The sequence below is a fragment of the Oryx dammah genome, unplaced genomic scaffold (genome assembly GCF_014754425.2).
Source record: "Oryx dammah isolate SB20612 unplaced genomic scaffold, SCBI_Odam_1.1 HiC_scaffold_3, whole genome shotgun sequence".
NCBI classification, from domain to species: domain Eukaryota; kingdom Metazoa; phylum Chordata; class Mammalia; order Artiodactyla; family Bovidae; genus Oryx; species Oryx dammah.
Window position 1 is genome coordinate 24,773,091 of NW_024070187.1, and position 68,873 is coordinate 24,841,963.

Genomic DNA, 68,873 nt, shown 5'->3' on the forward strand with positions numbered 1-68,873 from the left:
AGAATATTGAGAATCAGATAAGATATTAATTGCTTGGGGAATATTTTATAATGTGTGTGTAATAGCTGGAATTTTTGTTTGTTGTGTAGAATATCTAGGTGTTTCAATAAGTAATGTAAACACGCCTATATTTCTTATTTTTCTTTGGCTAGTATCATCTGTAAAAATGAAAGGAGTGGAGGGAATGGGGTTGACGTTAGTAATTTTAGGCAAAATCCATCTTGTTTGTTTCAAAAAGTGTAAGATAGGCAAATCAGGATACTGGTTGTCACACAGGCAGCTAAAGCTAGTTGCCAAGATGATGAATTTTCAAGAGAATGTTTTAATTTTTTGGAGGTTAGTGTAGTGCAAATAAGGCAGGGACCATGTCCAGTAAGTTGTTAAACACACTCCCTTCCTTTTAGAATTATAGTGGGTATTATATCTAAATAAGAGGTAATAGGTTTTGTTTGTGAATTAGCTAAGAATATCCATTTAACTATTAAAGGAGTTTGTATAATCAACCCAGTAGGGGAAGGAGGGGTAGGAAAGACAAATAACTAGAGAGGCTCTAAAGGGTCTATTTTGTCTATTTGGCAGTTTTGTACAGTTTCTTTTATAATTTTTAGTTTAGTTTAGTTTTTTTTTTTTTTCCAGCTTCAGGATTTAGTTGTTGGGAGCTATTAAGCTCTGGATTTCCTCTTAATAGAGAGAATAAATGGGATAAAGAATAAGTTGGAATCCCTAACTTAGGCTGAATCTAGTTAACATCTCTAGTAATTTTCATCAATCATTTAGAGTTTTAATTGAGTCTCTGTGTGTTTGTCCCTTTTGTGGTTTGATTGTAGTATGGATGACTGTATTTTCTAAGTACTGAAACGTTCAGTGTATTGTAATTTATCAGGAGTGAAATGTAAGCCAGCACATTCTAAACATTCCTTTAGCTTTAAAAACAATTCCTGCCGGCTATCAATTTCAGGTAAGGCACATAATATATCATCCATATAATGAATGATATACGCATGAGGGAGTTGTAGCATTGGATGTAAAGCCTTGGCTACAAAATTTTGACAAATAGTGGGACTGTTAAGCATACCTTAAAGTAATACCATCCATTGAAATTTTTTATGTGGTGCCTTTAAATTAATGGAAGGAACTGAAAAGGCAAATCTAGGTTGATCATCAGGATGTAAAGCAATAATGAAAAAACAATCTTTGAGATCAATAACAAACAAATGCTAATCTCTTGGAATCATACTAGGATTAGACAGGCCAGGCTGCAAAGCATCTATTGGAACAATAACAGCATAACAGCTCTCACATCAGTAAGCATTCTCCATTTACCAGATTTCTTTTGTATCACAAACACTGGAGAATTCCAAGGGTTAAAGGACTCAATAATATGTCCCTTGTTAAGATGTTCATTAATTTATGTACAGCCTCTAATTTTTCTTGTTTTAGAGGTCACTGTTCTATCCACACAGGTTGACCAGTTTTCCAATTAAGAGCTATGGATGTGAGTGGAGGAAGATTAATACGAGAAGTGGCCACTAGTGAAAAGGAGGCAGTTTAAAATCTTGAGTAGTCAAAGGATAAAGTCTTTCTCGTTGATTTTTGCCCAGTCCCAATTCTGGTATATAACCTTGATTGAACATAATTTGGTGACTATATTTATTTGGAGGAATATGTATCTCAGCATGCCATTGTTCTAAAAGATCATGACCCCATAGATCAATAGGTATATCAGCGATATAAGGTTGGATAGTGGCTGGCTGTTTATCAGGCCCTGAAAAAGACAATACCATAGCACTCTGTTTTAGTCCTTGTGTCTGTCTTAGAACTGCAACAGATATTGGAGCAGGCCTCGTTGGCCATGTTTTAGGCCAATGTTGAGAGCTGATGATAGAAACATTGGCTCCAGTATCTATTAAACCTTGAAAGTTTTTGCCACTTATATTGACTTGACAAGTGGATCTGGATTCCAAAATCTTTTCAGTGAGAAAAATACCAGCCTGGCCTGTGCTTCCAAATCCCCCAGAGCCCCACTTTTTGTCTGAATGTCCTATACCCCCATAGTTCAGTTCAGTTCAGTTCAGTCGTGTCCCACTCTTCACAACCCCATGAATCACAGTATGCCAGGCCTCCCTGTCCATCACCCACTCCCAGAGTCTACCCAAAACCATGTCCATCGAGTTGGTGATGCCATCCAGCCATCTCATCCTCTGTCATCCCCTTCTCCTCCTGCCCCCTATCTTTCCCAGCATCAGGATCTTTTCCAGTGAGTCAACTCTTCGCATGAGGTGGCCAAAGTATTGGAGTTTCAGCTTCAGCATCAGTCCTTCCAATGAACACCCAGGACTGATCTCCTTTAGGATGGACTGGTTGGATCTCCTTGCAGTCCAAGGGACTCTCAAGAGTCTTCTCCAATACCACAGTTCAAAAGCATCAATTCTTCAGCACTCAGCTTTCTTTATAGTCCAACTCTCACATCTATACATGACTACTGGAAAAACCATAGCCTTGACTAGACAGACCTATGTTGGCAAAGTAATGTCTCTGCTTTTTAATATTCTGTCTAGTTTGGTCATAACTTTTCTTCCAAGGAGTAAGCATCTTTTAATTCCATGACACAGCATGGTAATTCTGACTGTTGTTGTTCCTGGCAGGAGTAGTTGGGAAAGACATTTGTGGAGTCTGAACAGGATAGGCTCCCTTGTTTCTTGGGGTGGGAGATTGCCTCAAAGGCCATTTCCCAAAAGGGGCCATCCTTATGAAATTCTGAATGGCATTGATTTGCCCAGTGGCTTCTTTTTTTTTTTTTACATTTTGGGCAGAGGCCAGGGACATTTCCCTTTTGTGAATTACTCTTTTGAAAGTTCCCTTTTTTGAACTTACATTCAACTCTAGTATGTCCAGGTTTCTCACAATTAAAACAAGAATCTGAGAATTTAGGAAGTCATAATCCAGCCATAGCCTGAGCTAATAAATCAGCTTTAAAGGAATTGGTTCTGTTGGGGAAGTTTGTAATTTCCTCGGTTCTGTCTTGCAGCAGCAAAAATTTGAAGCGATGGATGGACCAATGTTATAGCTCAGTTTTACTGGCAAGCAAAGGAAAATACATCCTTGAGGTGTGAGGGAGGGCCGACCCAAAAGGTGCAAAGAGAAGAGAACCACCCTCCCATCGCCCACCCCCACCCTCCACTCCACACACACACCACCACCACCACCTGGGCACCCACCCCACCCCACTCCCACCCCAGCTCAATTTTGGCTCCTCTTTTTATGTGTTTTTTCTTCTCCCTCTGACCCTGCCCTATGTAAATTGGGCTAGCCAAGAAGGGTGTTTGTGTTACCTGAGGCCTACACTCAGGTCCTAGGACCTTCCTTTGTTCTATTTCTGCAGGCTTTTCCCTTCTTTGTCTTTTAGCCGCCACCATTCTGGACTCCTTTTTCCTATTCTAACTACGTAACAGTTCTTACTCCCTGGCATAGTTTAACATAATCATTCAAACTGGCTTTTCCTTTGAAAGGGTTCATTACTTTCTTGTAATCAGTGTTAGCATTATCATAAACCAACAATTGTAATATGACATCTGCCGCCTCAACATTTGTAACTTGCTGGCGGTTTGCCTCTCATTTTCAGGCAATAAATTCAGTATAGGGCTCCTTAGGACCCTGGACAAGTTTTTGAAAGGAAACAGAAGTCTGGCTTTTTGACTCTATTTTTTCCTAGGCCCTCAAGCAACATCTTCGCAATTGTTCTATGGCTTAATCATTCATACGTATTTGATCTTGCACTCTCCTCCATGGACCTATCCCCATAAGTTTTTTCCAACAAAATAGGGATATTATGAGTCTGATTATGTGCAGTCAAAGTCTCAGCATCTTGCCATCAAGTTCTAAATTGAAGAAATTCCCCCAGGGCTAATGTCATGATCTGGGTGCGGGTTGGAAAAGAATTGCCAGACATGAGACAGAATGAGAGGGAAATAAAGTTTATTAGAATGGGAGATGCTGTTAGAACAGCAGGCCAGCTCAAGGGAGAACCAACGTGAATGGGAGTCCTTAGTCCACTCTTACACCCAGGGTACAAGGAGTGGGGTCTTGTGGGTCATTTGCTAATTGGATGAGGCACGTATACTTGGTGGGAGGGGAAGAGTAAGGCAAATAACCTCCTCCATATGAGGCAGGAGGGGAGACAGGTTATACTGTTCCATTAATAGTTACAACATGGGGGAGAGAAGGACATAAGGGTCTGGTTTTTACATTCCTGCATTCCAAGACCCTCCTTGGTTATCTATTCTTTCGTCCTTTCGTCACCACAGCTAAGACTGTTTTTGCTAATGTCGACCAATCTGCTGGAATGAGGCAATTGCCCTCTGCCACACCCTGAACTATTCCCACCATAAATGGGGAATTTACACCATAATATTGTACTGCTTGTTTTAATTTCTTTAGGATTTTAAAGGAAAAGTTTCATAAACAGCCTCATAGACTCCATTAGGGTTGTTAGGATTCACACCAGGAGTTACCCTCTCATGAATAGCCACGGGAAAGGCAGTACGAAAAGCCTCTAAATTTCCTTCCTGTTGTGCTTGTAAAATTCCTTTTTGTATGGATGAAAGAGGAGGAGTGGGCATAGACTCTCGACTGAAGATGTTTTCTCCAAAAGAAAGTTGTAGGAGTGGAGGATGGGGAAGGAGGCAGAGAAAAAAATCCCTCATCATCCTCCTGGGGAGCCAAGGGGGCGGGTTTTGCATATGGCTTGCCCTTTCCCTCAGACTCCACATATTCTGGACTTTGAAATTCTTTCTAAAGAGTCATCATCACTTTCCTCAAAAGAATCAGAAGTCTGCAAAAGTTCCAGTACTGATTTAATTAATGCCCATGTATTTCAAATAGAAAAAGGGAGCAGAGTTCTTTTTGCATGTTCTTTCTTTAACCTGACTCCAACTTTTCCGCAGACTTTCAGACCTAAGGTCCCTATTGATGGGAACCAGCAGCAATAATTATCCACTGCTTGCAACAATTCTAATAATCACCCTTCACTAATAGAAGCTCCTCCCATTTCAAGAGTTGTCTTAATAAACAAATATATGGGCAACAGTGTTCTGTACTCTCAACATTTCCCACTTTAACCCTGATTAAATGCCTGAAGGACTTACAAGCGGGAATTTTCAGAGGCCTCTTAACTGTCTCAGGTTCTGCGTTGCTGTAGTTCCACTTTCGCTCATAGCGGTCTTTCCTTCCAGCCCCAGGTTGGGCGCCAGTTGGAAGCAAGCAATAAGACTAAAGGAAAAACACAAAATCTGGTGCAGTGGGTCAGGGGACCTGTAGCCTCTATTGGAGTGAGGTACATGTAGGATAAGGGAGGTAGAGAAGGCGAGGTTCGAAAAAGAAGGAGACTGGCACTTTATAGGAACAGATCATCTTTAATGAGGCGAGAAGAGGCAGCAGTCAGATTAGTGAGCTGCAGCACTAACCCAAGAGAAGATTAAGTATATGTAGGCATTTATGTGGAAATCTACTGTCTTAAGGGGGCATGTTCTTCAAGGTGGTTTGGAGTAGTTATCTCTTAAAACCGCTGGAGTAAGGAATTCTGGAGATCACCAGAGGCTGGGACCAGCTAAGTGCTGGGCTTAATCAACCCTAATGTCATTTTTTCCCTTCCAGTGAGAGAGTTCTTTGTTTTGCATAGAATGGTGGGGAGGACCCGAGGGGAGTTTTAACTCCAGGCTATTTTGAGCTGTGTAACTTTCCTTCCAAAAAAGATGTGCTTTTCATTATAGGGGACTGGAATGCAAAAGTAGGAAGTCAAGAAACACCTGGAGTAACAGGCAAATTTTGCCTTGGAATATGGAATGACAGGGCAAAGGCTAATAGAATTTTGCCAAGAGAACGCACTGGTCATAGCAAACACCCTCTTCCAACAACACAAGAGAAGACTCTACACATGGACATCACCAGATGGTCAACACCGAAATCAGATTGATTCTATTCTTTGCAGCCAAAGATGGAGAAGCTCTATACAATCAGCAAAAACAAGACCAGGAGCTGACTGTGGATCAGATCATGACCTCCTTATTGCCAAACTTAGACTTAAATTGAAGAAAGTAAGGAAACCACTAGACCATTCAGGTATAACCTAAATCAATCCCTTATGATTATACAGTGGAAGTGAGAAATAGATTTAAGGGACTAGATCTGATAGAGTGCCTGATGAACTATGGACGGAGGTTTGTGACATTGTACCAGACACAGGGATCAAGACCATCCCCATGGAAAAGAAATGCAAAAAAGCAAAACGGCTGTCTGAGGAGGCCTTACAAATAGCTGTGAATAAGAAGAGAAGCGAAAAGCCAAGGAGAAAAGGAAAGATGTAAGCATCTGAATGCAGAATTCCAAAGAATAGCAAGAAGAGATAAGAAAGCCTTCCTCAGCAATCAATGCAAAGAAACAGAGGAAAAGAACAGAATAGGAAAGACTAGAGATCTCTTCAAGAAAATTAGAGATACCAAGGGAACATTTCCTGCAAAGATGGGCTCGATAAAGGACAGAAATGGTATGGACCTAACAGAAGCAGAAGATATTAAGAAGAGGTGGCAAGAATACACAGAAGAACTGTACAAAAAAGATCTTCACAACCAAGATAATCACGATGGTGTGATCACTCACCTAGAGCCAGACATCCTGGAATGTGAAGTCAAGTGGCCTTAGAAAGCATCACTACGAGCAAAGCTAGTGGAGGTGATGGAATTCCAGTAGAGCTCTTTCAAATCCTGAAAGATGATGCTATGAAAGTGCTGCACTCAATATGCCAGCAAATTTGGAAAACTCAGCAGTGGCCACAGGACTGCAAAAGGTCTGTTTTCATTCCAATCCCAAAGAAAGGCAATGCCAAAGAATGCTCAAACTACCGCACAATTGCACTCATCTCACATGCTAGTAAAGTAATGCTCAAAATTCTCCAAGCCAGGCTTCAGCAATATGTGAACTGTGAACTCCCTGATGTTCAAGCTGGTTTTAGAAAAGGCAGAGGAACCAGAGATCAAATTGCCAACATCTGCTGGATCATGGAAAAAGCAAGAGAGTTCCAGAAAAACATCTATTTCTGCTTTATTGCCTATGCCAAAGCCTTTGACTGTGTGCATCACAATAAACTGTGGGAAATTCTTCAAGAGATGGGAATACCAGACCACCTGACCTGCCTCCTGAGAAATCTGTATGCAGGTCAGGAAGCAACAGTTAGAACTGGACATGGAACAACAGACTGGTTCCAAATAGGAAAAGGAGTACGTCAAGGCTGTGTATTGTCACCCTGTTTATTTAACTTCTATGTAGAGTACATCCTGAGAAATGCTGGGCTAGAAGAAGCACAAGCTGGTATCAAGATTGCCGGGAGAAATATCAATCACCTCAGATATGCAGATGACACCACCCTTATGGCAGAAAGTGAAGAGGAACTAAAAAGCCTCTTGATGAGAGTGAAAGAGAGAGAAAAAGTTGGCTTAAAGCTCAACATTCAGTAAATGAAGATCACGGCATCTGGTCCCATCACTTCATGGCAAATAGATAGGGAAACAGTGGAAACAGTGTCAGACTTTATTTTGGGGGGCTCCAAAATCACTGCAGATGGTGACTGCAGCCATGAAATTAAAAGACGCTTACTCTTTGGAAGGAAAATTATGACCAACCTAGATAGCATATTGAAAAGTAGAGACGTTACTTTGCCAACAAAGGTCCGTCTAGTCAAGGCTATGGTTTTTCCAGTGGTCATGTATGGATGTGAGTTGGACTGTGAAGAAAGCTGAGCACTGAAGAATTGATGCTTTTGAACTGTGGTATTGGAGAAGACTCTTGAGAGTCCCTTGGACTGCAAGGAGATCCAACCAGTCCATCCTAAAGGAGATAAGCCCTGGGTGTTCTTTGGAAGGGCTGATATTGAAGCTGAAACTCCAATACTTTGGCCACCTCATGCAAAGAGTTGACTCATTGGAAAAGACTCTGATGCTGGGAGGGATTGGGGGAAGGAGGAGAAGGGGACGACAGAGGATGAGATGGCTGGATGGCATCACTGACTTGACGGACGTGAATTTGTGTAAATTCCGGGAGATGGTGAAGGACAGGGAGGCCTGGCATGCTGCGATTCATGAGGTTGCAAAGAGTTGGACACGACTGTGCGACTGAACTGACTGACTGACTGAACTTTCCTTCAGTGCAAAATCCACTGTGAGTCCAGCTTTTATTCCTAATTGCAGACTACAAGAGTTTCTTTGGCCTTATCTTTCTCAACACACCTGTTGTGTTAATCACGTACTACTAAATGTCAGGGACTACAGTGACGTAGTCCTGAACTCCTTGTTCTTACCCCTGGTCGTTCCCTTCTGGGCTAGTCCCGGGAACAATCAGCAAGTGCCTAGGCAGCATTCATGCCTGAAGCCAGCCCAGTGTTCCAAGGTCCATACTTTCCTGATTTCAGTCCTACTCCCTTCTGGGTCTGGCCTTGGGGTTTGTAACAAGGTGATTATTCTTGAGAAACACATGAAAGATAATCATTAACATAGTTTCTTAATATATGCTGTTTTTCTGTGGAGCTTCTCAAGGTTGTGAAAGCACACTATTAGGAATTTCCACTACAGCATATTACAATTCCACTAATAGTGCACAAGCTCTCCGACTTCTCCATATTCCTACAAACAACTGTTCTGTTTAAGTGGAGTCATACTAATGGACATGAATTGCTATCTCTTCATGGATTTGATTTACAATTTTCTGATGATGAGTGATGTCTCCACCAGAGAGCAGAAAAGAAGGGAACATTTTCCAACTCATGTTATGAAGCCAGCAAAACTATAATACCAAAATCTGATAAGCATATCACAGGGGAAAAAAAGGAAAATTACAAACCAATCTTGCTCACAAAAATATATGCAAATATTTTAAACAAAGTAAATTGAGCATACTGTAGGACAGATAATATATCAAGGCTAAGTAGATTTATTCAGGAAGGCAAAATTGGTTTAGCATTTGAAAATCAATGTGTTTTAGTACATTAGCAGATCTTGATAAATGCAAAAAAGCATATGATAAAACTCAAATTGCAATATGATAAAAACTCTTAGCAAAATATGAATTAAAAGGAACTTCCTTATTCTGATGAAGCATATCTATACATCAGCCTTCAGTGAATGTCATACTTAATTACTGAGATTGACAATAAGGCAAGAATAGTAATAAAAACACAATTCTTCTTCAACATTTACTGAAAGCCCTGGCTAATGCAAGGAGAGAGAAAGAAGAAATAAAATGTTTCAGTATTGGAAAGGAAGAAATAAAGCTTTTACTCCCAGATGACATATATCTAGAAAATCTAGAAGAATCTTCCAATTATTAAAACTAATAAATGAATTTAGATATATCACTGATACAGAACCATTAAAAAATTATATTTCTATATACAAGTGACAAACAAAATCCATTTTTTCTGTGATCTGTTGGATCTGTTGGATCATAGAAAAAGCAAGAGAGTTCCAGAAAAACATCTACTTCTGCTTCATTGACTACGTTAAAGCCTCTGACTGTGTGGATCACAACAAACTGTGGAAAATTCTTCAAGAGATGGGAATACCAGACCACCTGACCTGCCTCCTGAGAAATCTGTATGCAGGTCAAGAAGCAACAGTTATAACCAGACATGGAACAATGGACTGATTCCAAATTGGGAAAGGATTATGTCAAAGCTATATATTGTCACCCTGATTATTTAACTTCTATGCACAGTACATCATGTGAAATGCTGGGCTGGATAAAGCAGAAGCTGGAATCAAGATTGCTGGGAGAAATATCAATAACCTCAGATATGCAGATGACACCACCCTTATGGCAGAAAGTGAAGAAGAACTAAAGAGCCTCTTGATGAAAGTGAAAGAGGAGAGTGAAAAATCTGGCTTAAAACTCAGCATTCAGAAAACTAAGATCATGGCATCCCGTCCCATCAATTCATGGAAAATAAATGGGGAAACAATGGAAACAGTGTCAGACTTTATTTTTGGGGGCTCCAAAATCACTGCAGATGGTGATTGCAGCCATGAAATTAAAAGACACTTACTCCTTGGAAGGAAAGTTATGACCAACCTAGACAGCATATTAAAAAGCAGAGACATTACTTTGCCAACAAAGGTCAGTCTAGTGAAGTCTATGGTTTTTTCAGTGGTCATGTATGGATGTGAGAGTTAGACTTTGAAGAAAGCTGATCATTGAAGAATTGATGCGTTTGAACTGTGGTGTTGGAGAAGACTCTTGAGAGTCCCTTGGACTGCAAGGAGATCAAACCAGTCAATCCTAAAGGAGATCAATCCTGAATATTCATTGGAAGGACTGATGCTGAAGCTGAAGCTCCAATACTTTGGCCACCGGACCTGAAGAGCTGACTCATTTGAAAAGACCCTGATGCTGGGAAAGATTGAAGGCAGGAGAAGTGGAAGACAGAGGATGAGATGGTTGGATGGCATCACCATCTCAATGGACATGAGTTTGAGCAAGGCGTGGGATTTGATGAGGGACAGAGAAGCCTGGTATGCTGCAGTCCATGAGGTCACAAAGAGTCAGACACTACTGAGTGACTGAACTGAACTGAAACTTAATAGGTAATACTTTTTTGAATATTGTTATAGTTATTGCTATGGATTGAATTGTGTGCCCCCAGTTCATTTTGAGATGGCTGGATGGCATCACCAACTCGATGGACATGAGTCTGAGTGAACTCCGGGAGTTGGTGATGGACAGGGAAGCCTGGTGTGCTGTGATTCAAGGGATCACAAAGAGTCACACGACTGAGTGACTGAACTGAACTGAACTGAATTCATTTTGATTTCTAACCTCCAGTGTGATTGTATTTGGAGTAAGGAAGTAATAACAAATGAATTCACAGAGATGGGGCCCTAAATGATAGGATTAGTGTTCTTATAAAAGGAAACCCTGGAAAGTTCACTGTTTCTCACCGCCTTGTGAAGTCATAGAGAGAAAGTGGCCAGCTAAGCCAGGAGAATGGACATCCTAGGTGGCCCAGTGGTAAAGAATTTGCCTACCAAGCAGGAGACTTGGCTTTGATTCCTGCGTCAGGAAGAAGGAAATGGCAACCTGCTGCAGTGTTCTTGCCTGGGAAAACCCATGGTCAGAGGAATGTGCTTGGCTATAGTCCATGCGGTTGCAAAGAGTTGGAAACGACTTAGCAACTAAACAGCAATAGCAGCCAGTCAGGAAAAGGGCTCTCACTGCTAGAATCAATCAGTAGGCACCTTGATCTTAAACTTGCCAGCCTCCAGCACTGTGGGAAATGTCCGTTATTTAGGCTACCGCATCTGTTGTATTTTATTAGGGTAGCCCAAGCTAAGATGAGCAGTAAACTATTTGCTTAGACAAACATTTGGCTGGTTCCACAGCTCTTTCACAAGAAATGGTTTATACTACAATAGTCTGTTTCATCAATACTGCCTATGGTGAGAAAGCTAATCCTGTATTTGATTATTAAAGAGAAAAATTGCATCACCTGTAAACTAACATCCACAGGAAATTATTGTAAACCTGGAATTAACTATACTTGGATCTCCTTGTTCTTTTTCTCCATCTCCTCAATCTGTTGTTTAAATTTCTTAAAATTCCTTTCGAAGAAAACATTACTATTTTTAGCATGATGGTAACAATAATTCAGGCAGGCAGATTTAGGTTTGACTCTCAGCTTTGCTTCTTTTCCAGCTATGTGATTTCTGGAAAATTACTTCATCTATCTGAACCCCAATTTAACTGTAGAATGGAGAAAGTCATCAGTCAGTTCAGTCGCTCAGTCATGTCCAACTCTTTGCGACCCCATGAATCACAGCACACCAGGCCTCCCTGTCCATCACCATCTCCCGGAGTTCACTCAGACTCATGTCCATCGAGTCTGTGATGCCATCCAGCCATCTCATCCTTGGTGGTCCCTTTCTCCTCCTGCCCCCAATCCCTCCCAGCATCAGAGTCTTTTCCAATGAGTCAACTCGTCACATGAGGTGGCCAAAGTACTGGAGTTTCAGCTTCAGCGTCATTCCTTCCAAAGAAATCCCAGGGCTGATCTCCTTCAGAATGGACTGGTTGGATCTCCTTGCAGTCCAAGGGACTCTCAAGAGTCTTCTCCAACACCACAGTTCAAAAGCATCAATTCTTTGGCGCTCAGCCTTCTTCACAGTCCAACTCTCACATCCATACATGACCACTGGAAAAACCATAGCCTTGACTAGACGGACCTTAGTCGGCAAAGTAATGTCTCTGCTTTGAATATGCTATCTAGGTTGGTCATAACTTTTCTTCCAAGGAGTAAGCGTCTTTTAATTTCATGGGTGCAGTCACCATCTGCAGTGATTTTGGAGCCCCAAAAAATAAAGTCTGACACTGTTTCCACTGTTTCCCCATCTATTTCCCATGAAGTGATGGGACCGGATGCCATGATCTTCGTTTTCTGAATGTTGAGCTTTAAGCCAACTTTTTCACTCTCCTCTTTCACTTTCATCAAGAGGCTTTTTAGCTCCTCTTCACTTTCTGCCATAAGGGTGGTGTCATCTGCATATCTGAGGTGATTGATATTTCTCCCTTAAAATGTTGTTATGAGGACTCAGTGAGATGATAGTTGTTAAAAGTGATTGATGCATGGAAAATGCTCAGCAAGCTTTAGTTCCCTTTCCTGGCCATCCATTGCTTCCACCAGAAATAGAAAAGTGCTGCTACCTGTACCTCAATAATACCATGCACTGATAATTAAGGGTTTGAGTACAGTCTCTTCCATTTGAATTTTGCTACTCTAATTTGGAATATCTACATCTTCCTATCTAAAGGAAGTCTTTGGTAATAAAGCTGAGAGCTTAATGACTGTTTTTTTTTAAAGTAAGGTATAAATATAAAAGTTAGTTAAAGGGTTTCCCTGGTGGCTCAATTGGTAAAGAATCTGCCAGCAATGTGGGAAACCTAGCTTCAATCCCTGGGTCAGGAAGATCCCCTGGAGAAGGGAATGGCTACCCTCTCCAGTATTCTTGCCTGGAAAATTCTACGGACAGAGGAGCCTGGTGGGATATAGTCCATGGGATCGTGAAAGTCAGACATGATGGAGCAACTAATACACAGACACACACATACACTCCTAAAGGATTATTTCTACTGGACAAACTCTTACCTTCCTCCCCTCTACACACATACCCCAAAATCTTCTTATACAAGGCTAAGAGATTATCTAAAAACACAATTTTGATCCTTTTACTTAACACTGAGAATGTTCAAACATCCTTCCTTTGAAAAAGAAAATGCAAACTCTAATATGGCATTTGAAGTAATACATAATTAGACTTTATTACTTTTCAATATGGATTTCCCTGGTAGCTCAGACAGAAATAGATCTGCCTACAATGCAGAAGACTTGGGTTCGATCCCTGGGTCAGGAAGATCCCCTGGAGGAGGAAACAGCAACCCACTCCAGTATTCTTGCCTGGAGAATCTCATGGACAGAGGAGCCTGGAGGCTACTGTCCATGGGGTCGCAAAGCACTGGACGCGACTGAGTGACTAACAGACACATGCACACTTTTCAATATTCCTTCTCTAAACTTCATGCATTCACACACTTTACATCCAATCAAAACATGCCCAGCATTGTCCCAACCTGTTCAAGGCATTCCTCCTTTGCAAATTCTACTCCCTCCATGTGTGTATTTGTCAAAATATATAAGGCCTGGTTAAAAGTCATCTCCATGACTTTTCCCAATCACTCTGGATGGATTTATCTGATAACTCCTTTTTATACTTCTAATGCAAGATTTGTTAAACTTTTCCTACACAATCTTCTGGCCTTTAAGTTCCTTGAGGAATCTAGTTCATCATGGTATTTTTGCATCTGTCTCCCATTGAGCAATGAGTTGGCTGAACTGAATTTTTTAAAGAAAAGGTTGATGCCTTCCTTTTAGGTTTGATCCTTCCCATCTACTCAGGATTCTTTACAAGCTTTAATGAAAGAGAACCACGGCTCCCAACCTAAACATTTCCTGCACAGACCACTATATCCCACACAGACATGCTCTCTGGCAAAGTCAGTTGGACCTGTTCTTGTCTTTACCAGCTTTACTTTCATGCTTTTCCCCTTCCTACCTTCCAATTTCACCCCAAACCCCTAGATTAAAGATGGCATGGGTTGATTAGTGACAAACTGAAGGTGAAAAGAAATATCACTGGAAGAGTACATTAGTTGTTAACCAACAGGGATTTTAAGGAAACCAGAAAGGCAAGCAAAGCAAGCAATGTATACAGGACAAGAGAGGAAAAGATAGAAATCTCATTGTTAACTAATAGAGCTTTTGACCCCTCTCCAACAAAAGAGTCACTAGGACGCAAGAACTTACACATTCAATCACATCTTGGCTCCTGTATCATCCTTGGTGACTGTTAAATTCTCCTGCCTTACAGAAGGAAACTGCCAATTTTGCTACACAAACTGACTTCACTATTGCCTCTATAGTTAAAGTCACAGATCTTTAAACCAGTCATATCCTGATGTTTTATACCTTTTCTAGAAAATTTTTCTACTCCTTAGGTATCAATTTTATTAATATATTATAATATCAATCTTATTAATATATTGGACCAAAGACTTGACCTAAAGACTTCCTATTGTTTTAATTTTAAAATATTGTTTTAATGTTGTTCCTTAACATACTTTTGTCATCATCCCTCCCCTGATGGTGCTTTCATTCACTCCCTGGTTTCAAATCCTACATGCTAATGCCCTCAAGTCTTCATCTCCAGCCCAGGCCTCTCTCTAGAACTCCGACCCCATAAGCATATTTGTCTATTTGACACTTCTTGGTATTTAGCTTTCTAAAAAGTCTATAATCCAAACCCAGCTACAAACTAAAAGGATCATATAACTTGATCAAGTGGGATTTATCTGGGATGAAAGGATTTTTCAGTATCCACAAATCAATCATTGCAGTACACCACATTAACAAATTGAAGAATAAAACTATATCATCACCTCAATAGACAGAGAAAAAGCTTTTGATAAAGTTTAATATCCATTCATTATTTTGAAAAACTCTCAATAAAGTGGGTCTAGATAGAAATGGCAACCCACTCCAATATTCTTGCCTAAAGAATCCCATGGACAGAGGAGCCTGGTGGGCTGCTGTCCATAGGGTCGCACAGAGTTGGACACGACTGAAGCAAATTAGCAGTAGCAGTAGAGGAAACATATCTCACATATCTCAAAGTAATAAGGTCATATGTGACAGTGGGTTTCACAGGTAACATTATACCAAAGGTGAAAAACTGAAAGCATTTCCTCTAAAATCAAGAATAGGACAAGGATGCCAACTCTCATGACTTTATCCAACCTAGTTTTGGAAATCCTAGCCATAGAAGTCAGAGAAGAAAAAAAATAAAAGAAACCCAAATTGGAAAGGCAGAAGTGAAATTGTCACTGTGTGTAGATAACAAGACACCATGCATAGAAAGTCCTAAAGACACCACCAGAAAACTGCTAGAGCTTATCAACGAAGTCAGTAAAGTTGGAGGATATAAAATTAATATACAGCAATCTATTGCATTTCTATACACTAGCAATGGACTATCAGAAAGACAAATTAAGGAAACAATCCCATTTACCATTACATCAAAAATAAAATACCTAGGACTACATCTACCTAATGGGGCAAAAGGCCTGTACTCTGAAAACTATAAGATACTGATGAAAGAAATTGAAGACAACTCAACAGATGGAAAATATACCGCATTCTTGGATTGGAAGATAATCTTAATTACTTCTTTGAAACAATAGCTAACAAGTTTCTGTTTGTTGTTATAGAGTTTTGTTATTGTTTGGCTGACTGATTTTTGTTCAAGTCAGTATAGTTAAATTTTAATCTAGTTCTCAGACTGTATGTTTTGCACAATTTCTACTCTTTGGAGCAAATAGGAATTTTGTTTACAGCCTAGTGATGAATTTTTTATGTCTTCCATAAATGTTCAAAAAAAGAGGCTAATTCTGTAAGCAGAGTATATAGCACATGTAACTTTATTATGTGCACAAATAAAAATTATTTTATTACTCCAAATCTTTACATATCAAGTATATGTGTGAATATTAATGAGTAACATGTGTTTGAATCACGTGGGGACCTTGTTAAAATGTAGATTCTGATTCAGTAGGTATGGGGTGGGTCTTGAGATTCTTTATCTCTAACAAATTCCCTGGTGATGCCCATGCTGTTGGTCTGTAGACCTCACATTAATTAGCAGGAGTTAAAGTCATTGTTCATTTGTATTTTGTAATTTGGAGCCCAAGAAGTCTCATGGATAAAGTGTTTCAATCTGTATGCGTTCCTCTTTCTTACAGCAGATTAGCACTTCCAACTTCTTATTGTTTGCTTCTATCATTTTCTCTATAATAAAACTTGTAAAACATAATATTATTTAATGCCAGGATATTTCTTGATAATTCAGCTTTCCTCTTATCAATACAAGATGATCCTCTTTATCTGGTCTCGTGCTTCTTCATTTTGAACTCTATATGATATTTATGAAACCATCTTGATTTCTCTTTGTTTGAATTTGCCAAATACATGCCTAAAACACAACAGATGCTCAATAAAAGAGATTCCCAGGAGGTGCAGTGGTAAAGAATCTGCCTGCTAAGCAAGAGACATGGGCTTGATCCCTGGGTTGGGAAGATACCCTGGAAGAGGAAATGGCAATTACTCTTGCCAGGAAAAACACATGGACAAAGAAGCCTGGCAGGCTACAGTCCATGGGGTCACAAAAGAGTCAAACACGGCTGAGTGACTGAGCATGCTCAATAAAAATTAACTGAATGAATAAATCATTATTACCTATTATTTATTCTTTTGTTTTTAACCCTCATTTTGTTTAAAGAAGTTTTGTGTTTCTTTTAACCCACTCTAGGGTTTCTTGATGAGTGTCTCAAGTTTGTTCTTTAGGTTACTGATCTACTGTCAAGAGTATCAGTTCTACTCTCTGCTGCTGCTGCTGCTGCTAAGTCGCTTCAGTCGTGTCCAACTCTGTGCAACCCCATAGACTGCAGCCCACCAGGCTCCCCCGTCCCTGGGATTCTCCAGGCAAGAATACTGGAGTGGGTTGCCATTTCCTTCTCCAATGCATGAAACTGAAAAGTGAAAGTGAAGTCGCTCAGTCGTGTCCCACTCTTAGCGACCCCATGGACTGCAGCCTATCAGGCTCCTCGATCCATGGGATTTTCCAGGCAAGAGTACTGGAGTGGGGTGCCATTGCCTTCTCCATTCTACTCTCTACTGCTTCCATTTTGAGGGGATTTTTAAACTTGTGTGTGTGCATGTGTGTTAGTAGGAGGATTCCTGGCAAGAATACTGAAGTGGGTTGCCATTCCTTCCTCCAGGGGATCTTCCCAACCCAAGGATAGAATGTGCATCCCCAGCATCTCCTGCATTGGCAGGTGGGTTCTTTACCACTAGTGCCACCTGGGAAGCCATTTTAAACTTGTGCGTATGTGCTAAGTCTCTTTAAACTTGTACCTATAGCTTATTGTATAAGTTTCCCACTCACTCAGATACCACTTGGACTCCCACCTTTACCTTAGTCTCATTTTGTAGGTAAAGCTAATTTAGGTGCTTAGCTCCTAGTTAATTTTAGGTAGACTAGCAATGTAACTACCATACAGAGTGCAGTTTCTGTTTGAACAATATTATGCATGGAACTAGACCTTTCTGTGAACTCTTCCCATACTCTCTATCCACATTTGCAACCCTTTTCCTTAGGTCACTAAGCACCTAAGGTTGCCATGTGCCTTTTCCAGACCGCTTTCATTCCATACATAGCATTTATGGAAAAGCCTGGGTGGAGAAAGGGAGGCAGTAATGTTGTAGGGCCTGTCCAGCACAGTAGAATAATTATAATGGACAGTCAACACTTCATACTTCAGGGATGGCCACTTTTCCCAGTCATCTGTACAGCCATTCAAGTTGAAAAAAAATCACAGAGAAGAGAGGTAAAACAAAATACATTCTTATTTCTTTTGTTAAGTTACAATATAGTTCAAAGGCTAAAATATGAGGTGTATCTCAACGTCTACACTTCTCAGTACAAACAGGAAATCTACTCTGATTTGATAGGAAATCTACTCTGATTTGATATAAAATCTACTCTGACTTGACAGGAAATCTACTCTGGCCTTTCGCATTTCTACTCTGGATGACTTTTTTTTTTTTTTTTTTTTTTGTAGTCTTTGTTGGCTTGGTTGTATGGAGGGGTAGCAGGCATGGCTACTTTCCATCATGTTAACCCTGTAACTGAACCCAGGGATGCAATGCCTAGACTCCGATATTAGTGAGGTATATAGGAAATGCATGGAGTTCCCCTTCCAGATGTTTCACAAACTCTACATGACCTGAGTAAATTGCATAATCTCATGTAGGACCTTCAATTTTATCATATAAAAATAATTTAAACTAAAGGATCCCATCCAACCATTGGATGTTTGTGACAAAATCTCAAGTAAAATAAGAGTTTTCTTCTTCCTACAAGGTTTTAGAGTCAGAAAGACCTTATAGAGTGGAGGTGCTCAAATTATCAAGAAGCACAGAACTTTAAATTCACCATATTCCTTATGGAATATTATATAATGTTGATATTAAATTCAGAGTCACTAATTATGCAGTTCTGAGATTACAGATAAACATGTGGGAACAAGTTCAAAAGTTTGTTCATGATAGAGACAGAAAGCACTATAATCTTTTGCTTAATTCTACTTTCTAGTATTACTTTCATGTTCTATTCTTTTCAAGTACCTATTACTTTTGGAAGTTTCACAAACTCACATTATGATTAAGGGCTCAGGCACTTTGCTTAATCCTACACCTCTTTCCTATCTATCTTTCAAATTGGATTCTTAACTAGAACTCTTCCCACAAAGTAAACTCCACTTCTAACTAGAGATATTTAAGAAGAATAACAATTTACTCCATAACTTTAGAAAATAGAGGAAGAGGGGACCCATTTTATTGTCACTATTACTCTGATATCTAAGCCAGAAAAACATTTTACAGCAAACCTAGAGTTCATAAACACAGACACAAAAATCCTTAACAAAATAATAGCAGATCAATAATATGTAAAAATGATAATGTCATAATCAAGTGGGATTTATCCTAGGAAGAAAAAGATGCTTTAGTATACAAATGTTGAACTTCCTTGGTGGTGCATTGGAGAAGAATCTTCCTTGCAGTGCAGGGGACACTGGCTTGATCCCTGCTCTGGGAGGTTTCCACATGCTGCATAGCAACTAAATCCTGTGCTTTAAAGCCCAAGAGCCATGACTACTGAGCCCACATGCCTAGAGTTTGTGCTCCATGATAAGAAAAGGCATCACAATGAGAAGCTTAAGTGCTGCAATGAAAAGTAGCCCCCACTCATCGCTAGAAAAAGCCAACATGCAGCAACAAAGACCTAGCACAACCAAAAAGAAATAAAATAATTAATTTTAAAAAAACATGCAAATATTGATGTAATTAACCACAGAGTAGGTATAATTCATAACAGGGTAAAGGAGAAAACTCATATGATTATCTCAACAGATGCAAGAAAAACCTTTGACAATATCTAACATCCATGCATGATAAGAAAAATCTCTGTGAACTATGAAAAAATCTAAAGCTAGTAGCATACTTAGTTTAAGACTGTATGCCTATGTTTGGAACCAAGGCAAAGAATTCCATTCTCACCATTTCAACATTGTACTGAAGGTCTAAACAAGTTTCTTAAGGCCAAAAAACCAAAAAAACCTCAATATTAGAAAGGATGAAGTAAAACTGCTTATATTAACACATATCATGATTGTATACAGAAAACACCTTAAAGGAATGCACAAAAAGCTTCTAGACTTAGGAACTGAATTTAGCAAGGTTGGAATAAGTATGTCAATATACAAAAATCAATTATATTTTAATATGGTAACAATGAAATGTTGGAAAATAAATTTCATTTACATATCATTCAATATATGAAATACTCAGAGATAAAATGACCAAAACATATATATAAGAATTACAACCTCAAATATGCTGAACAGTGCTGTCAGATACTATTGATGATATTAAAAGGATAGATAATACCATGTTTATAAATTAGATGACTCAAGTTTGTTATGATATAATTTGACCCCAAATTGATTTATGGAGTTAATACAATTCCAACCAAACTCACAGTGAGCTTTTTTTGTAGAATACAACAAGCTAGTTCTAAAACTTTGATGAAATTTCAAAGGACATAGAGTCTCCAGAACAGTTTTGAAAAATAAGAACTTAGTTGGATGACTTATGAATTATCATAAGGCTATGGCAATCAAAATAGTGCAGCATTAGCACACCAATAAACAAATAGCCATGGAACATATTAAAGATTCCAGAATCCAAAAATAATAGACCCGTGTGTGTGTGTGCATGTGTTTAAGCAAATGTGCCAAAGTAATGTGACAGATAAAAGGAGAGATTTTCAAGAAATGGTGAGGGAATAAGTAGCTATCCTTATGAAAACAAATGAACCTCAACATTTATGTCCCACTATACACAAAAATAAAGCAGAAGTAGATGTTTTTCTGGAACTCTCTTGCTTTTTTCGAGGATCCAGCGGATGTTGGCAATTTGATCTCTGGTTCCTCTGCCTTTTCTAAAACCAGCTTGAACATCAGGGAGTTCACAGTTCACGTATTGCTGAAGCCTGGTTGGAGAATTTTGAGCATTACTTTACTAGCGTGTGAGATGAGTGCAATTGTGAGGTAGTTTGAGCATTCTTTGGCATTGTCTTTCTTTGAGATTGGAATGAAAACTGACCTTTTGCAGTCCTGTGGCCACTGCTGAGTTTTCCAAATTTGCTGGCATATTGAGTGCAGCACTTTCACAGCATCATCTTTCAGCATTTGAAAGAGCTCTACTGGAATTCCATCACCTCCACTAGGTTTGTTCATAGTGATGCTTTCTAAGGCCCACTTGACTTCACACTCCAGGATGTCTGGCTCTAGGTGAGTGATCACACCATCATGATTATCTCGGTTGTGATCATGGAATCTTGTCCCATCACTTCATGGGAAATAGATGGAGAAACAGTAGAAACAGTGTCAGACTTTATTTTGGGGGCTCCAAAATCGCTGCAGATGGTAACTGCAGCCATGAAATTGAAAGATGCTTATTCCTTGGAAGGAAAGTTATGACCAACTTAGATAGCATATTAAAAAGCAGAGACATTACTTTGCCAACAAAGGTCCGTCTAGTCAAGGCTATGGTTTTTCCAGCGGTCATGTATGGATGCGAGAGTTGGACTGTGAAGAAAGCTGAGCACTGAAGAATTGATGCTTTTGAACTGTAGTGTTAGAGAAGACTCTTGAGAATCCCTTGGACTGCAAGGAGGTCCAACCAGTCCATCCTAAAGGATGTCAGTCCTGGGTGTTCATTGGAAGGAGTAATGCTAAAGCTGAAACTCCAGTACTTTGGCCACTTCATGCGAAGAGTTGACTCATTGGAAAAGACCCTGATGCTGGGAAGGATTGAGGGCAGGAGGAGAAGGGGACGACAGAGGATGAGATGGCTGGAGGGCATCACTAACTCGATGGACATGAGTTTGAGTAAACTCTGGGAGTTGGTGGTGGACAGAGAGGCCTGGCGTGCTGAGATTCATGGGGTTGCAAAGAGTCGGACATGACAGAATGACTGAACTGAACTGAACTGATACACACACACACACACAAAAATCACTTAAATTGGATCATAGACATAAATGTGAAAAGTAGAACTGTATAATTTCTAGAAAAGTACATTGGAAAAATTTTTGCATATTGGCTCATGCAAATATTTCTTAGAACACAAAAACACTACTTATAAAGGAGCAAATTAATAACTAAGAGTTTACTGAAATTAAAAATTTATACTCCTCTAATAACACCACTAAAGAAACAAAAATGCAAGACAAAGAATGAAATTAAATATTCTCAGCACATACCTGGCAAAGTACTTGTATCCAGAATATATAAAGAACTCTTGCCAACAAATAGGGTGAAAATCACCCAATAAAAATAACTAAAAGATTTAAACAATTCACAAAAGAAATTATACAAATGGTCAATAAGAATAAAATGCTCAAAAAATTAGTGTTGAAGTATGTGAAAATTTAAACTACATTGGAATAACACTGCACTTAACTAGATTGGCTTAAATTTAAAAGACTGTCAATAGCAAGTGTTGATGAGGATGTGGAACAATTGGAATTCATGTACATGGTTAGTGGAAATGTAAAATGTACTTTGGAAAACAGTATGGCTATTTCTTTATGAAATTCAACATCCCTCCACCATATGACACAGTGATTTCAATCCTGGATATTTATCCAAAAGAAAGAAAACATTTGACCTCAAAAACACTTGTCTACAAGTGTTTAATAGTGGCTATTTTCACACTAGCCAAAATTGCAACTGAAATGTCCATCCCCTGGTGGATGGGTAAACAAATCCAGTAAATCCATACAGTGAGCTACTATCTCACAATAAAAAGGAACAGAGTACAAATATACACAACATGTTTACATCTCAAAAACATGATGCTGAAGAAAGAAGCTAAATGTGTGAGAGTTTGTCCTGGCTTGATTTTATGTATATACTAGTACAGAACAAGCTAAACAATCTATACTAAGAGAGAAAGATCAGTGGTTACCTGGGGCTGGGTGTGTGTAGGTAGACTGGCTGCAAAGGGGCATGAGGGAATTTTTTAGGAAATTTTCCATACTTTGTTTGTGGTGGTAGATTTAGAGGAATATTAATTGGGCAAGACCTACCAATGTGTAAACTTGAAGTGGGTGCATTTTTTTGTATATAAAATTGATATCAATAAAGTTAATGTCATGATAAATAATGAAATAAATAATAAAAATGGCTTAAAAATCCTCATACTTGGAAATAATCAGTGACTTGAGTATTATGTATCCTGGAATATCTCTATGAGAGAGGAAGGTTCTGTGTGTCACACAAATAGGTCATGATTCCTCCAAACCCTTCTTCCTATTTACTTTTGTTTGAACTTTGGTGGGGGCTGGGCAGTTGCTTTTAACTCTCTTTCATAAATAGAGGAATAGACTTCACTCTAGCTTTCTTTTAACTTCTACTTTCCCAGGGCCTGAATTTCGACTGCAGAACCAGTCCTTAAGTTATTTTTGACATTCTTTGGTTGCCCTCCCTGCAATTCAGATGCCAGACAAAGCATTCTAGGAGGATATTTATTTTTTTACAATAGAATAAACAAGTACTAATTCTGTTTTGAGACTCCAGTGATCTACCTTAAGGATACCACCAAGGTTACCTGCAATTCCTGGTGAGTGGTAGAACAAAAACAGAATGCTTACATAAGAAAGATCTTGTTCTTTTTCTGGTTTGCTTTCATTGAAAAGAACATTTAATATTTGTTGACAATTATTAATGTGTTAAATAGCCTACCTGGATAATATTTCACACATATGTGCACACTAGGATTTTTTTAAAATTTCCCCTTAGCATGAAACTTAGACTAACAAGTTCTGGTTTTGTAGGACTGTGTGTGCCAGCAGCACACAGAACATCCTCTGGACTGTAAGTTAAAAAAAAGAAAATCAAGTCCGCACATAAGACCATTAATCTCATTGAGTTATCTCAAATTCACACACCAATTTGATAAAGCTACAATATAACTATTGTACTTTTCACACATTCTCATTTCAATAATTTTATCTATTCTCATGCAATGGCCCATTTCCAGGTTATTCCAAGTTTTACACAGATAAAATTGACATACTTCAACACAGTCATGACTTTCAAATCTTTCAGTGAATATTCAACAGAGGTTTTGTAATAATCAGTTCCTATAAAAATTAAATATTTTGTAGTTAATTAATATAGACTTTGACTCATTCTAACAAAGCTTCTGAGAATAGTTTCCTTATGAGTCTATCTAATTTTTTAAGCTACATTAACCTTTGCTCTTTCTAATCTTACTTAGTTGTATGACTCATAAAATGGTAAAAATTAGTTAAGCATTCTTCTGCATTACTCCTTTTTTTTTTTCCAATTTTTACAATATTACTGGAATAGGTCACCACTGCAGGAACTATTGCTCAAATAATTAACATGAACCTCTTACTCTTGAAACTTGGAAAGTTTTCTTTATCCCAAGGAAGCCTTTTGTAACTGACTAAACCTAAGTTATATCTAGGCATAAGTACAAAGACACTAGAACACTCCTGAAAGTGAAAAGTGAGCCATCAGTAATAACACTGGGACAACAGTAACTATCTCTGGCAAACCGAGATCTTTTATTATCCAGCTATAAATGTTCAAGCAGTAACACAAGTCTTAATGAACCATAAACTTATCAATCATCATATAAATATCATTCACAATTTATCGGGGGACTAGCTAGGATGGTGAGCAAAAAATTAGGGCCCTTATTTCCTTGAATATAAGTTGTGACAATTTGGAGGAAGTCAATAGAATTTCTTGATCTTGGAAATCAAATTTGTCATTGCTGGAGACCAGGAGGGTGCTCTGAGCTGGCACCCTACTGCATGACGTTACTAAGGCTCTGTTCCAACCCATCTGTGTCCTCACCACTAGAACTAAGAACCAAGTGCCAGCATTAGGCTTGTAAATGCCCCCAACTCCTAAGAAGATAGTGCTATGCTCTGCAAACCCTGACACTGCCACCTGCACCTTCATTTTAAGAGGGGATTTGAAGCTAGAGGGAGTGAAAACACAAAGAGAAAAACGGAGAGAGGGGCAGGGAGAGAGAAAATTAGAGTGCCAAATCAAGACAGTCAACGTCTGAGTAGTAGGAGTTTCAGAAGGAAAGAACAGACAAAGCAGAGTGAAAGGGGGCAGAGAGGGAAGAACATTAACAAAGCAACATAAGTGAATGTTATAGAACTGAGGAAGTTAATCTTCATATTTTTAGTAGTCACTGAATGCACCTGTCCCATGGACAGAGGACCCTGGCGGGCTATGGTCCCTAGGGCCACAAAGAGTCAGACATGACTGAAGCAACTGAGCACACACGCACACACTATAATTTGTTACAGCAGCAGCAAGAAAGCAACACAACAGATGGATCCCAGATGCAGGGCACACCCAGGCCATCCTGGAGCAAGTTAACCACGGCAGGAGAGACTTCCCATCAAGACAAAATTCATGGGATTCCTGATGCATCTGTATATCTTGAGTGGAGAATTAGACAACTGGTGATGCATTGGGCTTTGAATTAGTTAAATATAAAGACAAAAACAAAATAGTTTTTTTTTTTTTTAAGTCAGTATTAATCCTAGGGAAAAGCAAAACTGTTCAGATAAAAAGAAAAAAGGCAGTGCAAACTACATGACTCATGTGTAAGTAGCCTTTACATAGCCATTATAATATAAATTACCCTAACATCTATTACTTGGTTGGGAAATGGGGGGAAGTATAGTCTTTTTGTGGTAATAATGCCCCCAAATTCTCATCCACCAAAATGGGAACAACCAAAGCCCAAAGAAAAACCAAGTTAGGAATATATGCATGCTATGTAGACATGCAGACAGAAAACACAAAATAGTAAGTTACAAAAGTTGAAAGCAGTGGCTTCTAGGGAGGAGTAAATGTAGGAAGAAGTGGTAAAGTAAATGCTGTGGTTAGGCTTTGCAGGAAACATTTTTGCATTTGTATATTCCTGTATCACTTTGGTAAAATAAAAATAAAAAACTGGAAAAATGATGAAGACAGGAAGAATTGGCTACATTCCAAAATTCATAAGCATAAAATGAATGTTTTAAAACCAATTTCATAGCATGTACAAAAATAGATATATGTAGCTGAATGTTACGTTTTTAGTGACTGGATCACATAAGAATTCAAAAGGTACTATGTTGCAACACCTTGGAAGTGTTCAGTTCAGTTCACCTCAGTTCAGTCCCTCAGTCATGTCTGACTCTTTGCAACCCCATGAATTGCAGCATGCCAGGCCTCCTTGTCCATCACCAACCCCCGGATTCACTCAGACTCATGTCCATCGAGTCTGTGATGACATCCAGCCATCTCATCCTGTGTCGTCCCCTTTTCCTCCTGCCCCCAAGCCCTCCCAGCATCAGTCTTTTCCAATGAGTCAACTCTTTGCATGAGGTGGCCAAAGTACTGGAGTTTCAGCTTTAGCATCATTCCTTCCAAAGAACACCCAGGACTGGGTAGTTAAAATAGGAAAAAGGAGTCCAGAATGGTGGTGGCTAAAAGACAAAGAAGGGAAAAGCCCACAAAAATAGGGCAAAGGAAGGTCTGAGGACCAGAGTGAGAATCTCAGGTGAAACAAACAGCCCTCCTGGCTAGCCCAGTTTACATAGGGCAGGCTCAAGGGGAGGAGAAAAATGACATAAAAAGAGGAGCCAAAATTGAGCCTTGGGCCCCTCTTCTCTTCGCATCTTTTGGGTGGTGGTTGGAGGTGGGGATAGGGTCCCGCCCTTACACCTTGAGGATGTATTTTCCTTTGCTTGCCAAATAAAACTGAACTGTAACACTGGTCTATCCATTGCTTCAAATTTTTACTGCAGCGAGACAGAACTGAAGAAATTACGAACTCCCCTGACATATATGGTGCCATTTGTCAGATTTAGCTTGGTTGAAACAACCACATGACACCCCTGAAAGGCAGAGGCCAAGCACAGCAGAAGCCCAACTCAGCAAAAGCTCCCACAGTGGAATCTGAATGTGAAGAAAACCCAGTGCAGTGGAAGTGACAAGAAGCCCAGAGTGCTGGAAACTGGAACAGCAAAAACAAAAGAGGTAGAAAGCTCACACAGCTCAGTCTCAGATTCCAGAAAACCTCTGGTTGGGGTAGGAAGTCCTCGCTGCTATGGCTGGAAGGACGTATGTCTAACAAAATCTTAATTCCTTACACTCTCTCATTTCTTCTTTCCCCAAACCCCCTGCAAACAGGCAAGTGGCAGTGGGCGCCCTAGGGTGTCCCAAAGGCTATTTGCTGTTCCTTAGTAGCTGTTGTCCAAGTGGGCTGGGATTCTTCTGTCCTTAATCTTCTTTGTGCCAAGGATCAGACTAATGAAAACTGTGAGCACAGGTCAGGTATTTAGCAGATTTTCTGGCAGGTTATGAAGGGGATTCCTCAGCACATTTTTCCCACTGCTTTTTCTTCCCATCCTTCAGCTCCTCTCTCTATCTATGCTACTGCTTACAAAGTATTGGTCAGGTCATCATCTTTCCATTTCTGAAAGTTGTGCTTGAAATCATTTACCTAAGTTTGGGACTCAAATCCATGTGGCAGGAACTCTGTGTTATGCTTAGTCACTCGGTTGTATCCAACTGGGACTTGAACCTGGCCAAAACCCATGGTGCCTGGTTTCAGGAAGTAGTGAAGCTCAGGCTCTTGATGTCTCATTGAAAATAAGTCAGTGAGAAACATAGTGATAGGTAAGAGGTAGATTTGTTCAGATTCAGAGAGAAGCAAACTCCAATCTCTCTAGATATTCAGGCCTTCATCTTCCATGCTTTCTACAACATGTGCAACAATAGCATTTCTCAGTGAACCCCCTAGGGCAGATGACAGGCACACAATGCCTGCTAGAAGTCCATCTATCGGTGGTCTCCTTCAAGGGCAAGTGGGCTTCCAGGGATAATGTTTGCCACTGCAGGAATTAGCCCTGCAGGCTGTTTGGGCACAACTCTTGCCATCCTTCTCCTAAAGTTACAAACATACCCCCAGATTAAATCTCCACTCCACTTTTATGGAACATCTGGTCTGTTCCTTCTTATCAATTTGTTCTTAAGCCATTTACTAACTCCTACAACCAGGATGCTGCCACCTGGTAGGCAATGTGGCTCCATCCTGCTTATTATTAAAATACTCTTAATGCCCCTGACAGGACCAGATAACCCACTCCTTTGTCATTACTTCTGTTATTACATAGAGTGGGTCAATGGCGCTTCAACAGTACATGAACCATGACCTTCTAGATGTTCAAGCTGGATTTAGAAAAGGCAGAGGAACCAGAGATGAAATTGCCAACATCTGTTGGATCATCAAAAAAGCAAGAGAGTTCCAGAAAAACATCTATTTCTGCTTTATTGATTATGCCAAAGCCTTTGACTATGTGGATCACAACAAACTGTGGAAAATTCAAGAGACGGGAATAGCAGACCACCTTACCAGCCTCCTGAGAAATCTGTATGAAGGTCAGGAAGCAACAGGTAGAACAGGACATAGAACAGGACGGTTCCAAATCGGGAAAGGAGTATGTCAAGGCTGTATATTGTCACCCTGCTTATTTAACTTATATGCAGAGTACATCATGAGAAACGCTGGACTGGATGAAGCACAAGCTGGAATGAAGATTGCCAGGAGAAATATCAATGACCTCAGAGACGCAGATGACACCACCCTTATGGCAGAAAGTGAAGAGGAACTAAAAAGCCTCTTGGTGAAACTGAAAGTGGAGAGTGAAAAGGTTGGCTTAAAGCTCAGCATTCAAAAAACTCAGGTCATGGCATCTGGTCCCATCACTTCATGGCAAATAGATGGGGAAACAGTGGAAACTGTGAGACTTTATTTTCTTGGGCTCCAAAATCACTGCAGATGGTGACTGCAGCTGTGAAATTAAAAGATGCTTGCTCCTTGGAAGAAAAGTTATGACCAAAATAGACAGCTTATTTAAAAGCAGAGACATCAGTTTGCCAACAAAGTCTGTCTAGTCAAAGCTATGGTTTTTCCAGTAATCATGTATGGATGTGAGAGTTGGACTATAAAGCAAGCTGAGTGATCTGAAGAATTGATGTTTTTGAACCGTGGTATTGCAGAAGACTCTTGAGAGTCCCTTGGACTGCAAGGATATTTCACCAGTCTATCCTAAATGAAATCAGTCCTGAATATTCATTGGAAGGACTGATGTTGAAGCTGAAACTCCAATAGTTTTGCAACCTGACGTGAAGAACTGACTCATTTGAAAAGATCCTGATGGTGGGAAAGATTGAAGGTGGGAGGAGAAGTGGATGACAGAGGATGAGATGGTTGGATGGCATCACCAACTCAATGGACATGAGTTTGAGTAAGCTCCAGGAGTTTATGATGGACAGGGAGGCCTGGAATGCTGCAGTCCATGGAGTCACAAAGAGTCAGACACAACTGAGTGACTGAACTGAACTGATGACAGTGAAACGTTTACCGTTGGAAACACCCTAAGCTGTTCTTTTGGAGGACCTGGAAGGAAATCAGTGAGTTGCTTTCCCTCAGAGCAATAAGAGAATAAGGGTGTTTCACCAGGTTCCCAATCTCAGGACACAGGCTTGGATTGCTTTACATCATGATATCTATTCCCATCTGCGGTTGGCAAATCAGCAATGAGTTAAGATTACAACCCCTTAATCCTACCCAGCACTAGTCATGCTGGAGACCTTGGGGATGTTCAACTCCAGTCTGGGGGTCCCAGGAGGTCAACCTGCCTTGATCTGCCTAGGGATCTTGTCCCTAGGAGGTTATCATGCCTCAATGTGCTCAGGGGTCCACCAGTATGGGGGGCCAGGAGGTCGACATGCCTCAACCTGCCCAGAGATCCAATTCTAGGGAGGCCTACCTGCCTCGACCTACCCAGGGAGTCAATCTCTAGGAGGCTGTCATGCTTCAGCCTGCCTGGGCATCTGCATCTTGACCCAAGGACACCTGGCTCTCAGGTTGCAACAGTATTGGGCAGGATAAGCTTCAGAAAGACTCACTCCTAAGGAAGTCCACCTATGGAAATAGAAGAGGGCCTCTTGGTTGTTGGGCTGTGCCTGGTCTCAGCAATAGCTTTGGAATCCAACGAGAACCCCACTGCCTTTCTGGAAAGGCTAAAAGAGGCCCTCCACAAGTTTACCAATCTGGACTTAAAATCTTATGATGGACAGGTAATTTTAAAGGACAAGTTTCTGTCCCAGTGTGCATCAGACATCAGGATAAAGTGACAACAGCCTCTTTAGATGAGATGGTCCAGACAGCCTCCCATACCTTTTATAACAGAGAACAAGAGAGGGAAGCCAAGGCCCAAGAAAGGAAGAAAAGAAAAGAGACAAGGCATGCTCAGATGCTATCTGCCCTTCAGGAAAGCCCTATCACAAACCGCAACTCCTTGAAGGACAAGGCACAAGGCAAACGCCTACTATGTAGACAGGCAGGACATTGGGCCAAAGAGTGTCCAAACTGTGACCAGTCTCCTAACACGGCTTGCTTCAAATGCCATCAATTGGGAAACTGGGTGGCACTCTTCCCTTGGGACCCAAAAGCCTTGAGGTCAAGCACCAAGCCTTCCCTCACAATGGGTTCAACAGAACTGAAGCAGTCTGCTTCAGCCAGCCTGCCTGTCACAAATAACCATGACAGGGCTGGAGCCAAGGGTACAGCTGGATGTGGCAGGTAGGTCCGAGAATTTCTTGGTTGGCACAGGGTCTACCTGCTCTATCCTGACCTTCTACTCTGGAAGCTTCTTCTCCCAAACCTGTACCATTTTGCTACAGGAAAGAAAAAAAGAAAAAAAAATACAAAAAGATTCACCTGAGTACTTCTAGGTTGCTGGGATGAACAAATATTTCCCCACCAGTTTCTGGTGGCCTCTGAGTGCCCTACTCCCTTATTGGGACGAGATCTCACCCTGCCTTTGAAATCTTGCAGCTATTGCAGTCCTGCTGGAAGGTGGTTTAAAACTCTCTCAGGGGCAAACTAGTTTTTACCAGTCATCAAGTGAAACAACTCCTGAATGAGAAAGGCCATTTATGGATGTCTGATCAAAGAATCCTCAGATAACAAGTAGGGCTGATGGAAAATCCAGGCCTTACTATATCTCCTTGTGAGGTTCTTAACCCAGCCACCCTCTGTCTACCCCCAAGGGCTCTCTCTCCTTTTAATCTTGCCTAAAAACTTTGGACGACTGGACAAAACCCAGAGGGGGATTGTCAGAAGATCCTCTGGCTAATCCTGAGGAAATCTGGTACACTGATGGAAGCAGCTTTGTCTTGGATGGGAAAAGAAGAGCTGGATATGCAGTAGTCTCCAATTTTGAGACCCTAGAGGCTAAACCTTTGCCCCTAGGTACTTCAGCCAAGTTAGCTGAGATCATAGCCCTGACTCGAGATTTAGAGCTGGGAGAAGGAAAAAGAGTCGCCATTTACGCTGACTCCAAGTATCCCTTTTTGGTGCTACATGCACATGCGGCTATTTGGAAAGAAAGAGGCCACTTGACCACCCAAGGGTCCCCAATCAATCAAATCCTTAGGCTTTTGGAGGCAGTCCATCTGCCCACTGAGGTTTCAGTCTCCCACTGTAAAGCACACCAAAAGCTGAGCATGGAAGGGGCATGAGGGTACCAGGCAGCTGATCAGGCAGCTACGAGCAGCATTACAGAACAATGACCTAATAGGGGTTGCCGCCTTAGTTCCACAGACTAATTTTCCAGAAACGCCTTCATATACTGAAGGAGAGACTCTTAAAGCTAAGAGTGAGGGCTTTCAAGAAGATCAAATGGGGTGGTTCCTAAAGGAGGGACTCCTTTTTCTGTCTGGGAACCTCCAATGGAAGTTGGTTAACTCTTTGCATGCCACCATTTAAATCAGAAGGTCCTCCAAAGATTACTAAAAAGGTCCTTCAGAGGAACAAGCTTCCAATTGACTATAAAGCAAGTGGTCCTCTCTTGTCCTACTTGCCAATTAAAGAACTCCCAAGGAACTCAAAGACCCCAGCTGGCCTAGCCCATCCAACGACATGGGACATACCTAGGAGAGGGCTGGCAGGTGGACTTCACCCAGATGCCAGTTTTTCAAGGGTATAAATACCTATTAGTCATGATAGATACATTCACAGGATGGATTAAAAGCTTTCCCACCTGGACTGAGAAGGCTGAGAAGGTGGTTAAAACAAACAAACAAACAAACAAAAAAAACAGCTCCATGAAATCATTCTGAGATTTGGTCTGCCCAGGTCATTACAAAATGACAATGGAACATCATTTACTTCTAAGTTCACCCAAGAGGTCTCTAAAGCCTTGGGCATCATTTATTACCTCCATTGTGCCCGGAGACCTCACCCCACTCCAGTACTCTTGCCTGGAAAATCCCATGGATGGTGGAGCTTGGAAGGCTGCAATCCATGGGGTCGCTGAGGGTCAGAAACGACTGAGCAGCTTCACTTTCACTTTTCACTTTCATGCATTGGAGAAGGAAATGGCAACCCACTCCAGTATTCTTGCCTGGAGAATCCCAGGGATGGGGGAGCCTGGTGGGCTGCCCCGAGTCTGGGGTTGCACAGAGTAGGACACGACTGAAGCAACTTAGCAGTAGCAGAGAGCCAACCAATTCTTAAAATCACTGATAAAAAAAGATAACCCAGGAGACCTCCCTGGGATGGAAGGAGGCTTTACCAATTGCTCTCCTCTGCACCCATATTGCCCCTAAAGAATAGGTTCATCTTAGTCCTTATGAGATGCTATATGGGAGACCTTTTGTTTATGTCAATGACATCTTCCTAGATCCAGAGGTTCAGACCCTCTGGTCTTACACCATGGCCATTGGGCAATTCAAACAAGATATACGCTTATGGGATGTCAACCAGGACCCAAAAGATTCTAAAGAGTCACCACTATATGCTCCAGGGACTCTAAAGTCTGGAAAGATGGGTCCCCAAAGGCTCAACTCCAGCCCACATGGAAGGGCCCCTACCCTGTAATACTTTCTACCCCCACAGCAGTCAAAGCACCAGGACGTGACTCCTGGATTCACTACTCATGAGTAAAGCGTGAAAGAAAACAGAAGAGAATACTCAGTACACCTGTCAGCAAGCTACAACATGCAGTGCCGGTTCAACAAGGATAGACAAAAGTACAACCAGCCACAGGAAATACCACTCGCCCTTAGATGTACACCACTATAAGGACTCTGAGGCCTGATACTAGCAAGAGGGGCAGGTCCAATGCCCCTTGCCACCCAAGTTCAGCAGGAAGTAGCCAGAGAGACCTCGACACCCCTATTCCCAAAGAATTAGACCTCCCATCTCTTGAAGGGGGAGTGTCAGGTAGTTAGAATAGGAAAAGGAAGTCCAGAATGGTGCTGCCTAAAAGGCAAAGCAGGGAAAAGCGCACGAAAATAAACAGAGGAAGGTCCAAGGACCAGAGTGAGAACCTCGGGTGAAGCAAACAGCCCTCCTGGCTAGACCAGTTTACATAGGGCAGGCTCAAGGGAAGGAGAAAAAACATATAAAAAGAGGAGCCAAAGTTGAGCCTCAGGCCCCTCTTCTCTTTGTGTCTTTTGGATGGGGGGTGGAGGCCCACCCTCACACCTGGAGGATGTGTTTTCCTTTGCTTGCCAAATAAAACTGAGCTGTAACACTGGTCCATCCATTTCTTCAAATTTTTGCTGTTGCAAGACAGAACCAAATAAACTACAAACTCCCCTGACAGAAGTGTTCTGGAAAACTTCTACTTGTAGACACATGGAGGGTGCCCCGAACATTGCCGGTCAGGCCCGTAGAAATCTGTCATGGGAAAGAGCAACGGGGCCTTGTTAGTCATCTCTAGGGGCTTCTCTGTTGACAATTCTAGGTCTTTGCCTTTCTTCTCACATCCCTTAAACACACTCATCCCAGTGCTTTCTGTTTCAACAAATTAAGACCATAAACAAGATATCAACTCAATTGGCATTAACATTTATTTGAGGGTCTGCTTCTGGAATCAATCCTGGTGCCAAGAGCTGTATCAATGTGTCCAGTTAGGAAAGCAGAAAACTCTACATTTCAAATAAAATGGATTTAATACAGAAAATGGGTTATAGGGTTGTCAGAAGCCTGCAAGGGCATACTGAGATCATGAAGACCATTAAGCCTCAGAAGGGTTGGGAGAGTGAAAAAAAAAAAAAGTGCGGTAGGGTAGCCAGAATGGAAACCTGAGCAAAAGGGCCCCCCAGGATTGTGGCTTAGGCCTCTGAAGACAGGGTGGAGCACAGTGGTTGCTCAGAAGCCAAAGCTCACGTTCACTCTGCCAAGAAAGCTGCTCAACTGCTACTGCCGTTGCTGCCTCTGAGGCATGAAGCAAGCCTGGAGCCCCGAGCGCCTAAAAGCACCTGGCCAATGGACCCAGCTGTGTGACACGTATAACAGTAATGAGAACTGGAAAGAAAGTCTCCTTCCCCTTTTCCTGTGTTCAGATCTCTGTGATAGAAACTTTAGGGAAGCTACATATCAAGGGACTTGGGGAAACTGAATTTGCAAAGGCACAGTCCCAACATCACAGAGCAGACTATGAAAGTGTAAACCATGACAACAGATCAATATTAAGAGCAAAACTGTAGGGAATATGCTATGCACAGGCCTGTATCAACATAGCTTCCTTGAAAAATAAGAATGACTTTCTCATCAACCCCGGGCGAAGAGCTGGGAGTAGTAAAAAGTACATCTTGGAAAGATGTCTTGAAAACAAGATGTTGAAATACTCATGTGACTGATGGAAAACCGTTAGTGACTGTTCCCATAGCCAGAGTCTTGAGGGAGTTGCTGAGAAAAGGCGTCACTAGCTGAAGGACTAAACAAAGTTATGAAGGCCTGAAGGTTTGACACTGAGGACTGTGCATTGTGTATCTTTATCCCCGATCTAAGATGGTAAAGAACAGATATCTCTAGAGCATGTACAGAAAGTAGATGTTAACAATAAAAGGCATGCTAGGATTAGGATCCGGGCTTTTGCCTGTGAATGGCATCAGCCCCATGATCCCCACTTTATTTCTGAGTCTTATTTTTCTTTATTCTTTTGCAGCACCACTCCCTCAGGTCGGTTCGTTGCTGGGCTTGTCCCAACACAAAACATTTATACCTATTTAATGCCAAGCTCCACTCATCCCAACTTCCCTCTAGGAAAGGACAGGGCATCTCTCTGCATCCGCTCTGTCACTGCCCATCTGCTCTTGCATGCTGTCTGCTTTATCCAGGAGAGAGCTTAGCATCTTAAGCATAGCTGTTTTAAATTCCCAGTCTAGTAAGTCCAGTATCTTTGCCATATCTGAGTCTGCTTTTGAGGCTTACTCTGTTGCTTTCAGTACACTTTGTAATTTTTTCTTGATATCTGGACATGTTATATTGGGTAAAAAGGAATTGCTGAAAATAGGAATGCAGTGGTGAGGTGTGAGAGAGGGGAGGACTTTATGGTTCTACAGTCTTTCAGTGAGCCTGGACCCCTGCACCGTGCACTTCATCAGGGCTTCTCAGCCTGCCTCTCAACCCCGCCTTAGGTGGGACAAGATGGCTAGAGCTGGCTGGGGTTGGGTGTTTCCCTTTGCCCAGGTAATCTAAGCTCTCATGAAAACCCCAGAAGGTTAGGCTTTGGTGAACTAGCTTCTCCTGAGGGAAGGCATTGTTCTTGTTGTTCAGTTGCTAAGTTGTCTCTTTGCGACCCCATGGACTGCAGCACACCAGGCTTCCCTATGCCTCACTGTCTCTTGGAGTTTGCCCAAGTTCACGTCCATTGAGTCGGTGATGCCATCCAATCATCTCATCCTCTGTTGCCCTTCTCATACCTTTAATCTTTTCCAGCACCAAGCTCTTTTCCAGTGAGTCAGTTCTTCACATCAGGTGGCCAAAGTATTGAACTCATTTCCAATGAGTTGGCTTTTTGCACCAGGTGACCAAAGTCAGCTTCAGCATCAGTCCTTCTAATGAGTATTTAGAGTTTGTTTCCTTTAGGACTGATGGGGTTGATCTCCTAACTGTCCAAGGGATTCTCAACAGTCTTTTCCAGCACCAGTTCGCAAGCATCAATTCTTCGGCACTCCGCCTTCTGTATGGTCCGGGTCTCACATCAATATATGACTAGTGGAAAGATCACAGGCCTGTTAAGAAGAACAAAATATACTGGCCTATTTCAAAAAGGCTCTTCTCCCCTTGCAGGAAGCAGGGGGGGATTTTTCTCCTATAACTGAGAATCTGGTCAAGATCCAGGAGACAAAACTCACAAAAGTGTGGGGGTCTCCTTCTGACTGGATCCCCCTGAAGTTGTTTAACTTCCTCAGTTTTTAACTGAGCCTCAGCAATTCATCAGTTACAATTCAGGTCTTCTTACACAATGCTGGTTCCTGCAGAAGTTGCTACACCAGTAAGTTGTGATGCTTTGTACTCACCTGTTGACTTCTCCAATTTGGGGGGAACCATTCTGCCCTGAGACCTTATTTCTCTTATGGATCTATGAAGAGTTGATTTCTCAGTTTGTTCAACATTTTACTTGCTGTTAGGATGGTGTGGTGACTTCCAAGCTTCTTGCATGACAGACTGGAAACCAGAAGTTCTCTGACCTCTCTTTGCATACTCTTTAAATCTATACACTGAGTCATTTTATATTGCCTATTACATTCCCAACTGGACATTCCTCTCAGAATATTTCAAGGTTATCTAGAATTCAACATGTTCAAATCAACTTCCCCTGTTAGTCAATAAAACCACTTTCTCCCACACATTCGCACTGGAACACTGGAGTTTTTCAGATTTTATCACATGTATTTTACTTTTTCCTTTGTAATTTCTCTTCATCCTTTGCTACTTTCACTAAGTCCTGGGACTAGAGCAGTAAACAGATGAGTGTGGACTTTGGAGCTGAATTGTTCAAATCCTGATTCTGCCCCATGCTGGCTGAAGAACTTGGTTTTGGGTCTCCATTTCGTCATCTGTAAAAAGGAATACAGCACTGCATAGAATTGATTTGAGAATTTTTAGTAAATATAAAGCACTTAGAATAGTGCCTGGCATATACAAAACATACATAATTGTTACCTACTAGTATTACCATTATTATTCTTTATTAAAAACTTTGGGGACTTGCTAGAGGTCTTTCCAATGCTGGGGGTGAGGATTAAGAGGTTCCTTTTCCATCCATGGTTGGGAAGCTAAGATCCCACATGCCTCTCGGCCAAAAACCCAAAAGAGAAAACAGAAAAAATACTGTAACAAACTCAATAAACACTTTAAAAAAAAGAATATTGGAGAAAAATTCTTAGAAACTTATCTCAATCTTTTTTTTAATCTAGTATCTTCAGTTACCTATCTACAAAAGGTGGTATATGATAATACTGTGCTAATAAAAATTAAACCAAGCAATGTAAATAAAGCACTAATAAAGTAATCACTCAATACAAGTTGGCTATTATTAGTTATATAATGTGATGATCAATAAAAATAATACTATCCTGTGGAAAATCACCATAGAGTCTTTTTCATCATTAAACAACTGTTTTCAGTGTGTAGATCACATCTTCCCCTGGTACATACTTTCATATTATTGAAGTGTGGAATTCATACCATTTTGCATTACTTTAAAATTTTTATATGATATCACTTATATGCAGAATCTAAACACATGATACAAATGAACTTATTTACAAAACAGAAATAGACCCACAGACATAGAAAATAAACATGGTTACCAAAGGTGGATGGGGAAAGGGATAAATTAGGAGTTTGGGATTAATAGATACACACTACTATATATAAAGTAGGTAACCAACAAGGACCTACTATATAGCACAGGGAGCTCTGCTCAATATTTTGTAATAACTTACAAGGGAAAAGAATCTGAAAAAGAAAAGATAGATAGATATGTATAACTGAGCCACTTTTCTGTATACCTGAAATTAACACATCATTGTAAATCAACTATACTTAATTTTTCAAAAATCATTGCTTAATATTTTTGTGTCTGTATCATCTCAGAAATTATATTTACATAGCATTTCAGCACACTGATCCACAATATTTCACTAAAACACCTACATATTAAGATCATTCAAGTTTGGAACTCAGGGAAAACTGTCAAGAAAATCTGCATGACTTTGCCTTAACACTTCTCTGAGATTATTTCCTAGCACTTTTCACAAGATCTACAAACAAATATTTTAAACACTCTCTACATGATTTTTTAGGTCATGGTCAGGGGTCAAAGTTGCCAAAATATTTTCTAATTTGGGGGAAAAGAGATAACTTTAACCCCTTCACTAACTTAAGCTTCAATGTCAAAGTAAAATATTAAGTAAATACTTGATTTATGGTATTGGATTTGAGCAGATTAAACATACTGCCATAGCAACTTAAATGTTTGGCTATTACTAATCTTTCTCTTTATCTGTCCAAACCCCACAATATTTGAAGCCGTTAGATTATTTATGCAACAATGGGAAGTATTGTTATTTTTTTCCTTTCCAAATATCTTTTAAGTAAATATTGACCACATTGCTTTGCCAAGTCATTTGACCTATAAAATAAGGAATTTGAATTGGATTTCTAATCTCCTTGCTAGATAAAGTATTCTTTCACAGGCCTTATATAATGTGGGGGCTACCTTTGTGGACAAATAAATATCTTACTCAAACCCTGTTCTGCCCTGCTTTATTTTTATAAAGTAGTGGGGAAAATATAGGCTTCTGAATTGAACAGACCTGGCTAGGATTCTGCCACTGCCACTTTCCAACTTCATGATACTTAGAGATGGTATAACTCTGCACCTGCTAAACCTCAACCCTCTGTTTTATACTGATTATTTCATGGCTGGGCACCTGATATAGACTGATGTTTGCATTCCCCAAAATTCATAAGTTTGAACCTAATCCCCAGTAGCTGGTATTTAGAGGCGGGACATTTGGGAGGTGATAAGGTCAGGAGGGTAGAGCTCTCAAGAGTGAGATTGGTGCTCTTATAAAAGAGGCCCTAGAGATTTTGTTTGCTCCTTAAACCATGTGAGGACACAGTGAAAAGATGGTCATCTATGAACAGGAAGTAGGCTCTCCCCTGACACCGAATCTGCCAGCACCTTGACTTAGGACTCTCCAGCCTCCAGAACTGTAAAAAATTAACGTTTGCTGTTTAAACTACCCAGTCTATGATATTTTTGATACATTAATAGCAGCTAAGACAGACTAAAATACTACCTGACCCAACTGCTTGACAGAGAGACTTTAATTAAAAGACAGAAGCCAGGGCCAGGCTATGTTCAAAGAGAGAGGGAGAATCAAAGATGTGAAATAGTCAGTTAGCCCTGATATTCCATATACAATTCACTTCTTGTCCTTTGATGCTTATGTGATTGTCTATTATATTTACACCCTAACACTCTTATTAATGGGCTTCCCAAGCAGTGCTAGTGGTAAAGAGCCTCCCTGCCAATGTAGGAGATGTAAGAGATGCGGGTTTAATCCCTGGTTTTGGAAGATCCCCTGGAGGAGGGCATGGCAACCCAGTCCAGTATTCTTGCCTGGAGAATCCCATGGACAGAGGAGCCTGATGGGCTACGGTCCATAGACAGGGTCACAAAGAGTTGGGCACAACTGAAAGGACTTAAAATGCATTCATTCTTATTAACATCAGCCTGAGTATCTTGATGTTCTTGAAGCCAATATTTCTGATCTAGAAAGGATACTTAGGGACCTATAATTTCTGAGCTTCTCTTATTTAATCTATGAAATGGGAATAATAAGAGTATTTTCCTTATAGAATTGCTCTGAGGATTGTAGGTGAGAATGCATGAAAAACTCCCAGTGGAGTTCTAGAAATATAGTAGATGCTCAGTTAATTGTGGCCTTTAGCTTCCTGCAAATTTATGTCTCATAAATAAACCAACAATTTATTAAGAATTTACATTATTCCCAATACCCTATCCTTCCATTATCCTATAAACAAGTCAAGCCAATGAGTCTTTTGAATTGCTTGGGACATATCAGCCCTTTGATACCACCCAGAATCTCTGAGAAGTGGTCAGACTCCCTTTTTTTGCACTGCTGTCCTTTACGAGTCAAGGTGAGTGAGAGCAGTGTGGTAGCCATTCTGTAGAATTGGTGTTGCCATTCCGTAGAAGTGGTGTCTAGTTAATGATTATAAGACCACAGTGAGACAGAAGACCTTTCGACCCTCTCTGCTGGGTGGACAGTGTAGCTGTAGTATGGTTTTCCATATCTGCATATGTAAAGCTGGCAACAGACAATAGTGTTGTTCCCTTGACAATTCTAGAGAAATATACCCTTTTTGTTAACATATGTTGACAGACTAAATCTAATTAAGTAGTTGAATGCACCATATCCTCCAAGTGTTGGTAAAAGACTTGAGATTTATTAAAAATCAAGCTCATATTCTCTTTCTCATACTCACTGCACTGAACAAATAACAGTGGAAATTCACAGTGAGTTTTCTTGAATAATTGCCCAAATGATCATTATTTACTTTTTAGGTCTACAAAGCCTCTTCTGAGTTCTTCAGACAGGATGCTCGCTCTCTGATATAGAATATTACAGATCGTCTGACTTGGTTTGCTGTGTCTTTTCCCCCCATAGATTATGAGTTTACTTTTATGGATGATCATTGTAGCTAATATTTATTAAAGGCCATTCTATTTGTCAGGGTCCCTTCGCGCTTTAAGAAGATTAACTCATCTGTTCATCAAACAACCTTTCCAGGTGACACTACTGTTCATCTTCATTTTATAGATAAGGAAACTAAGGCCAAGGACAGTTAAATAACAAGTCCAATTCATACAGCTCATGAGGACAGGGTCAGCTCAACTCCAAGATCATGCTATAACCATGGCCTCATACTGCCTCTTGGCATGGGTAGAGGTCACATCTTATCCATCACTGTCACCCCACAGTACCCACTTGAATATCTGGAACAGGGAGGGTCCCAGTCAGTTTCGATTGATACTGTATGGAGCAGAAATGCCACTTTTGCTGTCACTGACTGGTGTCTGATTTCTCTGTTGTGAAGAGCGGGAGCAGGCTGGAACAAACACATTGCTCAGGCTTGTAGCTCTCTCTGTCCTCTGCCTTTTGTGCTGCTTTCTTACTCTTCCTTCTTGCTAACTGTGTTATGTAGATTTGAAATTGGAGCTCAGTTTACACAAAGGGAAAACAGAACTCTGAACATCCTATGTGGGAATAAGAGAGGAGAAATATGTAATCCAGAAAAAAAAAAGTTACATACAAGAAAATATTTGACTAATGAACTCAAGATGTTATTTGAAATTAGCATATTGCAAACAAAGTTAATGTTTGAGTGCTGGTTCAGTGCCCTGTTATTGTTGATTTGACTGGGTCTAAGAATAAACTGATGGGCAGGGCTTAAAGATCTCAGATCACATGTGGGGAACAGGGTGCTATTCAAGCATATAAAAATCTGTGCAATCTATCTCTTTTATGTACTTGAACCGGGAAGAGTCTGTAAGTCTGTAACTCACATCTCCTGCCAGCAGAGAAAAGAAGAAACATGAGCACAGCAGGAAAAGTAAGGCAATTTTTTTTTTTTTAGAATTATTCCAATCAATGTAATACTCATGTTGGACTGCTCGAGAGACAAGCATTGGCTGGAAAAGAAAATTTCCTTTATTCAGGAGGCCAGCAACCTGTGTGTTAGCCGCTCAGTTGTGTCTGACTCTTTTGCAACCCCATGGACTATAGCTTGCCAGGCTCTTCTGTCTGTGGAAATTTCCAGGCAAGAATACTGGAGTGGGTTGCCATTTCCTTCTCCAGGGGATCTTCCCGACCCAGAAATTGAACCCACGTCTCCCGCATCTCCTGCACTGGTGGGCAGACCCTTTACCACTGAGCCACCTGAGAAGCAACCATGTAATACATAGAGATACACTATCTAATGAATAACAAAATCCATATATAAATTAGAAATAATTTATAATGAGACACAACTTAGGATCTATGCTTCAATATACAAAGTATATTAAACTACAATTGAGAAGGGCAATACCTAAACATCTTTGAGAAGTATGTAGAGCACCTATACCTATTAAAGTCTGTATTTCCTATATTAAGTAAATGTGAAATAGTTATAGCCAATCATGAGTAATCTTCAAGTCTAAAGTTAGAAATGAAATGTTTTTATCAAGAAGTTATGTCTGTATTAAGATACCATAATATAAATGTGTTATTCTTTATCATATAACTTAAATAATATCATTATTTATAATATAAATGTTATTCTCTTTAATCATAATCATTCTTTTTATGAATACAGGAAAGTTAAATGTGACAAAACTTTTATTGCTCTCAAAGCATTAGAATCATCAAGGCTAAGCAAACCGATTGAGACGCAGACATTGGGATGGACTTGTGGACACAGCAGGGGAGGGAGAGGGTGGGGTGACTTGAGAGAGGAGCACTGACACAGATACACACTACCATGTGTGAGCCGGGCAGCCGGCGCGAAGCTGCCGTAAAGCACGGGAGCCGAGCTCAGCGCTCTGCGATGACCGAAAGGGGTGGGATGGGGGCACGCAGCAAGAGGGAGATTCAAGAGGGATAGACTATATGTATATGTATAGCTGATTCACTCTGTTGTACAGCAGAAACTAATACAACATTGTAAAGCAATTACACTCCAAACAAAAAACAAAAAATTTTTAAAGATAAAGCAAACCAGAATCAACATGCAAATTCTGATTTTAAAGGGTCCCATTATGGCACAATTTAGGGAATTCCCATAGAAATGTTATCTTCATGCAAAAGCCAATGTGATTTCACACACACACACAAAATAATAATAATGCTGATACAGTTTGAACCACTATTTACACTGAGAACAGATATATTTGTTTCTAAGCCTTCCACAGACTCATGTTTATTTGTTCAACGTGCTTACAGGTACAGAGAGATACACATGGTTGTTCAATATGATCAATTCATGTTGTTTAACTGCTTAATGGCAAAAGCCTGTGCAATTGTTTCTAGTAGGTTTGCTGTGTTAGGAGTGATTGTGCAATATAATATCTTGCTATAATGGCAGGCCTATATAGTGTGGCCTATATCAGGCCTATATATATAACAGGCCTATATCAATAAGACTGGTTGGAAATCATACAGATGATCAATTGGGAGTTTTCTTATTTTAACTTTATTTTCATGCATTACTGATTGGCATTTACAGTAGCATATTACATTTCAAATGAAGAATAGTTAAGAAAAAGAAAATTTTAATTTTTCAAAACTCAGAGTTCAGAGATCAAAAGGGTAGGCCAAATGCATTAATTAAATTTATAAATTACAGGCAATTAATCCCCCCTCCCCAGGTACAACATCAATAACTTTTAGCTATATGATAACACTTCACTTCTGTTTAACCTTCTGGCATTATATTTTCTTCAAATGCTAAATGATAATAGTAATAATACCTACTTTCATAAGGTGGTTGTGAGAATTTAATAAACTAATACTGGCAAGCATTTAAAATAGTGCCTGGTACATAGAAATAACTCACTAAATATTAATCACTGCTATTGTTGTTATCTAACTTCTAATCTTTTGTTAATCTTTTACTATCATCAAGTAGTGAAAGATAAAATGGTATTCATTCTTCGGACACCCAGGTTTGTAACTTTGGGAAAAGTACTCATCAGTTATTGAGTCAGTTAAGCCTCAAGCTTTTCTTCTGAAAAATAAGACTAATGATTCAGTAATACTACCCTGTGAAGTTTAAAAGTCAAACTTGTATTTCACCCAACACAGCCACTGGTGCCTGCTACATCATTGGAACCCCAATATTCAATACCTCTCTACCATTAGTGTATTATATCCAAGTACTCATATTTACTATGGCATTGGCCATGATGAACACTTTGCAAAGTGGAAGGATTTGGTGTATACATAGTAAAAATAAATTATCAGATAAATTTCAATTTAATTTTTATCATGTGTGTAGTATGTTGTTAATTCTCTTTAGAAAAAACTCTCAGTTACACAAGCTTTGTAAAAGTGAAGAAAACCCTTATGTTACATTCCCAAGCACTAAACATATATGCTTAACTTTTATTTGTAAGAACATCTGTAGGTAAGCTATGCTAGCTAGAAAGTCAAATACAGCTCTCCCATTTTTAAGTGTGTGTTTGTGTAGTTTTAATCTCTACAATTTTAGGCTCAAATCCAATCTGAAAGAAATCTCTATTCATAAATTATATAACAAAACAGAGCTGCCAAATCTAACTGTCAAATGAGTGATGCAAACAAGTAGCCCATAGAAGAAGTAGAGAGAAATCAAAGGAGCAGGCAAATAGAGAAAGAAATTCTAGGCTGGAAGGCTTAGGAATTCTAAAGTCAAATCATTTTGGCTTAAGCGGAGAATTGAGCAAGAGGGAAATGAGTTTCATGTAAACAGACACTGAATCTGCTAGTAATATGATAGTGATTTAGAACTTCATGGACAAGACAACAGCTTCGGATAAATAACCAATTTCAGAACCACATTAGGAAATAGAACCTTTAAAGGGGAAAACAATGATGATCTTTCTTCATAAAAGAATATATTCCACTTTTATCTCAGTGTCTTCCTATAGTTAATTCTGTTTCTCTTTCCTTGTGTTATTGCCTTACACATTTTTATAAAAAGTCACTATTATTCTTTTTGCAAATCAGAGGTTGTTCATGTTCATGGAACAATATTAAGTTTCAGACATGGGCCTAGATGGTACATGTAAAAAGATCAAAGGCACAATCCCTGAATTCAAGGCTGGGGGGAAAATGATGTCATCTTTCTGCTCAATTTTCAGGTAATAAAATGCAAAGCAGCTGTGCTGTGGGAGCTCAAGAAACCATTTTCCATTGAGGAGGTGGAGGTTGCACCCCCTAAGGCCCATGAAGTTCGTATTAAGGTACATTTTTTTCCATTTCTATTTAATCTTAGGTTTAAATTTTTCAAAATGTAACAATGAAAGTAACCAAAGTACTTGTAATATAGTCATCCAGATAGTGGAATTACATTTGTTGTCAAAGGAAGCTGTAAATCAAAATTGTTAAAAATTTTAAAAAGAGACCAAAGAGTATGTATAGTATAATCCTAATGAGAGGAAGAAGAATGTATGTAGTGGCTCAGCAGTAAAGAATCTGCCGCCAACACAGGAAACATGGGTTCGATCCTTGCATTGGGAATATCTCCTGGAGAAGAAAATGGCAACTCACTCCAGTATTCTTGCCTGGGAAATCCCGTGGACAGAGGAGCCTGGTGTACTACAGTCCATGGAATCGCCAAGAGTCAGATATGACTTAGCAACTAAATAACAACAACAACAAAAGTGCAAAGGAATATATATCATTTAAAATCAATTAGCATTATGTGGTGGCACTTAAGTAACTTTATTTTCTTATCTGAATTTTCTATTTCTATCAAAAAGACTGCATATTATATGACTTCAATAGTTCAGAAACAATTATTTCACAGATTACTCTAAATTGTTTAATGCATAAAAGGAAAGTAGAGCGTTATCAGATAAATTTGAAACTGTATTTGGAAGAGTAGAAATTATTAGCAAAACGCTTTAAAATTCTTCAATGCAATTTCAGGAAAATGAGTGTGTTAAGTCCATCTGAGGGTCATAGTCTTATCTGAATCTAATCAACCCCCCTTTACCATATAGATGGTGGCCACAGGAATCTGTCGCTCAGATGACCATGTGGTTAATGGATCTCTGATCACACGTCTTCCTGTGGTATTAGGCCATGAGGCAGCCGGCATTGTGGAGAGCGTTGGAGAAGGGGTGACTACAGTAAGACCAGGTACAGAATTCACACTCAGGAAATGTGCCTTGGTTCAGGGCCCCAGGATGATGTAGCCTGGATAATGACACCGGAGTAATCAGAGATGAAAGAACATGTTTCAGGCTGAGCTGGGACAGAGGGCTTTTTCTTTTCCCCCTTCCTGCCTGACTCAGGCATGTATGAATCTATGCACTACTGTATTCTCCACGTCAGCAAGTATTTCTTGAGGACCTACTAGATGGCAGGCACCATGTTAGATCCTGGGAATACATAGGGATTGAAAGAGACCCAGTGTCTGCCAGGGTAGAGTTCATAATCAGTTAATTCCCATGTTAGCATTGCCAAGCACTGTCTTCTACCAGGTCCAAAGAAAACTACTGATAAGACAGAAAAAACATGTCTAGACATAGTGGAGACAAACATAATCAGTGTTTTGAACCTTTTCAGTGCTGATTTCACACAGTGGGGATTGTGAGCTCTGGACTGAATCAACGCAATCTCTTCTCAGGTGGGAAGTGGAGCCCATTTACAGGTTTCCCCTTTGAATATATGGCCACTTTTCCTTAAACCATGATTAAACGTGACTGGTTACCAAGAACTATTTTTCTTGAACATTTACTGTATCCTATCATTATATATTAATACAGACAAATATTTTTAGGGGTAAACAGTGAATAAACAGAAAATTTCCATGCCATCATTGCATATAGTCTCTTAAATGTTATTTTTCTGAGTCTTTTGGATAAGTAGTATGGATGAGTAAAAATAAAAATTATTTTTAATTCTAAAAAATCACTTTAGCTAGTAGATTTGACCTCCCTACTTACAAAATGCTTAATTGACCTGTAAATTGAAAACAATAAAATAAGTTGTCTGGTTTGAGTTTCAGCTCTTAGTATTTCCTTTAGTTAGAAATCTATTAATAACAAATGACACCCCTACTTTTCACCCCTGCTCCCTCCACCAGTAAAAATAAATTCTCTATAAATCATCAGCTACAAACATTTGAAAGTCAGTTACTATCCTAAAAGAAAGTGTCTAACTCATTACTGAGGGTTGAGGTTTTCAGAAGAATGTCTTAAATTCTTACTTGTCCTGTTTTTGTTTGTTTTCCTTAAAAAAGAATTAATTTTTTAAAAGAAGGATTTATTTCATAATAGAGACAAGCATAATCACTTTGAAAAGCCAGGAAATGGGTGTTGAGGTTCTTATTTTTATTGTATTATTATTACTATTAGGATTACTGTACTATTACTATAAACTATTACCAGATTATCTAGTGGAACTATGGCAGACTGCTCACAACTTAAATATATATTTATACTTATATTAGTAGTAAGAATATTTAAAGGTTTAACTACTGAATATTAAATGAAATCAAATCTATAAAATCCCTAAGAGAAAGGGCACACAATAGAAGAGAACTATCAACACAGTGGAACTGCTTTTAAAAATCATGTTTTCCAGATTTGCAATTTCTTTGGGCATCTTTAGCATATATAAACCCAAACCGATGACAATACTGACAGGCGATAACCAAGACAAAGCTGACAGGACCCTATTCTTGGAGACTTCTCAAAGTCAAGTGCCTCTAATACATAAGTGTAAGCATTAAGCTCTTAATTTCTTTAATTCCTGGTAAGAAGAATCTGTTTTATCCTCATCCCCAGGTGATAAAGTCATCCCACTCTTTGTTCCCCAATGTGGAAAGTGCAATGTTTGTAAACACCCGGAAGCGAACCTCTGCCTGAAACACGAGTGAGTATCTGTTACTCTCCTTAGCAGTGAAAGAATCTGCACGTTAGTTATGTGCCTATCTTATACCCTCTTGTGTTTGTGTGTTGCACTGACCAGCCTGAATGAGCCTCAGGGGACCCTTAATGATGGTACCTGCAGGTTCACCTGCAGAGGGAAGCCCATCCACCACTTCCTCAGCACCAGCACCTTCACCCAGTACACAGTGGTGGACGAGATGTCAGTGGCCAAGATCCATGCAGACTCACCACTGGAGAAAGTCTGTCTCATTGGCTGTGGATTTTCTACTGGTTATGGGTCTGCAGTCAAAGTTGCCAAGGTAGGAATAACAATGAGTGATTAAAACCAGCTACACTCACAGTGTCAGGAGCTAAAAGCAAAGCAACTTCTCACAGGAATCTGAGATCATTCTTCACAGATTTATTGGAAGCTTTCCCCTCTTCTACCATAATAGCCTTGCTATGCTCCACAGAATTGAGGATATTGATTAAAAGTAGAAGATACCCTCAGAAGGAATTGAGGGCATGTCCTAGAAAATTTATCTGTTATCACAAATGAAAAGCTCTTGATAATTAAGAAAAAGTAAAGATGTTTTCCATAATTATTCTTCTGTATGTGTTCTTTGTGGTATTACTAAATTTTAGACCTAGGAGTTCGTTTTATCATTCATTTACTGCCTACATGAGCCATGCACAGTAGGTTCTGCCAAGTTTTGAGGAAGCCAAAGTAAACAAAATGAAGGAGCTGACTATGAGGAGCATTTAGTTCATGGATCCTCTACTCCCAGAATTAGGATCAACAGGAGATTCCAGAGCCTGACCTGATATCCTAATATACCTCCAAACTGAGGGTCACAAACATGCCCACTCTGTGTATCTCTATGAGGAAAGCAATAAAGCTTCGATGATGCATGAAGCATTTATTCCACTGCTCTACCTCCTCCCCAGCCACGAACACATACACACACCCAGACTTCAAAGTGGTAGGTTTTAAGGAGAAATTCTTTAAAGTCTCCTTTTCCTAAAAGGTTGGAAATCTAGTACTATCCTTTTGTTTTATGAACTGACACCCAGAGACATAAAGCCATTTGCCCAAAATCTTACAGGTAGTTAACATGGCAACTGCAACTAGCCTCCTCAAAACTCCTGCTGAATCACAAACCATAGTAGATATTTACCAACACTTTTAAATCACAATCGCAAGCCTCATATTTTTCTAAGGTAAAAAAGTGGTGTCGTACCCCCACAGAAAGTTTTCTTGGGACAGGAGGAACATTTTACCCACAGTGACATCTGACTATAACAGACTAGGTTTATCAAACAGTCCCTTAGGTAAGTTAAACTATTGTGAGCACATGTTTTCCAAATTTCTGTGACCTTAGCACTAAGTCTTTGTGCAACTACATCATCTGAACAGATTGTCTAATTGAACCTGCACACAGAGTGAAAGCCAAGGGTACCTGTGATAATGAATTTCATCCATTATTAAAATATAAACCAGCTTTTCATTGCATTATTTTTCATTTGTGTATTTTTTAAAGCAGGGATAAAGACCCATTAAGAACATGTTGGTCTCAAGCTGTATTATCTTAAAATTATCTGTTAAATTTCCCCTGTTGTTAAGTTTGCTTAAGCTGGGGATAACTCTTCCATGCTGCACAGCTTATTTCTGCTCTCATTATACGTCATGACTACTGAAAGTTATTGAGCCAAGGTGTTAATTATTGAGGGTTCAGCTAGATTATTTTTGCAGTCTCCTCTCTTCCATTTATTATTTAATTTCTTTAGAATTGTGTTTCTGTACGTGTGATGGACTGAAGCTGGCTATCAATAGATGTGATCCACTAGATTTTCAGGAGGGGAGTTACGAGCATCTAGAGCTCAATGGTCATCCAGTCCACTGGCTCCCAGCCTGGGTTTCCCACTGGAGTCGCTTGGAGACTTGGTCTTGCCTGCAGAGTTGTTGTCGTTGTTTAGTCGCTAAGTCGTGTCCTACCCTCTGTGACCCTACGGACTGAAGCTTACCAGGCTCCTCTGTCCATGGGAATTTCCAGGCAAGAATACTGGAGTGGATTGCATATCTTTTTCCACTTACCGGCACAGAGTCTGATTTAACTGCTTGTGGGCTGTGACCTGGGTATTGAGATTTTTTTTAAAGCTCCCTAGGTGAGTCTAAGCTAAGCTAAGTCACTTAGGTCATATCCAACTCTGTGCGACCCCATAGATGGCAGCCCACCAGGCTCCCCCGTCCCTGGGATTCTCCAGGCAAGAACACTGGAGTGGGCTGCCATTTCCTTCTCCAGTGCATGAAAGTGAAAAGTGAAAGTGAAGTCGATCAGTCCTATCCGACTCTTAGCAACCCCATGGACTGCAGCCTATCAGGCTCCTCCATCCATGGGATTTTCTAATGTCCAGGAAAATTAGAGAAACACTAATCTAATTCAAACCTGTCATTTCAAGTGTGAGGCAGCTAAAGTCAAAAGAGGTTTGACAAAAGGTTGGACATAATTTGAGTAACTTCTGACAAGAAACAAAGCATGGCACTTTATACAATTTAGGCTCTTTCTAACAATTGTTTTGTTTATTGTTGTTTAGTTGCTAAGTCATGTCCGACTCTTTGTTAGCCCATGGACTGTAGCATACCAGGCTCCTCTGTCCATGGGATTTCCCAGGCAAGAATACTGGAGTGGGGTGCCATTTCCTTCTCCAGAGGATCTTCCTGACCCAGGGATCGCGCCCACATCTCCTGCATTGGCAGGTGGATTCTTTACCACTGAGGCACCTGGAAAGCCCTTAACAATCATTACTTAATCCATTTTCACATTTTCTGAAAACACAGGTCACCCAGGGCTCCACCTGTGCTGTGTTTGGCCTTGGAGGAGTTGGCCTGTCTGTTATCATGGGCTGCAAAGCAGCTGGAGCAGCCAGGATCATTGCAGTGGACATCAACAAAGACAAATTTGCAAGGGCCAAACAGGTGGGTGCCACTGAGTGCATCAACCCTCAGGACTACGAAAAACCCATCGAGGAGGTGCTGAGAGAAGTGAGTGGTGGAGGTGTGGATTTTTCATTTGAAGTCATCGGTCGGCTTGACACCATGGTATGTACTTTGAAATGTCTCAAGATGTCAACGTCTGCATTCTAGAGTCTTCTTTAATGTGGCGGAGTATAAACATTATATATAAAGAATATTTTAAAAACTATGACGATTTTCCATCTCCTATTTGTTACCTGGGTTGCCTAATTTATTATGATGAGGAATCTCATTCCATCAGTCAAAAAAAAAAAACACAAAAAAACGTATCATGAGTATCGTGTCCTTTTTGGGAGGGAAGGGGGTTTTTACTGAGCCATCATAAATTTAATTTTTAGTTTTAAAAATTCAAACTCAAGTAAGTATAAAGAATATAAATTCTATTCTCAAGTGGGCAAGTTTGATTTTTCAACACATTCTTAACAAAAAAATGATTTAGCAATATTTGTATGTTTTAATGAATTCTATTTTTTCCAAAGACCATACTTTAACCGAAAAAAAAAAAAATGAGCAACTTTAGGCTCCCTATCATTTTATTACCAGAAAATATGCCCCGTTTTACCACAACAGACAGCACAGTGCCTGGTACATAAAAAGCATCCAAATCTGTGTGCTGAACTGAATAATTTAAAAGGTCAACAGGTTTTCCCACCAAAATTTTAAGTGATATGTGTATTATAGTGTTGTTTGTGGACTAAATGAGATGACACATGTAACATATTTAGCAAGTGCCACCTGTCAGTGGTAAGCTCTTAATAAATGTTATCTGGCGTTGTCAAAAGGAAGTACCATTTCCAATTGTGTAAAACTTACATCAACTTTAAAATATACATGATATTTCCCTTCTCCAGGGGATCTTCCCAACACAAGTATCAAACCCAGGTCTCCTGCATTGCAGGCTTTCTTTACCGTGTGACCATCAGGGAAACCCCATACATGATACTACTTTCAAATAATTACAGATATCATCAATTGCAACAGAGAACACATCTCTAGCTATATTTCCCCTAACCAGAATTCTCTAGAGTCCCAGTGAGAAATCCCCCAGAGACCAACACAAAAAATCACCCTCTTTAGGTTCTCCGGTAAGTCCCAGCAGTGTTGGTAATAGGAAGCAGCACCTTAAGAGTAAAGCTCTTTGCAGCCTTGACCAGGAACAATTTATTCCACAGATGACTGATGTTCCAAGGCTGTCGCTTTCCAAGGCTGTCGCTTGCTCCTTATGCCATTTTTAATATGGTTTTTCCTTCATTTTCTCTTGTGGAATTGGATTATTTTAAGTATCTGATACCCACATGTCCTGAGGTTCTCTGATTTTCCAAGTGTCATACTCCAAAATCAAAGGATCAATTACTATATATTTCTGGGGTTAGAGGGTGTTTTCCTAAACAACTTTCTTACTATACACTTGTCTAAAAACCTGGCTGGAGGGAAAAGTCTTTCTGTTTAACTTTCAGAGTAAAAATAAATAAATAAAAGCTCACAGAAGGTCAAAGCACATTTAAAACATGCCCATTTTGACCAACAGCTATATTGCTGTTTTGGCCAACAGCTTGCTCCTTGGAAGAAACGCTATGACCAACCTAGACAGCTTATTAAAAAGCAGAGACGCTACTTTGCCAACAAAACTCCATCTAGTCAAAGCTATGGTTTTTCCAGTAGTCATGTATGGATGTGAGAGTGAGGGGGACTATAAAGAAAGGTCAGCATGGAAGAATGGATGCTTTTGAACTGTGATGTTGGAGAAGACTCTTGAGAGTCTCTTGGACAGCAAGGAGATCCAACCAGTCCATCCTACAGGAAATCAGTCCTGAATATTCATTGGAAGGACTGATGCTAAAGCTGAAACTCCAATTCTTTGGCTACTTAATGTGAAGAATCTACTCATTAGAAAAGACCCTGATGCTGGGAGACATTGAAGGCAGGATGAGAAGGGGGCGACAGAGGATGAGATGGTTGGATGGCATCACCGACACAATGGACATGAGTTTGAGTAGGCTCAGGGAGTTGGTGATGGACAGGGAAGCCTGGCATGCTGCAGTCCATGGGGTCGCAAAGGGTCAGAAATGACTGAGCAACTGAACTGAACTGAACATCATTAATTAGAAGGGAAAACAAATTAAAATCACACAGGGATTATTACCTCATACTTGTTTGAATGAATATTATAAAAAAAATGCGATAGCAAGTGTTGAAGAGCGTGTAGAAGAAAGGGAATTTTGTGCACTGTTGGTGGGAATGTAAAATAGCCACTATGAAAAGCAGTATAATTGCTCCTCAAAAGATTTAAGATAGATGTTTTATCATATGATCCAGCAATCCCACTTCTGGGAATATATACAAAGAAAATAAACTCACTATCTTAGACATGTGCATCCCCATGTTCACTGCAGCGCTATTCATAATAGCCAAGACATGGAAACAACCTAAAAGTCCATATGGATGAATAGATAAAGAAATTGTGAGGCATGTGTGTGTTTGTGTGTGTATATATATGTGAATTGTATACATGTATATAGATGAATGAATATTATTCGGCCATAGAAAGGAAGTATTGACATTTGCAAAAACTTGGAAAAATCTGGAGGACATTATGCAAAGTGAAATAAGCCAGACACAGAAAGACAATTATTATATGATCTTTCCTATATGTGCAGTCTAAAAAAAATCAAATTCTTAGAACCACTGAGTAGAACAGTGGTTGCCAGGGGTTGGAGGAAGTAGAGGAGGAATAATGGGTAGATGTCAGAGAGTACAAATTTTCAGTTATGAGCAACTTCTGGAGACATCCATGTACAGCATGGTTCAGTTCAGTCGCTCAGTCGAGTCTGACTCTTTGTGACCCCATGAATCGCAGCACCCCAGGCCTCCCTGTCCATCAACAACTCCCGGAGTTCACTCAGACTCGCGTGCATCGAGTCAGTGATGCCATCCAGCCATCCCATCCTCTGTCGTCCCCTTCTCCTCCTGCCCACAATCCCTCCCAGCATCAGAGTCTTTTCCAGTGAGTCAACTCTTTGCATGAGGTGGCCAAAGTACTGGAGTTTCAGCTTTAGCATCATTCCCTCCAAAGAAATCCCAGGGCTGATCTCCTTTAGAATGGACTGGTTGGATCTCCTTGCAGTCCAAGGGACTCTCAAGAGTCTTCTCCAACACCACAGTTCAAACGCATCAATTCTTCGGCCCTTGGCTTTCTTCACAGTCTAACTCTCATATCCATACATGACCACTGGAAAAACCATAGCCTTGACTACACGGACCTTTGTTGGCAAAGTAATGTCTCTGCTTTTCAATATGCTATCTAGGTTGGTCATTACTTTCCTTCCAAGGAGTAAGCGTCTTTTAATTTCATGGCTGCAATCACCATCTGCAGTGATTTTGGAGCTCCTCAAAATAAAGACTGACACTGTTTCCACTGTTTCCCCATCTATTTCCCACGAAGTGATGGGACCAGATGCCATGATCATTTTCTGAATGTTGAGCTTTAAGCCAACTTTTTCACTCTTCTCTTTCACTTTCATCAAGAAGCTCTTTAGCTCTTCTTCACTTTCTGCCATAGGGTGGTGTCATCTGCATATCTGAGGTTATTGATATTTCTCCTGGCAATCTTGATTCCAGCTTGTGCTTCTTCCAGCCCAGCGTTTCTCATGATGTACTCTGCATATAAGTTAAATAAGCAGGGTGAGAATATACAGCCTTGACGTACTCCTTTTCCTATCTGGAACCCGTCTGTTGATCCATGTCCAGTTCTAACTGTTGCTTCCTGACCTGCATACAAGTTTCTCAGAGGAAGGTCAGGTGGTCTGGTATTCCCATCTCTTTCAGAATTTCCCACAGTTTGTTGTGATCCACACTGTCAAAGGCTTTGACTTAGTCAATAAAGCAGAAATAGATGTTTTTCTGGAACTCACTTGCTTTTCCCAATGATCCAGTGGGTGTTGGCAATTTGATCTCTGGTTCCTCTGCCTTTTCTAAAACCAGCTTGAACATCTGGAAGTTCACGGTTCATGTATTGCTGAAGCCTGGCTTGGAGAATTTTGAGCATTACTTTACTAGCGTGTGAGATGAGAGCAATTGTGCGGTAGTTTGAGCATTCTTTGGCATTGCCTTTCTTTGGGATTGGAATGAAAACAGACCTTTTCCAGTCCTGTGGCCACTGCTGAGTTTTCCAAATTTGCTGACATCTTGAGTGCAGCACTTTCACAGCATCATCTTTCAGGATTTGAAAGAGCTCAACTGGAATTCCATCAGCTCCACTAGCTTTGTTCATAGTGATGCTTCCTAAGTCCCATTTCACTTTGCATTCCAGGGTGTCTGGCTCTAGGTGAGTGATCACACCATCATGATTATCTGGGTCATGAAGATTTTTTTTGTACAGTTCTTCTGTGTACTCTTGCCACCTCTTCTTAATATCTTCTGCTTCTGTTAGGTCCATACAATTTCTGTTTTTTATTGAGCCCATCTTTGCATGAAATATTCCTTTGGGATCTCTGATTTTCTTGAAGAGATCTCTAGTCTTTCCCATTCTATTGTTTTCCTCTATTTCTTTGCACTCATCAGATGCTTATATCTCTCCTTTTCTCCCTTGCTTTTCATTTCTCTTCTTTTCACAGCTATTTGTAAGGCCTCCTCAGACAGCCATTTTGCCTTTTTGCATTTCTTTTTCTTGGGGATGTTCTTTAGGGTAAATGTACATAAATTAGGAAAAAAGTGCCCATTAGAAATGTGCAGTAGAAATATGGATCCATTAGAAAGGGGGACCATCAAGAGGAGAAGAGAGAAATATTGATGATGTAACTGACCATGTATCTGGTTCACCATCAAAATACCTAGTTCAAAGTCCTGAGTGCAAGATATCTACTTAATAATTAAATGCGTTAACCATTTCAGATTGCTCTGGCATCACATGATGATAAATGTTACCTTTATTTGAAGAATCAGATTATATATATGTAATGATATTTGCATCTTTATTATTTTTCTAAAGAAGAGTTAAGTACATAAAACATACAATTTCATTCATCTACTGTTTCATTCAAAAATATTTTCTGGACATCTTCTAAAGCCACATGTAGTGGCTTTAGGAAATAATGGGAAGTGAAGAAAAAGCCAATCTCTTCCAGCCACACATTCACAATTTAACTAGATCCATAGCACATGATACTGTGTATCACAAATGGGGACTACCAGAGAATCCACTTTAATGATGCTATATATTAATTTTATTCCAGATGTCTGCCTTGCTCTGCTGTCAAGAAGCATATGGCGTAAGCGTCATTGTAGGAGTACCTCCTAATGCCCAAAATATCTCTATGAACCCCATGTTGTTGTTGACTGGACGTACCTGGAAAGGAGCTATATTTGGTGGTATGTAGTGAGGCTTGAGGGCCAAATTCTTACTAATGTCAGGAATTCTTTCCTTTTGCAAGTGACAAGGCCAGGCTTTAAAATGCAATGTGGTTTAAAAATACACTAAGATTCCTTTGTATCTATAGGCTTCAAATCAACTAGATGTGGAACTAACGTACCGAAAGAGTCCCAAGGTAGATTTTAATGGTGTCCCCATAAACTGACTAGGATCTTTCAGCATCATCTCTTTTGATACTGGTGACTGCATAATACACTGAGATACCTAGGAGGATCCAGGAAACCCATAGCAACAATTTATGTCTGCACTCACTGCCCAGATGTAGACAACTGCTAAATTTTCTTCTTGACTCTGAGAATAACCATCTAAACTATAATTTCTCTATGAGGGAACTAATAACCAAAGGCTCTGGTTTGTTGGGTGGGGAGATTTTTTAAAAAGTTAAATCACTTCAAAAGGATATTGAAACACACTCTCTTATTAACCTCAGCAACAGTAGTCTGTGGACATTTTATACACTTTCATTTAAATTTTATGTAGAAAGTCTTATCTCTAATCCTCTGTTTATATCTGGATGAATCTAACATTGATGACACTTTCTTTTCAGGCTTCAAAAGTAAGGAATCTGTCCCCAAACTTGTGACTGATTTCATGGCTAAGAAGTTTCCACTGGATCAGTTAATTACCCATGTTTTACCATTTGAAAAAATAAATGAAGGATTTGACCTGCTTCGCTCTGGAAAGAGGTAGATTTTAAGTTTTGATGGGGTTTGACTAACAGAGAAAAAAAGGTAGAAGGATGAGAGAAAGGCCAGGATGGAGTGCTTTGGTTTTCCATTCCCAGTTCAGTCTCTGCACGTAGAACACATAAGATCATATTGCAAGAAACTAAAATGCTTTGCATTTCCTGTTCTGCTGAAGCCAAATTATGTTGGTCACAGCAAATCTGAATGATCAGACCCTATCTTCACAAGAGATTCTCTGCTTTGCAAGGAAAAAGAATCAGAGACACATAGTCATATAACATGGAGTTATCCCAGTCCCTGCCTGGCCACTTAAAATGGTTGTCTATTAATAGCTACAAATTTAAATTACATTCCAGACATCCCAAAAACTCATTATGGAAGTCAGTGGAGCTATATAGGCATCATTTTCTATGCATATATTACTTTTTTCAAAAAATGCTGACTGTTATTTTTACTCTTTTTTTCCATTTACAAAAGGATTTTTCACAAATAAAAATTATTGCAAAGAGGAAGGGTACAAAATGCTATTTTAAATGTTTAAATCTACATTTTCTTCAAAACTTACAAAACCAAGTCAGTTCCATTTTCTACCTCTAATATTAATCTTTTACAAACACCTAAAAAGAATTTCATCACTTGCATTTATAAATGAGACACAGTTAGTTATAGGCAGTTTTACCTAACTCCCACCTTCTTGTTCCATAGTCTCTGCTTTCTCTGTGACTTCACACTTCTTCTCTTGAGGTTTTTTGGTTTTAAACACTATTTCTTAAACAGCCATACACATAACATATACTAGACCCTTAGTCTGATAAATATTATTGAAGAAGGAAAGAAACTAACATCCAAACAGTACCACATCACATCCTTTCTAAAAAGCAGTTTGGTCATGTGTATCAGTTCAGTTCAGTTCAGTTCAGTCGCTCAGTCGTGTCCGACTCTGCGACCCCATGAATCGCAGCACGCCAGGCCTCCCTGTCCATCACCAACTCCCGGAGTTCACTCAGACTCACGTCCATCGAGTCAGTGATGCCATCCAGCTGTCTCATCCTCTGTCGTCCCCTTCTCCTCCTGCCCACAATCCCTCCCAGCATCAGTCTTTTCCAATGAGTCAACACTTCGCATGAGGTGGCCAAGAACTGGAGTTTCAGCTTCATCATTCCTTCCAAAGAACACCCAGGGCTGATATCCTTTAGAATGGACTGGTTGCATCTCCTTGCAGTCCAAGGGACTCTCAAGAGTCTTCTCCAACAGCACAGTTCAAAAGCATCACTTCTTCGGCGCTCAGCCTTCTTCACAGTCCAATTCTCACATCCATACATGACCACTGGAAAAACCATAGCCTTGACTAGACAGACTTTTGTTTAAGAAACCTCAAAAAAAGAGACTTAGATCCTGTGTCCCAACAATTACATTTCTGAGAACCTATTCTACAGAAATTATGAGATATGCAAATGTACATGTTTAAGCATGTTTATTATCTATAACAGCAAAAATTGGAAACATCCTAAAAGTTGAACATTAAAGGAACAATTAAATAAATTCCAAATATTACTAGAAATTAATTAAGCCATTTAAAAGGAAATGATTTCATTAAATTGGGAAATTCTCCTGTTGTAATTTTAGGTTATAGAGTAGAGAATACAGAACTTATATATACAATACAGTTCCAAGTTTTCAATCAGAGCAATAAAAACTTACATATGTTTAGAAAAAAGATAATCAAAATTCAAGAAAATATTAACATTGATTATTTCTAAATTGTGGGATTACAGGTTATTTTTACTTTCTTCTTTATATTGTCCTTTAGTTTCTAAATTATCTATATACATTTTTTCATATATATGTATATATATACACACACACATATATACTTATATATTAATATTTTTTTAAGATACATAGATCATCTTTTTCTAAAGCATTTATCCATCAGAAGATGGTTTTTAGAAAGGACATTAGTTCCGGTAAAATGTTACATTTCTGATCTTCCAAAGAATAAAATCTCTCCAAACACAAATTAACTTTTTTTCTGCTTTTAAGTCTTCTTAAGCATTTCTTTATCTAAGCTCGGTTAAGATTTCAACATGGTCTTAACTTTATTACATTATCAACACTTTTAGGCACATTATCTATCATCTTGTAATTTGTGCAACTTTCTATTTGGATTTAAATCCCAGGAGCCCACACTAGATGTATGTTTGAAAGTAAGGTACAAATCTCTCTAAGTCTCTGTATCTATCATCTCTAAAATGGAAATAATATTAGAACCTGCCACATAGTGTTGTTTAAGTAGAGGTTTAAATGATAAAATACATAATGAGCATCTACAGAGTGACAGATAGCATGAACTTATTACATGTAATTATAATTGTTGTTTTGTGTTTGTTATTATATAAGGAATGTAGACTCTCAAAAATGACATTTTGAAAATCTAATACATAATGAAGCCTAAATGACAGTCATACTCAGAACATTATAATTGAGGTTCAGGTTGGGAAAGACAACAGGAAGAAAAGATGAGCTGACCTTGTACTTGACTTGAGTGTATTAGGGATGGGAATGGAAGAGCAGGAAACAAAGATAGCTTTTCAAAGAGACAAACTGAATGCTCTTTGTACTCTCACATGGAAGAGTGTATATTATCTAAACACTAAAACAATTTCTATCTCTTATTTTCTGTTTCAGTGTCCGTACCATCCTGACATTTTGAGACCATACACACACCTTCACTTGTAGTGGTCTTCTGCCTCCTCTATCATCTGAAACATCAGCCAATCATCATCAATAATTCTGTTCTTCAGAGGTACTACCAATAAATTGCACATGGGAGCTTCCCAAAAGAAATAAAAATCAATGTGAAATCATTTTTCAAGCAAATTTTAAAAATTTAAGTGAGAGCTAGATAAACCATCATATGTGTAATTGAGTCTAATAAAGTCTCCTTAATCGTTCTACTCATGTTGAATCATGTCATCTTCAGACTGAGGAATGGTATTTCTTTTGACTTCTTGTACTTTTTGTGTCTTGGCCACCCTCAGTCTTTTAGCCTTAGTCATTGAGAAGGACCTCATTATACTTGCCCTCAACATACATGTGATGGGGTATTGTACTCAAAATCTTCTACCTGTACTTCCACTGTCTGTATTTTCCTCTTTAGGAAATGTAGCAAACCCCTACAGTTAAAACTATAGTTTGAAAAAGAATACACTCTGATTTGTAAGTGGAGAAAGTCCAGAAATTCTAAATGCAGGAAATTTTTTAAGGTAAATATCACACATGTTTAAGGTGACGGGAAGTGTTTTTACACTACAGTTTCACACTACATGTGATAAATATGAGGTTTGAATACTAAATCTGAAAATTGAACTATTCTTAGAATCATATTCCAAAAAGTCTAATTTTTACTCAAGAAAGTAGTTTATTGGTTAAAAGATCTTAATTATTATCATTATAACTGTAGTTAACTGAAAATGAGCCATAAGGTGGCTAAAAAGTAATATGGCAACTTGAAGTCTAGGGATGGGAATAAAGCAGCTGCGGACACAGCATGTAAAATGAGTAACTAAGAAATGGCACAAACATCCAAAGCAATAGATTTTCTATGTACATACACATATAGATGTACGTTTTTGCAAAAATATCTTTGAACGAGAACTTTTCTATTAACTACCATGTCTTAAGTCTGCAACCCTGAAATATTTCATCATTTTGAACATGTGAAAGCCTTTGGTACCCACTTGTTAATACTTTCTCTAGGGAAGATTTACATCTTGAGCTTCATCTCTAAATGTGTAATGAAAGCTTATTCATGTAAATAATTTTAGCTATCTTGAAAACATGTGACTTGCTTTGATGTTGTAGAAAGTACTCTAGACTTAGAGCAAGTAATCTACCACTTGTTTGTGACCTTCAGTAAATTACTCAGCCTCTCTAAGCCTATTTTATCCTTTGTTTTAAGAAATTATGAACCGATTACCGCTTCATAGAAAATCAGATGGAATGATGCTAGTGAAAAGGCTTTGTCAACTATGAACTGCCATGTAAATGTAGGGAACAGTTTCATTGTCTTCTCAGAGACACTGAAGGAGATAATTAGGGTTGGAGAAGCTTTCAGAATGTCCCTAAGTTTTCAGAATGTCCTAACATCATGGAACACTACGTTCTCATTTTGATGGGTGCTCCAGCACTTTTATATTGGTGCTGGTAATGTGAGATACTGAGGACAAAGAGATGGTTCTAAAGGCCCATGTCACATAGTGGGTATAAAATCCTACTGGTTGCACAGAGGTCTGCATCCAGTTCCTTCCTCCCAGGCTGTGGAGAGCAGGTGGAGAGCAGGGTTAGTGAGCATATCAGTGTTCTCACAGAGGGTCACAATGCTCCATGACGTGTATGAGAGGGAGGTGGGGGTGCCTTCTGCACCCAAGACTTCCTCTTCATTCACATTGACATTGGCAGGGAAGGGGACATTGAAATCAAAGGAGAAAAACGGAACCACAGAGTGGCTGGATGCTGAAATGGCGCACATAGGCAGTGTGTCCTGCTGGCCTTCAGCAATAATTTTGACTCTAGAATCAAGAATTTCCATATTTGCTGGTTTCCTTTAAAAAACTGTTAACTATGAATATATATAAGCTTGCGCTCACTTTCAGCCAACCACAAAAAGCTTAGTCAAAATGAATAAAATTTTCAAAATTTGTAGAAAAGTAATTTCGTGTTGATGGTTTAATAGCATTGATACAGTGACTTAGCTCCTCCAAAAATAGTAAATAAAAAGTAATATAATTAAACTATATAATATAATAATATAATTAAATTAATCCTTTGCTACTTTACAAATCACACAAGCTACTCTAGAATTAGAAAGTCATTTTGACAGAAGCATTCAAAAATTACTCAGAAGTTAAAGTAGAGTAAGAGCAAGTATGTATTTAATAATTATATTCTTAGACACCTGACTACTTAATTCCATTAGCAAATGATTATTGAACAAATAACCTCTACTAAGTAGTCCCCCCAAAATGTTAAATTGACAATTTTATTGAAGTAAATAAAATTACATTTATCTGAAAAAATACCCAGCAATGTTCAGGAAATGGGACATTGCATAGGAAGAGAAACAAAACTCAGTGTGGTAAGAATAAAACTAGAATGGCCTCCCTCAAGGCCAAACACCATTTTGATGAAATTAATAGTCATACATGTGTCCTTGTTCTGCTCATTTCATCCACTTTGGATCCAAGGTCCAGAAGATCATCTGCATAATCTTATCTCAGTCATCAAAAGAAATTAGAGGTTGCCAAATAACTCACAAGGTAATAAGTTACTCACAACAAAGGGGTTTCCTTGTCCAGTCTTGCTCTTTGAAGTATTTGCCATGTCAGCAAATAACTTAGTAGATTTATTATGAACAACCAGTCAGAAATCATCAGACAATTCTTACCTAAAAATGATATTTGACTACCATTCACCAACAAACCAATAATTTACAGTGTTTGGGAGATGCCGAATTGCCTTAAAGGGTCATAACTACAACTTTGAAGCAAAGAGAAATTTAGTACATTCTAAATTTAAATAATGAGTGTTTCCTAGCTAATTCCAAATTTCAGAATGGATGAGAGAGAGATTGGAAAATAAATTGAGGACTAAATATTTCTTTTGTTACTGATTTTTTACTTGTGATGAGTACCTTTATGGTTTATCCTCCTAGCAACTTTCAAAAATGCATTACAATATTATCAGCTTTAACTGAAAGCTTGTACTTTTTATCCTTATACCTATTTCACCCACCCCCAACCTCCACCCATGGTAAACATTCTGTTCTTTATATCTTTGTATTTTGAATTTCTGTATGCAAATGAGACTATTTCAGGCAGTTCAGTTGCTCAGTTGTGTTCCACTCTCTATGACCTCATGGACTGCAGCACACCCAGGCTTCCCTGCCCTTCACTGTCTCCCGGAGCTTGCTCAAACTCTGGCCCATCAAGTTGGTGATACCATCCAATCTTCTCATCCTATGTTGTCCCCTTCTCCTCCTGCCTTCAATCTTTTCCAGCATCAGGATCTTTTCCAATGAGTCAACTTTTTTCATCAGGTGACCAAAGTACTGAGTTTCAGCTTTAGCATCAGCCCTTCCAATGAATATTTAGGACTGAATCCTTTAGGATTGACTGGTTTGATCTCCTTGCAGTCCAAGGGACTCTCCAGAGTTTTCTCCAATACCACAGTTCAAAAGCATCAATTCTTTGGCACTCAGCTTTCTTCACAGTCCAACTCTCACATCCATACATGACTACTGGAAAAACCATAGCTTTGACTAGATGGACCTTTAGAGGCAAAGTAATGTCTCTGTTTTTTAATATGCTGTTGAGATTGGTTATAGCTTTTCTTCCAAGGAGCAAGCATCTTTTAATTTCATGGTGGCAGTCACCATCTGCAGTGATTTTGGAGTCCCCCAAAGTCTGTCACTGTTTCCATTGTTTCCCCAGCTATTTGCCATGAAGTGATAGGACTGGATGCCATGATCTTTGTTTTTTGAATGTTGAATTTTAAGCCAACTTTTTCACTCTCCTCTTTCACTTTCATCAGGAGGCTCTTGAGTTCCCCTTCGCTTTCTGCCATAAGGGTGGTGTCATCTGCATATCTGAGGTTATTGATATTTCTCCTGGCAATCTTGATTCCAGCTTGTGCTTCCTTCAGCCCAGCATTTTGTGTGATGTACTCTGCATATAAGTTAAATAAGCAGGGTGACAATATACAGCCTTGACATACTCCTTTCCCAATTTGGAACCAGTCTGTTGTTCCATGTCCAGTTCTAACTAATGCTTCTTGACTTGCATACAGATTTCTCAAGAGGCAGGTAAGGTGGTCTGGTATTCCCATCTCTTTCAGAATTTTCCATTTTGTTGTAATCTACATAGTCCAAGGCTTTAGTGTGGTCAATAAAGCAGAAATAGATGTTTTTCTGGAAATCTCTTGCTTTTTCAATGATCCAGCAGATGTTAGCAATTTGATCTCTGGTCCTTCTGCCTTTTCCAAATCCAGCTTGAACATCTGGAAGTTCATGAGGTTCATCTGGAGGTTCATGGAATATTGAAACCTGACTTGGAGAATTTTGAACATTACTTTACTAGCATGTGAGATGAGTACAAGTTGTGTGGTAGTCTGAACATTCTTTGGTGTTGCCCTTCTTTGGGATTGAAATGAAAACTGACCTTTTCCAGGTCAAGGCCACTGCTGAGTTTTCCAAATTTGCTGGCATATTGAGTGCAGCACTTTCACAGCATCATCTCTTAGGATTTGAAATAGCTCAACTGGATTCTGTAACCTCCACTAGCCTTGCTCATAGTGATGCTTCCTAAGGCCCACTTGACTTCACATTCCAGGATGTCTGGCTCTAGGTGAATGATCACACCATTGTGGCTATTTGGGTCATGAAGATTTTTTGTGTGTAATTCTTCTGCGTGTTCTTGCCATCTCTTCCTAATATCTTCTGCTTCTGTTAGGTCCATACCATTTCTGTCCTTTGTTGTGCTCATCTTTGCATGAAATGTTCCCTTGGTATCTCTAATTTTCTTGAAGAGATCTCTAGTCTTCCCATTCTATTTTTTTTTTCCCCTCTATTTCTTTGCATTGATCACTGAGGAAGGCTTTCTTATCTCTTCTTGCTCTTCTTTGGAACTCTGCAGTCAAATGGGTATATCTTTCCTCTTCTCCTTTGCCTTTAGCTTCTCTTCTTTTCTCAGCTATTTGTAAGGCTTCCTCAGACAACCATTTTTCCTTTTTGCATTTCTTTTTCTTGTGGATGGTCTTGATCACTTCCTCCTATACAATGTCACGAACCTCCATCCATAGTTCTCAGGCACTCTATCAGATCTAATCCCTTGAATCTATTTGTCACTTCCACTGTATAATCATAATGGATTTGATTCATACCTGAATGGTCTAGTGGTTTTCCCTACTTTCTTCAATTTAAGTCTGAATTTGGCAATAAGGAGACTATTTAGTATCTGCCTTTCTCTGCCTGACTTATTTCACCTAGATTAACGTCCTTGTGGTCCATCCATGTTGTCACAAGTGGCAAGTATTCATTCTTTTTTATAGTTTCTTTATAGCTGAATAAAATTCCACTATATATACATAGTGGAGTATATATTATCAATTCACCTGGACAGTTAGGTTTTTTTCTATGCTTGGCTATTATAAATAGTACTGCAATGAACATGTAGGTGGATGTATCTTTTCCAGTTAGTGCTTTTGTTTTCTTTAGCTAAATACCTAGATGTAGAATTACTGGATCATGTGATAGCTCTATTTTAAATTTTTGAAGAACCCCTGTACTATTTTCATAGTGGCTGCATCAGTTTCTACATTCCCACCAACACTGTGCAAGCATTCCTTTTTCCCATATCCTTGCCAATAATTGTTTTTGCTGTTGTTGTTCAGTCACTCAGTTATGTCTGACTCTTTCCAATCCCTAGGACCACAGCATGCCAGGCTCCCTGTCCTTCACCATCTCCCAGAGCATGCTCAAACTCATGTCCATTGAGTTGGTGATGCCATCCTCTGTTTTCCCCTTCTCCTCCTGCCCTCAGTTTTTCCCAGAATCAGGGTCTTTTCCAATGAGTCAGCTCTTTGCCTCAGGGGTCCAAAGTATTAGAGCTTCAGCTTCAGCATCAGTCCTTCCAATGACTCTTCAGGGTTGATTTCCTTTAGGATTGACTGATTTGATCTCCTTGCTGTCCAAGGGACTCTCTAGAGTCTTCTCCAGTACCATAGTTCAAAAGCATCAATTCTTTGGTGCTTAGCCTTCTTTATGGTTCAACTCTCATACTGTACGTGACTACTGGAAAAACCATAGCTTTGACTATATGGAACTTTATCAGCAAAATGATGTCTCTGCTTTTTAATACACTGTCTAGCTTTGTCATAGCTTTTCTTCCAATGAGCAAGAGTCTTTTAATTTTATGACTGCAGTCATTGTCCAACATGATTTTGGAGCCCAAGAAAATAAAGCCTGTCACTGTTTCCGTTTCCCCCCCCCCCATTTATTTGCCATAAAGTGAAAGGACTAGATGTGATGATCTTAGTTTTTTGAAAGCTGGATCTTAAGACTGCTCTTTTATTTCTTGTCTTTTTGATAATAGTCATTCTAACAAGTGTGAAGTTATATCTTCCTGTGGTTTTCATTTCATTTACCTGATGATTAGTAATATCAAGCTCCTTTTCATGTGTCTATTGGGCATTTGAATGTCTTCTTTGGAAAAATATTTCTTTAGGTTCTCTGAACATTTTTAATCCACTTGTTTGGTTTTTTGCTATTGAATTGTACAAGTTCTTTATATCTTTACTTGGATAGTAAAGCCTCATTAGATAGATTTGCAAATATTTCCTTCCACACAGCAAGTTGTTTTTTCGTTATTAGTCTCTTTGTTGTGGAGGGTTTTTAGTTTGATGTAGTCCCACTTGTTTATTTTTAATTTTATTACTTTTGCTTTTGGTGTCAAATACACACACAAAAATTATCACCAAGTTCAATGTCAAGGAGATTACTGCCTATATTTTCTTCTATTTTTATGGTTTCAGGTAAAGGATGCTGTTTTCTTTTTCTTTCTGTTAGTTCATTATTCAGTTCAGTTCAGTTCAGTCACTCAGTCGTGTCCGACTCTTTGCAACCCCATGAATTGCAGCACACTAGGCCTCCCTGTCCATCACCAACTCCCAGAGTTCACTCAGACTCACGTCCATCGAGTCAGTGATGCCATCCAGCCATCTCATCCTCTGTCGTCCCACTCTCCTCCTGCCCCCAATCCCTCCCAGCATCAGAGTCTTTTCCAATGAGTCAACTCTTCACATGAGGTGGCCAAAGTACTGGAGTTTCAAATTTAGCATCATTCCTTCCAAAGAAATCCCAGGGCTGATCTCCTTCAGAATGGACTGGTTGGATCTCCTTGCAGTCCAAGGGATTCTCAAGAGTCTTCTCCAACACCACAGTTCAAAAGCATAAATTCTTTGGCGCTCAGCCTTCTTCACAGTCCAACTCTCACATCCATACATGACTACTGGAAAAACCATAACCTTGACTAGATAGACCTTTGTTGGCAAAGTAATGTCTCTGCTTTTCAATACGCTATCTAGGTTGGTCATAATTTTTCTTCCAAGGAGTAAGCGTCTTTTAATTTCATGGTTACAATCACCATCTGCAGTGATTTTGGAGCCCCCAAAAATAAAGTCTGACACTGTTTCCACTGTTTCCCCATCTATTTCCCATGAAGTGATGGGACCAGATGCCATGATCTTCATTTTCTGAATGTTGAGCTATAAGCCACATTTTTCACTCTCCTCTTTCACTTTCTTCAAGAGGCTTTTTAGTTCCTCTTCACTTTCTCCCATAAGGTTGGTGTCATCTGCATATCTGAGGTTATTGATTTTAGTTGAGGTTAGTTCATTATAACTGTATGTAAATGTAACAGATTTAGGTATATTGATTTTATATCCTGCATATTTACTGTATTTATTCTAACAGTTTTATGATATAGTCATTAGGGTTTTCTCTATAGACTATCATCTCATTTGCAAATAGTGACAATTTTACTTCTCCTTTTATAATTTAGATGACTTTTCTTTTTCTTGCCTAATTGCTCTGGCTAGGTCTTCCAATACTATGTTGAATAAAAGTGGCAGGAGTGGGCATCCTTGTCTTGTTTCTGATCTCCAAGGAAATGTTTTCAGATTTTCACTGCTGAGTATTGTGTCACTGGGTTTGTCATTTTTGGCCTTTATTGAGGTACATTCCCTCAATACCCACTCTGTTGGAAGTTTTTTTTTTTTTTTATCATAAATAGATGTTGAATTTTATCAAATGCTTTTTCTGCATCTGTTAAGATGTTTATATAATTTTTATCTTGCATTTTGTTAATGTAGTATGTCACATTGATTGATTTTTGAATGTTGAACCATCCTTGTACCTCTGGAATAAATTTTGTTTGATTGTGGTGTATGATCCTTTTATATATTGTTGAATTCAGTTTAAGAATATTTTGCTAAGGATTTTTGCATCTATGTTTTTTTTTTTCTTATTTTATTTTATTTTTTTAAATTTATTTATTTTTTATTTTACTTTACAATTCTGTATTGGTTTTGCCATACATTGACATGAATCCACCACGGGTGTACATGCGTTCCCAAACCTGAACCCCTCTCCCACTCCCCTCCCTACAACATCTCTCTGGGTCATCTCCGCGTACCAGCCCCAAGCGTGCCATATCCTGCATCGGACATAGACTGGCAATTCGATTCTTACATGATATTATACATGTTTCAATACCATTCTCCCAAGTCATCTCACCCTCTCCCTCTCCCACTGAGTCCAAAAGTCCGTTATACACATCTGTGTCTTTTTTGCTGTCCTGTATACAGGGTCATCATTGCCATCTTTCTAAATTCCATATATATGTGTTGGTGTACTGTATTGGTGTTTTTCTTTCTGGCTTACTTCACTCGGTATAATTGGCTCCAGTTTCATCCATCTCATCAGAACTGATTAAAATATATTCTTTTTAACGGCTGAGTAATACTCCATTGTGTATATGTACCACAGCTTTCTTATCCATTCATCTGCTGATGGACATCTAGGTTGTTTCCATGTCCTGGCTATTATAAACAATGCTGCGATGAACATTGGGGTACATGTGTCTCTTTCAATTCTGGTTTCCTCAGTGTGTATGCCCAGTAGTGGGATTGCTGGGTCATAAGGTAGTTCTATTTGCAATTTTTTAAGGAATCTCCACACTGTTCTCCATAGTGGCTGTACTAGTTTGCATTCCCACCAACAGTGTAGGAGGGTTCCCTTCTCTCCACACCCTCTCCAGCATTTATTGCTTGCAGATTTTTGGATCACAGACATTCTGACTGGTGTGAAGTGGTACCTCATTATGGTTTTGATTTGCATTTCTCTAATAATGAGAGATGTTGAGCATCTTTTCATGTGTTTGTTAGCCATCCGTATGTCTTCTTTGGAGAAATGTCTATTTAGTTCTTTGGCCCATTTTTTGATTGGGTCGTTTATTTTTCTGGAATTGAGCTGCAGGAGTTGCTTGTATATTTTTGAGATTAGTTGTTTGTCAGTTGCTTCATTTGCTATTATTTTCTCCCATTCGGAAGGCTGTCTTCTCACTTTGCTTATATTTTCCTTTGTTGTGCAGAAGCTTTTAATTTTAATTAGGTCCCATTGGTTTATTTTTGCTTTTATTTCCAGAATTCTGGGTGGTGGATCATAGAGGATCCTGCTGTGGTTTATGTCAGAGAGTGTTTTGCCTATGTTCTCCTCTAGGCGTTTTATAGTTTCTGGTCTTACATTTAGATCTTTAATCCATTTTGAG

The 68,873-nt window shown here is 39.4% G+C and overlaps 1 protein-coding gene across 1 annotated transcript; it reads left to right on the top strand.

Moving 5' to 3' along the window:
* Window positions 1–41,188: 41,188 nt before the first annotated feature.
* Window positions 41,189–59,693, top strand: LOC120861902 (alcohol dehydrogenase E chain). The gene is made up of 9 exons (XM_040237803.1): window positions 41,189–41,335; window positions 44,604–44,705; window positions 45,468–45,606; window positions 47,259–47,346; window positions 47,443–47,662; window positions 50,182–50,442; window positions 55,608–55,743; window positions 56,352–56,490; window positions 59,179–59,693. The coding sequence occupies exons 1-9, from the start codon at window positions 41,318–41,320 to the stop codon at window positions 59,201–59,203; spliced, it is 1,128 nt and encodes a 375-aa protein (XP_040093737.1). The 5' UTR covers window positions 41,189–41,317; the 3' UTR covers window positions 59,204–59,693.
* Window positions 59,694–68,873: the final 9,180 nt, after the last annotated feature.

Excerpts from the sequence above, each read along its gene's own strand:
- LOC120861902 (XM_040237803.1), top strand. Across the intron at positions 55,744-56,351 it reads GAAAGGAGCTATATTTGGTG|GCTTCAAAAGTAAGGAATCT; the intron begins GTATGTAGTGAG and ends CTTTCTTTTCAG. Across the intron at positions 56,491-59,178 it reads CTGCTTCGCTCTGGAAAGAG|TGTCCGTACCATCCTGACAT; the intron begins GTAGATTTTAAG and ends TTTCTGTTTCAG.